Source organism: Perognathus longimembris, chromosome 1, assembly GCF_023159225.1.
Source record: "Perognathus longimembris pacificus isolate PPM17 chromosome 1, ASM2315922v1, whole genome shotgun sequence".
Classification (NCBI taxonomy): domain Eukaryota; kingdom Metazoa; phylum Chordata; class Mammalia; order Rodentia; family Heteromyidae; genus Perognathus; species Perognathus longimembris.
In genome coordinates, this window is record NC_063161.1 from 151,947,236 (window position 1) to 152,014,894 (window position 67,659).

At 41.0% G+C, this 67,659-nt stretch overlaps 5 protein-coding genes and 1 pseudogene across 7 annotated transcripts; 4 read left to right on the forward strand and 2 right to left on the reverse strand.

Moving 5' to 3' along the window:
- The first annotated feature begins 9,875 nt into the window (after window positions 1–9,875).
- Window positions 9,876–25,746, forward strand: LOC125348344 (olfactory receptor 50-like). 3 transcript variants are annotated; one of them, XM_048341497.1, is made up of 3 exons: window positions 9,876–10,364; window positions 14,820–14,823; window positions 24,800–25,746. In XM_048341497.1, exons 1-3 carry the CDS (start codon window positions 9,876–9,878, stop codon window positions 25,744–25,746), a joined length of 1,440 nt encoding a protein of 479 aa, XP_048197454.1. The 3 variants fall into 3 exon arrangements, with proteins under 3 accessions (XP_048197454.1, XP_048197474.1, XP_048197463.1); XM_048341517.1 differs by lacking the exons at window positions 14,820–14,823; window positions 24,800–25,746 and adding an exon at window positions 11,675–11,694 and having other exon boundaries at window positions 9,876–10,776; XM_048341506.1 differs by lacking the exons at window positions 9,876–10,364; window positions 14,820–14,823 and adding an exon at window positions 23,201–23,216 and having other exon boundaries at window positions 24,812–25,746.
- LOC125348356 (olfactory receptor 3-like) lies at window positions 14,718–15,844 on the reverse strand. Its single transcript, XM_048341528.1, has one exon. The coding sequence runs from the start codon at window positions 15,766–15,768 to the stop codon at window positions 14,827–14,829; it is 942 nt and encodes a 313-aa protein (XP_048197485.1). The 5' UTR covers window positions 15,769–15,844; the 3' UTR covers window positions 14,718–14,826.
- Window positions 25,747–30,462: 4,716 nt separating the features above from the next.
- On the forward strand, window positions 30,463–31,422 carry LOC125353061 (olfactory receptor 1N2). The gene has a single exon (XM_048348520.1). The coding sequence runs from the start codon at window positions 30,469–30,471 to the stop codon at window positions 31,420–31,422; it is 954 nt and encodes a 317-aa protein (XP_048204477.1). The 5' UTR covers window positions 30,463–30,468.
- A 6,637-nt stretch (window positions 31,423–38,059) lies between these two features.
- LOC125348361 lies at window positions 38,060–39,154 on the reverse strand (annotated as a pseudogene).
- Window positions 39,155–44,560: 5,406 nt separating this feature from the next.
- Window positions 44,561–45,502, forward strand: LOC125353068 (olfactory receptor 1468-like). Its single transcript, XM_048348531.1, has one exon. The coding sequence runs from the start codon at window positions 44,561–44,563 to the stop codon at window positions 45,500–45,502; it is 942 nt and encodes a 313-aa protein (XP_048204488.1).
- An 8,390-nt stretch (window positions 45,503–53,892) lies between these two features.
- On the forward strand, window positions 53,893–54,837 carry LOC125353076 (olfactory receptor 1Q1-like). The gene has a single exon (XM_048348540.1). It carries the CDS (start codon window positions 53,893–53,895, stop codon window positions 54,835–54,837), a length of 945 nt encoding a protein of 314 aa, XP_048204497.1.
- Window positions 54,838–67,659: the final 12,822 nt, after the last annotated feature.

Genomic DNA, 67,659 nt, shown 5'->3' on the forward strand with positions numbered 1-67,659 from the left:
AACATCTTCTAAAAGTGAAAGGCTGGAATCAAATCTATCAAGCAAATGGCCCCCATAAGCAGGCCGGAGTTGCAAACCTAGTATCAGACAAAATTGACTTCAAATTAAAAAAGGTAAGAAGAGACAAAGAAGGTTACTACATACTAGTAAAGGGATCTCTCCTACAGGAAGAAATAACCATCCTAAATATCTACACACCAAATACAGGAGCACTCAACTTCATCAAACAAACACTACTGGCTCTAAAAACACTCATAGACCCAAACACATTGATAGTTGGGGACTTTAACACTCCACTATCACCTCTGGACAGATCAACATGCCAAAAACTGAACAAAGAAACCACAGAACTAAACAATTGCATAGACCAACTAGACTTAATTGACATCTACAGAATATTCCACCCAGCAACAACAGAATACACGTTCTTCTCAGTGGCACATGGAACATTCTCCAAAATGGATCACATCTTAGGGCACAAAGAAAATCTGTACAAATTTAGAAATATCAAAACCATTCCCTGCATTCTCTCAGACCACAATAGATGATTTTTAATTGAACTGTATAAAATGTACATATTTTGGCTAACAGGTGATACTTGCACACATGCATATGTTGTGCAGTGTTCAAGAGAAGATAAATAGTAAGGGGCCCTGCGTTCAAGCCACAAATGGGCATAAAATAAAAAGCTATGCGTATCTAAAAAACAGAGACAAAATATGCATAACTGTTTCTTCAAATATTTATTGATTTTTTTTTTAAAAAAGACAATGTTGTATTATTTGCCTTAGGCTGAGCTGGAACTCACATTGTACCATATGCTGGCCGAAAACTCATGATCCTCCTGCCATGACTTTCTGAGTGCTGGAACTAACGGTGGTGTCACCAGGCCTGGTGATTTGTACTTTCTTTGTGGTGAAAACAAACATTTAAAGAATCTCAGATTTCATAGTATATGCAGCATACTTATTGATAGGCACCATAGTATGCAATAAAACACCATAGGTAATTTCTCCTATCTATCCACTGGAAGTAATTTCCATTATTGATCTAACAAATTTACTATCAAATAACCAACTTTTCTCTGTCACTCCTTTCCTTGAATTCCTCCAGTTGGTTGAAACTCTTTATTCAATATCCAAGTTTTAGTTTTCTTTGAGAGATAGTAGATAGGCATGTGACTTTTATTTCCTGCAAGGTCATAAATTTAAAGACATGTTCTTATAAAAACTTTCATTTTTACATGTTTATTATCTTTGAGAAGTTATACACGGGAGGTGCCATTTAACAATTTATGAATGCAATGCATCTTGATCAACATCACCTCTGTCAACACACTTCAAATAGCTGATAGGATGAGGAAGGCTTACAAATAGTACAAAATTTTCAGATTAGGTAAAGAGCCAGTATCTCCTCCATTCTATAGCTTACAGGCTCAGAGGCTCTAAATTTGGGATGTATAGCCCAAAACAGCAAGAGAAAAAACAGTAAGAGAAATCATCCAAGCAGGCAAGCGACTGACAGAATTTAGGATCCTGAATTCTATATATGTTCAACATTTGATCACAAGAACCATAGGAGGAAGCAACCATGGTCTACGGGTTCTAATGTGCCCCCCCCACTTGAGAAATCAATCTTTAATCCAGTGAGAATTTACTGAAAGCCCATTAACCATGGAAGTTGTTAAGAGTATAACAGTGATGAAAGAAGAAGAAGAAGGCAAGAAACATTTGCTGACACTGAACACTTGTCTTATCATCTTAATATCTCTAGAAAAGCATTTTGCACTAGAAATAAAAGGAATCATATGCAGTTTTATCTTTTAAATTTTCTAGTAGTCATAAGAACACAAAGAAATGAGATAGATCAATGATTATATGTCCTCCCCTCTTCTCATTAGCACATAACATGATTGATATCTATGCCATTTATTGTTAATTGTCCATAGGAATTCCAGCATGGTGTTTCACACATGCATGTGCAGTCCTTAAGTAGATTGAACCTTTCACTTACTCTCCCTTTCCCCATCTTCACTAGCCCCCTGTTACTCAGTAGGCTTCAGGGAGTCTTATCTTGATATCTGTATTCGCAGATGCATTAGATTTCCATATTGTTCACCTCTAACTGTTGTAGGGAATAGAGCTGACTCCATCTTGATTAGGGAAACATGGTAGCAATTGTTAAAATGAAGTTAAATATTAGGTCAACCTGACCACAAAATTCTGCTTCTGTAAATGGCTTGCTTAACTTGTTTGTTGTTTGCTCTACCCCTTGAGTCAACCCTGTACATCTGTGCTATGCTTTTACCTTTATAATCCCCAGCTCGAGGATTGTTAAGGGTTGCAGTTTCAGCTCCTGAGTCTGTGCTGCATTCCTGGCCAGTCAGTTCGCTTTTAACTTCCCCAATAAATCCATCTTTGCTTGAGACTGTCTGCGTGGCGTGCACTGGAGGGATGTGGGTTTGAGTCCCATTTGGGGTACCTTTCCCAGACCCCATAACAAAATAAAACTCCTTTGTGCAACTAATTGATGTCAATAGAAATATGAAAAATGCTTCAGAAATGAAACTGAAGGTATTTATTCTGCTACATTTTGTTTTTATTGCCTACCATTATCATTTCTATATTTTCATATTGTACTGTGAGAACATACATATTTGTTTCCTCTAGTTTTCCTGGTCATGTTTTTCTTTCAGCATTTTCCTACTGTACATTTCCGACTGTAGCATTACTACTGTGGAAAGTGGTGCTACCAAATTTCCTGTATAGGCGTCTGATGTGAGTGTGACACACATTTCTATAAATTATGCACCCAGAATTGTTGAATTATATTGATCCAATTTACCTATCACTGCTAAATACTTTTATGTAGTGATCATACATGATCACACTATGTGGCATGCTAGAGAAATTCAAAATAATAGAGGACAAAACAATCAGTGGTTGCTGGAAAACAGGATGAATTAATGTGTGAGGCAAAAGGGATTTTTTAAAATTACAAAGTAAATATCAGAGCAGAATATACATTGTGTGTGATGCTTCAATAGTGTGCAAATGCCACTACACATTTTTTCAAGTTAAGGGGACAAAACAGTGAAGAAACCACAATGATACAACAAAAAGAGTAGAGTAAATCTTAATGTCATCTATGGTCTTTATTTGATAATACTGTACCAACATTGGTTCAGTTGTAACAAGTTTACTATACCAAGGTACAATGCCAGCAGGTGAATCTATGGCCAGAGGTGGGGAAAAGCACTATACAAATCATTTTTGCCCCGATTTTCTGTAATTTTTCGCCCAGTGGAAAGAATGGACTTTGCTTCACGGTAAGGCTATCATTGCCTCTTAGGGGACTCTACCTATCTTGAATGGTGGAAGATTACTTACTAAACTTGGAATTTACTGAGCTGGGTTCCTGAATTACTACATAGTTAAAGCCATCTGAACCCTAGGTACCACAGCAAACCATTAGAACAACTTAACATCTCTGCAGAAATTCCTTCATGTGAAATGTAGAATAATGTCTTCATCCTGCTTTGCTGTTTGGGAGTATGTCTTTCATTTATTGCTTTGTAGATATTACTTAGGTAATCTGAAGATTACGCCTTTGTCTTCTGAGTTCAAGTCCCAGGACCCACACAAACAAACACACACACACACACACACACACACACACACACACACACACATAACGAAATGGCAGGAATGCAAAATGGGTTCTGTTTGGAGATGCAGACCAGTGCAGGATAAGGGCAAAGGAAAAGGGCCTGGGGGGAGGGGGAGGATGAACATAGTGTAAATACATATGTATGAAAATAGAACAAAACCTGCTGAAATTGTTTTAAGAAAAGGAAGACACACTCTCTCTCTTCTCTCTCTCTCTCTCTCACACACACACACACCCACACATTTCTGTGTTTTGTGATGTTTTTGGAGTTTCATTTTTCTTCCATCTATCCATTCTTTAATTGATCTATGAGATGGCTTTAAACCATTCTTTGTTGCTGTTGTTGGCCATGGGGCTTGAACTTGGGGCCTGGTCTTGGTCCCTGAACTCTTCTGCTCAAGGCTAGTGCTCTATCATTTTGAGCCACAGCACTACTTCTGTTTTTTGGGTGGTTAATTGGAGATAAGAGTCTCTCAGACTTTCCTGCCCAGGCTGGCTTCAAACCGAGATCCTCAGATCTCCGCCTCCCAAGGAGCTAGGATTACAGGTGTGAGCTACCAGCATCCAGCTTATACCGGTCATTTATGTAAAAAAGAACAAAAATTTTAATGTGTTTTCCCAGTTTTTGTACTATCATGAAAAGTGTTGCTGGAAACCTTCTTATTTATATTTCTATCTTGAAATATGCAAGGCATTGTTTAGATACTGGCACTGGACTTTCATGGTTTGTGGTAGTGAACATTTCCAAGTGTACAATAAGTCACATTATTTCTCTACCATAAAGTGACTAAGGCCCCCAGTCTCATACAACATTCATTTGTTTTCAGAAAAGAGCATCCTTGAACATAAGTCTTCTATGTCTTTGAATGCAGTGGAACTTTATTGATGTTTTAAATTTTACTTCTCTGCTTATTTTTGAGATTGGCCATTTTTTTTTCTTGTCATTACTGGACCATATGAGGTTCCTATCTTTGAAATTCTTGTTAAGCCCATTTGCCCAAGTTCTAATTTCTTGTGTTTTCACATTTGAGTTTGCTTCATTATTAAAACTAAGATAGTTTAAGGGGAAATATTTTGAAGGACTAAAGAGAGTGAAATAACTAGACGTGGAATAGGATAGAGATGAAAATCTTCTAGAGAAGCTTTCTATTGGACACCTAGAGTATTGTCATTTGTTAACTCAAAGAAATCTTTTTGCTCCTAGGGGTTGATTGGAAATCATACAGTCATCAGCCTTTTAAATTTCCATACACATAAGAACAGAGGGTGTTTCCAAAGATATTGTTCTGATTTGAGAAGTATTATACGCTAGATTTCTAGGACACAGGAATGAGAGTTTTAGTATTATTATCAAGGGTACAAATGATCAATTATGTTCTGTAGAACTAGAAAATACTCTTGATTTTGAAATATCTTCAGAATTTCCTCATCCAACTAGAAGTTCCAAGTAAAGCTTTATTTTGCTTCCATTATCTTATTTTATTTTTTTCTAAAGCTTTGTTTTGAACATAAACAAAACCACTGAACATTTTCTTCAAATGATATTTACACTTTTACTTGAATAACAAGCTTATCATATACATCTTCAGGCAGCAAAAAATTGATCTTCATTTCTAGAGAGGTATGTGTGGGGCACACCTGGAAGTCAACTAGCTGGCCCCGCCTGTTTCTCAGTCTTGGGGCCACGTGTGGCTAAGATGGCGGTGCCTAACAACAACATGCAGCTGTTACAAGTGTCTTTGGTTTATAACCCAGAGGCAGTTCTGTGGGCTGTGATGCCCCGGCTCTTCTGCCCTTGATGAACAGCTCATGCCTCCCCTTCCTGCTGATCTTAGACCTGATTGGCTCCTGTGCCTTATATTAGTGGCATGTACTTCCCCAATAAATGAGATCTTGTGCTGACTTGACTCCCAGGCCGTCTGACTGTCCTCCAGTGAGGGAGGGCTGGGTGTGAGCGGCCTGCCAGCCCTTTCCTTTCTTGGCTCGGGGTGTGCCTTTCCCTGTCTCACCCGTGGGTCGGGGGAACACAGGGGAGGGGGGTGCTAAAAACCCTGGCAGTATGGAAGGACTTGGGATCAATTTTGGAAGGAGTTGAAGAGAAACATTGAATGAGTGTTTTATAGTATTATGAGAAACTTGTATCCACAGAATACCAAACTCATTCCTTCTGGGCACAGAATGATGGTTATAGAAACTATCTTGCAAAGTCCACTCTCCAGTGATGATGGTGGAATGTGTTTGTTTAGGGAATGAAGGAATCAGAATATTCCTAGTGTTCTTGAAATCACATGGAGTTCAGGGTCAAGAGATTTGGATTAACAGTCTTTAGCTTGCTTTCTTGTCTTTAAGTCACATTTTCTCAAAGGTAAACTAAGAAAGCAGAAAGTTTTGTGACCCACTAAGTTCCTAGCGACTCTCTTGTGATTATCTTTTTCTCCACTGGATGAATTCTCACATGCCTGCTTCCACAAGTAGTTCTTCCCTCAAGGGAGGCAAAAGCAATGACACATTTTATCTTGTTTGCTCTAATTTAGAGCTAGAGGTGGGTTGATTGCCCCCTTAGGGCCACTTCATTGTTTGTTTAAATTAGAACGACACTGATTTCTCAGGAGTTATGGTGAAAACTGTACTGATAGTTCTGTTCTTGGTGAACAGGACAACTCTTCTGCCTATCTCAGTGTAACATGGAGCTCCTTAGAGACTCCATCTGTGAGAGATTCCATTTGTTTCACTGTGTTTCATACTGCTATACATAAAGAGAAGAAACATTCCATGCATTGTATCTGAAAAAAGAAGCTTCCTTTTATCTGACATTTCTGGGCGTCTCATCTCAGAGACCAGGTGAGAGCAGGGATACAACTTACATTCAGTAGTATGACATTATGTGCTCATGTGTACATGTGTGTGTATGTGTGTGTGTGTGTGTGTGTGTGTTGTGTACTCTACCCTCCTGCTTTGCACATTTGTCTGCATTTCACAGTCAACTCCATGAGGTCTGAGTAGTTGTCTCAAACTTAACATTCGTGACTCCTTTGGAGAGTTAAGTTTTCTGTTGCTATACCAAATTTTTCATCTTTAATGAAATTAACCTTAAAATTTCTTCATCTAGGAGCATTGGAATACAATGTACACTGTGTGCATTTGGAATCACCACAGTGAAAGCCCACTGAGTTTCCAATTGTTGAGATAGAGCAAAATATTCTTCACACTCCACATGTGCTTTATATCTAAGCTATTTTTATATCTAAGCTATTTTTAATATCTACATATTCAGATTACCTTGTCTATGATGTCATTTACAGTAGATAGCAGGCTATTTAAGAATTTTCCAGGGGCTAGGAATGTTGCTTAGAGGTAGAGTGCTTGACTAGCATGCATGAAGCCCTGGGTTCGATTCCCCAGCACCACATAAACAGAAAAAGCCAGAAGTGGTGCTGTGGCTCAAGTGGTAAAAAGAAACCAGGGACAGTGCTCAGGCCCTGAGTTCAAACCCTAGGACTGGCAACAAAAAGAATTTTCCATTTCTTTACAAATGCTACAACATCATTCTTTGTAATGAATGAGTAAAATTTCATTGTGTGTGTGTGTGTGTGTGTGTGTGTGTGTGTGTACCACAAAATGATATTGTTAGGATATTCTTAACCATTTGTTAAGAAATGGAAAGACCTGGAAAAAATTATGTGAAGTAAGTTAGGCCCAGAGAGACAAAGGCTTCATGTTTTCCCTTCTATGTGGAAGCTAGATCTAGCGTATAAATTTATAAGTAAATATACAAATGTATTAACTGAAATACAGTAGATTCAAAGGAGTACTCACATAGTGTAATCCCTTAGGAAAGGCAAAGTCAAAGTTCAGCAAAATAAAACAACAGAAAGTAGGTCCCCGAAAGGCACAGGGTGCAATCAGAGGGGAAAAGGTACACAAATGAGGAGAAGAAAAGAATGCAGTCAAGAATTCAACATATAGTTTACAAAGTAAGAAAAGTAAGGGAAGAGGGGAGGGATGGGTGAGAATGATGAAAATGGGTGACATTTATCAAGATGCATTGTATTCATAAACTGCTCTGTGAAGTGGCAACTCCTCTGTGCCAGTACTTAAAGATAATTTTAAAAAAGAATTTTTTTTTTTTTGGCCAGTCCTGGGCCTTGGACTCAGGGCCTGAGCACTGTCCCTGGCTTCTTCCCGCTCAAGGCTAGCACTCTGCCACTTGAGCCACAGCGCCGCTTCTGGCCGTTTTCTGTATATGTGGTGCTGGGGAATCGAACCTAGGGCCTCGTGTATCCGAGGCAGGCACTCTTGCCACTAGGCTATATCCCCAGCCCCTTAAAAAAGAATTTTAAACACTTATTTGGTTAAGTATTTTCTTCCAGTATACTATTGCTCTGATATTTGGAACTTTCAACTAAGCAGAAAAGGTGAAACATATTTTGGCTTCTCAATAATTCTCCAAGACAAGAAGTTTTAACTTGAGATATCCTCTTAGATCTCAAAGACAAAAGTGTTCAGCTTGTTTGAGTTCTATATAGTTTATGGGTTCTACCTTTTTAGTGCTAATTTCAGCCTTTTCTCTTTCTCTGTGACATGATTGTTCACTTAGATCCATACAAGACCAACTACCTTTCTGAGGGGAAAAAAAAAAAGAAATGATGATATTCAGAAATCTTAGATATCTGATCAGAAAAGGATCTGCAAATAATTACCAACATAAAACCAGGTTAGGATCCATGAAAAAGAAGATGATATTCTTTGATTATGTCAGGAATACATGAGGAAAACTCACATACTGACTTCTTGAGAAAGAATGAAATTGCCTGAGAGAATATACACTGGAACAATTTGAAAGAGCAGATGTTTAATGTACATTCCATCTTCTGAAAAGAACTGATTAATGTATTCCGCATTCTATCACTAGGTTCTTTATGCTGTTGAATTAGATTCATGACCTTAATGCCGCTGTCTTGACCGGATCATCGTTATTTCCAACAAAGTCTTCAGGTCATAACAGGTTGGAGGTCCACAGCAAGCCACTTGCTTCTCACATTTTGATCAGATCTTGGAAAAAAAAATATTAGAGAACCTGTGTTTCAGAGGCCTGGGTAGTATTAATGGAGGGAAAATGATGAATAGAAATAATCTAAGCTTAACTAATTGGTAACACCCTTGACATTGAACCTAACTATGATCATTCTGATTTCTCATGCCTTCTCCGATGGATTGTTGGGTTAAATTCATAGTGGACAAATAATGTCCTTTAGTCAGAATACACATATCCCTTAGTAGTAAAAATGTTGATAAAATGAACAGACAGACTACTTTGAAATAATGTGTATAGTAGGTGCTAGTGACACACACCTATAATCCTAGTGGCTTAAAAGGTAGAGATCTGAGTTTTGAAATTTGACTCACAGTGACTCTGACTCTCAAATAACTAGCAACAAGGCAGGACTGGAAGTATATTTCGAATTGTAGAATCCTACCCATGAGTGAAAAAGCCTAGAAAAGGACAAGAGGCCCTCAGTTTAAGCCCAGTAATACATGCGCACGCACGTGCACACACACACACACACACACACACACTCAGTGAAAACCCAATGCTTATATCGTATAAAACTCATTTGTCTTTTAAATTTCTGTGGGGCTCAAATTCCCTGTCCCCCCACTTTTCCCAGGGAGATGCCAAATCCCAAATTAGGAAAGACACTTGGCTCTACTCCTCCCGCCTGCGGAAGGAGCAGAGCGTGTCTTTATGGGCTAAGCTGAGTTGAAGAAAGATGCCGAAACCTCCCCCCTCCCCCCCCGTCCCCCTCATGTGTCAGACACAGGACAGAGATTTCGGGGAGCCGGTTTGGATGATCCACCAGTCTCAAAGAACTTTATAATCAGGGAGGGGTTTATATAACGGTAATGGTGGGTAGGAAGAGGAGGGACTACTGAATATTAGTGATTGGCTTAATGGGTTGTCCATCAGGTGATGTCACGGAACTTCCTCTATGGGCAGAGACCACAGCCCCCCAAGGACTGGGCCTCTGGGGTCCCCGCCGCCATGATGGCACGCACGTGCTTGCCCCCAGGGGTGGGGGCTTCTCTTCTGGTTGAAGCTGGAAAGAGGCGGGACAGGCTAAAGCCAGCTGTCCCCTCTTAAAGGCACAGCCATCCCCGACAAATTTCAATCTCTTTTTTTTGCAGCCAAAGAGAGGAAGGAAAGAATGAGGAGAGATAATGAGAGCAGTGTACTTGAATTTATCCTTCTGGGGCTTTCCATCAGGCCAGAGGAGCAAGGCCTGTGCTATGCCCTTTTCCTGGCCATCTACCTGACCACCGTGCTGGGGAACCTGCTCATCATCCTGCTCATTCGGCTGGACTCCCGCCTCCACACCCCCATGTACTTCTTCCTCAGCCACCTGGCTTTCACTGACATCTCTTTCTCCTCTGTCACAGCGCCAAAGATGCTCATGAACATGCTGACTCAGAGCCGGTCCATCTCATATGCTGGGTGCATTTCCCAGGTGTATTTTTTCTTACTTTTTGGAGATCTCGACAACTTTCTCCTCACCTCAATGGCCTATGATAGATATGTGGCCATCTGTCACCCTCTGCACTACACCACCATCATGAGTCAGAAGCTGTGCTTCCTGCTAGTTATTGTGTCCTGGGCCTTGTCCTTTGCAGTTGCTATTGTGCACACCCTCCTCCTAGCTCACCTCTCTTTCTATGGAGACAACACTGTGCCTCATTTCTTCTGTGACCTCTCTACCTTACTTAAGCTGTCCAGCTCAGACACCACAGTCAATGAGCTGGTTATCCTCACTGTAGGTGTGGTGGTCATTACTGTGCCATTCCTATGCATTTTGGTCTCTTATGGCCACATTGGGGCCACCATCCTGAGAGCGCCCTCCATGAAGGGCATCTGCAAAGCCCTTTCCACATGTGGCTCCCACCTCTCTGTGGTTTCTCTCTACTATGGAGCCATTATTGGGCTCTACTTTTTCCCCTCATCCAATGACACTAATGACAAGGATGTCGTTGTGGCTGTGTTGTACACATTAGTGACACCCATGCTAAATCCTTTTATCTATAGTCTGAAGAATAAGGGTATGAAGGAGGCTCTGGGAAATATATTCAGAAGGATATTTTCAGAGTGATAGTGATGGGTCTCATCTTTCCCTAACATTTTATGATGGTCTCTCATCTTTCCTTATGAAAATTAGTGATTTTAGGGACTCTTGTAGAATCTTTTTCCTGCTTTCCTTTTCACCTTTGATGGACTTAAAGAAAATCTACTCAGTTGTCTGTTTGGTTTTAGGTCTTGGAAGTTTTTCCAGTCTGGACACTTTTCACATAGTACTCATTTCCCGAAAACACTTTACCCTGTCATATGGTCCCCGGTTTTAATCTCTATGGAGAGGGTATAAGTGCAGACTCCCATATGCCAGGCTCGGGTCGCCTCCCCTGGCACGGGGGGTCAGGCTCTACTCTACTTTAATCACTCCCTTTCTCACCCTCTCCCCTGGTCACCCAACCCGCAGGTAAGGCCAGAGTGGAGTGGGGGGCTCAGGAAAGACCTCAGGTGCACGCGGCCATACGAGATCGCTTTACCTCCCTCCTTACCCTTGAAGAAAGCCAGGCGTATGCGGATCTCGGAGATGCTTTAAGAGCAAATCTTATTTAATAAGGGAGTGGCTAGCAGTTGATATAGTAGGGGTGACGAGAAAAGGGGTGATCGACCGATAGCTGACGATAGGCTGGCGAGCTTGTCATAGGACCCCCTCATGAGCTAATGTCACTTGGATAGCACCACCCCAGGGGCAAAAAGCCCGTGAGAATGGGGAGCACATGGGCTGGTGAGAAAGTTGGGGGGCTGTTCGCAAAGCCAGTTCTTCTGGTTCCGGACCCAGAGAATTGTGGCCTGCTTCCGCATTCCCCCAGGGCTGGGGGAAGGGCGGCGTCTCGGGAGCGCTCTCCATTGCCCTTCCCCCTCAAGGCCAAAGCTGAACCCCAACACCCATAGTAAAGCTGTTTTGCTAAAAAAAAATTTCCAATATCACAGCAATATTTCTTTTGGAATTTTCATGGTTTTTGTTTTGTTTTTAAGTTTGTAATTCACTTGGAATTAAGTTTACTTTTTAGACCAGGTGTGCTGGTGCACTTGTAATCCCAGCCCCATGGGAAGCAGACAGAGGAGTATAATAGTCAAGGTCATCCAGGCAAGAGTTAGAGAGACTTTATCTGAAGAATCACACTGGATGTGGTGGCTGTCACCTAGAATGTCAACTAGGTGTGAGGCTGAAGTAAGTATGAGGATCAGAGTTGAAGGGTGACCACAGGTTAATAAAAACAAAACTCTGATTGGCTGAAAATGAAATGATGCAATAAAGGTTGAAAGTATGGCTCACATGTGGAGTGCATGTCTAGGAAGCACAAGACCCTGAATGAAAACCTCAGAGACCACCACTGAACAACAACAACAAAAAACTGGAGTCATTGTTGTTGTTATTTTCATCATACCATGTGAAAGTATGCCCTTTTCCTTTTGTTTTTTTCCCCATGGTTTTACCCCTGATATCACTGATTTTAGTACCCTGGATATTGTATATATATGTGTGTGTATTGGAACTAGGGAAGGGAAAGGGAATACCAAAATCCCATGAACTACAAAGATGTATACATAACACATTAAATGAAATTTAGAATACAATACATGTACAAAGTGAGAGGCTTATAACAAAATAAAAATAAAATATTTATTTGGAAATCTACAAGTGGAGAATACAGGAATAATTTTAACTTTCTTCTTTCTGCTAAAACTTATTCTGTGTTCTAAGATGTGATCTAGTTTGGAGAAATTTCCATGGGGGCTGGGAATATGGCCTAGTGGCAATAGTGATTGCCTGGTATATGAAGCCCTAATTCGATTCCTCAGCACCACATATAAAGGCCAGAAGTGGCACTGTGGCTCAAGTTGGCAGAGTGCTAGCCTTGAGCAAAACAAAGCCAGGGACAGTGCTCAGGCCCTGAGTTCAAGCCAGGACTGGCCAAAAAAAGAAAAAAAAAGATATGGTCACATCAGATCATCTAACCTCAACTGGTCACAGAATTACAAGTGAGACATCCCACACTATCATTCCTAGATGAACCACGAATCCCCAGATGTCCCCCAGATTCAGGAGCAATGGAAATACTTCTTGATGACTGACTGTGAGATTTTTGTTACCATTTGGTATCCAACATTTTTGTGACCATTCATTCCACTCATCTGGAATGAAACACGAGAAAAAAGAATAAGAAAGTGTGTGTGTGGGGGGGCAGAGTATGTTTCTTTGATGGCTACCGTATTAAGGAGGCTTTCTCATGAGCGAGTTGAATGTTAAAACTGTTCCCTCTCCTGTGTCGGGGCATTTAGAGATGTCTAGATTGCTGTCTCATGCATCCCTGATGATATGGTTGAAGCATATTTTCTTTCTGTGGATGTTTCTGTACAGCTCCTGGTTTTGCAGTCCTTCATTCCTTCTCTGAATATTTCTTTGGCTTTCTAAAGGAGATAGGGAGAACTAGCTGGCTTGAGACCTCTTCTACATTTTTCATATAACCAACCTGTGGTCTTTAGGAGATGTTTTGTTTTTATTGCCTTCTGGGAAGAGAAGTAAAAGTAGTGCCATAAACACTCTAGGCATATTTTACTTCTTACCTCCTCTTGTTTCTTCTTTGCTATTGCTTTTGCTTTCATAATAGCAGATTTCTATCAAAGGCTTTAGATGGTTTTATTGGATCTTCTCCCATTAAAATTGAAGTAAAGAAGAAAGCACCTCCCTCTTCATTGGGAGGATCTGGTGCTCAATGCAAAGCTTTATCTTTTTATACAATATTTATTCATTTCTTTATTGTCAAAGTGTTGTACAGAGAGGTAACAGTTTCATACACAGGGCAGTGCATATATTTCTTATCCAACTTGTTACCTCCTCCCTCATCCCCCGCCCTGCTTTTCCCCCTCCACATTTCCCTCCCCTGCCAGGAGTTGAGACAAACCAATGCAACAGCAGTACTTACAAAACTATATGGTGTAAACCAATTGCAAAGTTTTATCTTAGAAAAAAAGAAGACTGGTATTCACAGTGCTGTCTTATCTTTAAGACCCTTCTTATATCTATCTCTTAGGTATTTTCAGACCCACATTTAATGAAAAGCTTGAGTTATAACATTGATACCTGTGCATTTCCTATCAATATCTTTACTTTGAATTTTAAAACTCATGTTGGTTATTTAATTTTATGTTTATCAAATCTTGGTGCATTTATTGAAATATCCAATTCAGTAACTTAACACTAATACTTCCTCTTCCTGATCTTCATAACTAGATGGACATTGTGGATCCAGATAGTCCTTACTTATTAATCTAAAGCAACACCTCTTTGTGAAGTCTTTTGTATCCCCTTTCAACTGAAGAAGCAATTAACAACACTTAGCATTCCACATAAATTAATATATTTATATAGATAAACTGCACAGCTTACAATAATGAATTGCTCTGAGGAAGACAGCCAAGACTGGAATGCTCCTTTATGTGATCTTAGGGAATTCTTCACCTCACTGCACCTGTTTTCCAAGCCACTTCTTAGGGTCGTTGTCAGGATAAAATTCCGTTATTTAGCATGTATTAATCTCTTGCATCAGAACCTGAGGGAACTGAAGTGACATTCACTCTGCCACTCTCTATATTGCTTGGTAGCAAGGAAGTATGAGGTATAACTCTGGAGGAATGTGTTGTTATGTACATAAAACAGTATTTCATCTTTTTCTTCAAAAGTTCTAAGGTTTCAGGGTTTCTAGATGTTTAGGTGCCTGAGTGAAAAAGGAGCTAGAAATGGACACATTCTTAGAAAAGGAGATTTAGATTGCCAGACATGTGCATAATAAATTTAAAATCTGAAGGTGCAGACATAATGGCATTCACTTAATGATAATTGCCAAATTAATTTCCAATCTCAATAACCCATAAAATAAAACAAACATCATATAAAGTCATATAAGACATACTTTATTTTGTTCTTTGATCAATAGGTGCAAAAACAATGCCAGCAAAGCATTGAGGCATATTTTCAATTATTTGCATTTACATTTTTGAGGAAATGATTATGTGAGTGTGGTTAAAAAAGACAAGTATTAACTGGAAGAATGAGTTTTCTTGCTGAAGAGTTTTCTTAGGGCTCCTTTCATGTCTTTATTTCTCAGACTGTAAATGAAGGGGTTCAACATGGGTGTGACCACGGAATACATCACCGAAGCAATGATGTTATTGCCACTGGTGTTGTTAGGTGGGGGAAGAAAATAAAGACCAATAATCGCCCCATAATATAAAGTCACCACTGACAGGTGAGATCCACAAGTGGACAATGCTTTGCAGATACCTTTGGTAGAGGGAACCTGAAGGATGGTGAACCCAATACGACCATAGGAAACCAGGATGCACAGAAATGGAAGCATAATGGCTGTCAGTCCTGCTGTAAATATTGCCAACTGGTTCAGGGATGTATCTGAGCAGGACAATTTGAGCATGGCACCTAGATCACAGAAGAAGTGGGGAATAAGGTATTCTGCACAGAAGAAAAGACGAGCTAAGAGGAGGGTGTGCAAAAGAGCACATGCAGTAGCAATAACCCAGGACACAGCTACCAGCATACAACAAAGGCTTTGACTCATGATGGTAGTATAATGTAGAGGATAGCAGATGGCCACATATCTGTCATAAGCCATTGAAGTGATAAGAAAACTGTCCAAGTCAGCAAAGAATATAAAAAAATATGTCTGTGAAATGCACCCCTCATAGGTGATGGACTGGTGCTGGCTCTTCATATTGATCAACATCTTTGGGACAGTAACTGATGAGAAAGAGATGTCGGTGAAAGCCAGGTGGCTGAGGAAGAAGTACATGGGGGTGTGGAGGTGGGAGTCCAGCCGGATGAGCAGGATGATGAGCAGGTTTCCCAGCACGGTGGCCAGGTACACAGCCAGGAACAGGGCAAAGAAAATACCCTGGTGTTCTGGCCAGATGGGGAGTCCCAGGAGTAGGAACTCGGATACACGACTGTGGTTCTCAGGCCTCATGCTTAAAATAAGAAACGCTGAGCCAGGTGCCAGTGATGCACACTTGTAATCTTAACTATTCAGGAATTCTAGATCCAGAGGATCATGGTTGGAAGCCAGTCAAGGCAGAAAACTTCACAAGACTCCATCTTCAAAAAGCCAAGCTAGAGATGTAACTCAAGTGACAGATAAACAAGCTGAGCAAGCACAGGCCCCGAGTTCAAACCCAGGTTCTGGTCTACACCCAAAAGATGATAATGGCAAACAGAGAGATGTCTTTGTGACTTATGGAATGTCTTCTTTCATTTTCCACATATTCTGCTGCAAATGTGGCAGAGAATAATTCAGGTTTAGGATATACCATCACTTTCTTTCTCAGTCTACCAGTCTCTGTAACGAATAACATTAACAGCTAAAATTTACTGAACATTCTAATAGCTTATGTGTAATGATTCAGTGGCCTTATATGAACTAAATAGGCACTGCCATCATTTCTATTCTTCAGACAAGCTAGCTGCAGTAGACAGTCTTCAGTCATGGAAGTAGGAAGGGAAAAAGACAGGATATAAAGTCAAGCCTTTTGGCTCTTAATTTTGTGCCTCAGAAGCAAATAAATTACTTGGCATCCAAAATATCACTGCAGCTCATAACTTGTGTGTGTGATGAACTTTCTAATTCTATACACCCCTGCCTGTCTATACATTACATGATTGTTTCTAATTTGTTCATTAACTGTAGGTCCAAAATCTATCCAAGATAATTTGTGCATGTGCAACATTATTTTCAAACCAAATAGGAGATTCTGTATCCAATTAAACTCATTCTGGAAGTTAGGGATAGTTTAGACTTAACTCTAATAAAAGTGTGATCCATTTTTAAAATTGTCACAGTCACAACATTTCAAAGAATTACAATTTAAATCTAAAATTAATTTTCAAAAGAAAATTGAACTTTCTGGTGTCTATAAAATGGCCTAGGAAAGATTAATTTCTGAATGCAAATAAACATGAAAATACATCTATATATTTTTGAAGAATCTTTAAGATTATACTGTATTAAAGCATATTATAAAATTATAATGACTATGATAAGTAATGCATATGACACATAGTAGCCAATAGATGAAAAGGGAAAACCTAGAAATATATAGGTTTATAATAAAGACCTGGAAATGGATTGAAGTGGCACAATAAACAGTCCTGAGCAGCTGTCTGTCCATATATTAAAAAAACAAATCTGACCGGGTGCTGGTGGCTCATGCCTGTAATCCTAGCATTTCAGGAGGCTAATATTTAAGGATCATGGTTTAAAGACAGCCTGGGCAGGAGAGATTATGAGACTCTTACTTCCAATTAATAACAAAAAAATTCTAGAAGTAGAGCTGTACAGCATTCCAGCCCTGAGTGCACACACACACACACACACACACACACACACACATACATACATACACACACACACACACACACACACTATATCGCTAACTCATATGTATAGAACTCCCAGGTGAATTGAAGGTAATTATGAAAAACAAATTTTCAGAACCATTAGAACATATCACAGCTTCTATTCATGATTTACACATAACACATTTCTTAATAAAGCCCCTAAATACTGACAGCAAAAATAACAGTTCTAGCAAACTGAACGATGTCAAGATAAATTTTCTTAACTAGGTAACTACAACAACCACAATAAGAAAGTCATAAAATGAAGAAATAAGCTACAAATGAGAGAGTGCATAACATCCCAAACCAGCAAAAGATTAGTATTCAGAAATGTACAAATTTCTATGAATCAAGAAAGTGAAAATGCTCAACCAAAATATAGAAGATAATGTAATCCAGAAATTGACAAAAAATAAAACTCAGCTGGGGTGGAGATTAGGGAGGGGGGAAAGTTGGGAAAAAAAAACAAAGGAGGAGGTAACAAGTTTGATAAGAAATGTACTCTCTGCCTTATGTATGTAATTGTAACCCCTCTGTACATTACTTTGACAATAAAAAAGTTTAAAAAAAGAAATGGGTGAACAGATATTAGTTTGTTATACATTTCTATCCATCAGTATAAATAATTGAGCTAGAAAGAAACATACAAGTCCAGAAGAATTACAGTTGCTATGTCTACCTAAGTTATTTGAGAAGATGCAAAAATTATACAAGGTGTACCTGGCACAACTATACTCATCTGTAATATTTTACACATACACGTACACACAATCCTAAGTGGAGTCTACAAACACTCCCTTTACCTAGCTCAGATAAATTCAAATACTGTTGGCTTCATGATGTGGACCAATTATTGATTTTTCTCTCCAAATGACTTAGAGAAGGGGCAAGGAGAGAGGTCCTGAGCTCAACTCTAATGCGGGAAAGAGGCACTCTTTCTTTTCACCAGCTCCGAGGCAATGACAAAAGGGGATCCTCTTTACCAGCCCTGCTGGGAACTCAGGGGACCAGTGCCACAAGTTTCTGGTAAGAAACAAATACAGAATAATTACTGTTTTCCTCTTCATATTCCCAGTGGGCAAGTGTCTTTGCTAGGTACTAAAGATAACCCACTCTCTTGAGTATATAAACGAAGATTTTTATTACTTATGTATTTGTTTATTATAAAGAGTTTGCATTTCTATGAGTTTATCTGGCAATAATGACATTTGGCGGTAGATAATATCTACGTATTTTGTGAGCTTGGGAGTGGCTCAAAAGAAAATGTCCAAATTGGTTTCTAAACCCAAAGATCTAGTTCTCTAAGCTGAGTTCCACTACCATGATGTCTGCTCTGTAGCGTACTGAAGGAATCCTCCCTACATCCAGTTTACTCCTGGAAGGAAAGTTGCTACTAGTCTCTTGGCAATATAAACAACTAACCAAGCAATAGAGCTTTTTTATTTCTTTCCACAGGGACGTGAATATGTGCAAAGCTTTCTTGGGGTCCATTATGATACAAAAATAGTTCATACATCCATATTTTTATTATCTGTAAGTAGCTGTGGAAAGGAGTTGCCATTCAACAAAGTCCTTTATGACAACAGTATCTCTTGATCATTGTCACCCTTTTCAACACTCTCATTCCCAACCCACCATTTCCCTCACTTTTCTTGATTATTTTTGCCATTTAGCAAAGCAATTTATTAATACAATGCATCTTGATTTATGTCACCCCCTTCAATATGTTCACTCTTCCTTCGACCCACCTGCTCCTTTTTTCCCCTTAATTTTGTGATGTGTACAATGAATTCTCAAGGGCATTCTACCCTTCGCCCCTCGGCCCCAGCTCCCTCTTTGGAGTACTCAACTTTTTGACCACAGAAATGAATATGAAGACCGTTCAAAAGCCTACTCCATTCAGATTGGGAAAAAATAGATAGAAGACAATGAATCATAAGAAGAGACAACACTATGGTCATTATTTCCTTCACTCATCATCCATAATATATGGTTTACCTATGATATGACAAGCATTTTATGAGGTACAGTAAATAGTGACTTGAAACACAGTTCCTTTCAAAGAACACTCTATTGATGGTGCTGAATAGACAAGACAGTGTATGGCAAGTGCAACACTGAAGGAAATATTTGAGTTTTCATTCAGTGGAGAAGATACACATCGAGACTCAAAATAATAAAAGTTTAACCAAGGAGGCCCATAGGAAGTTACAGTTAAGCAGACACTCACGGCAATTAAAATAAATAGAAGATACTGTGACTGCACACACAGGTACAACATTTAGAGGGGAGAAAAGCAGAGAAATATGAAAGTGCCAACAGAAGAAAAACGATGACATATTTGAGAAAATATTATTAACACAGTTAGAAGAGTCAAAACACGGGCTTCAATAGGGAAGAAATCTGGGATGAGTTGAGAGATGTAGAACGTAGGGAGTTATGTTGAAGTTACCGGTGGCTAAAACCTTCTTGAGAGCATCTCAGCTGTTTCCATATCTTGATTATGGTGAATATGGCAGCAAGAAAAGTGAACATGCCTCATAGCAAATGGATCAAGAAAATTATATAAATTATCTAATTATATACAATTATGTGCATTTGCATATATTCATATGTATCTATATTCACAATGAAATTTTATTGATCCATCATGAAGAATACTATTATGTTGTTTGCAGTGAAATAGATGGACCTGGAAAAACTATGTTGATTAAGTCAGGTTCAGAGAGATACAGGACATGTGTTTCCTTTCAGGTGGAAGTTAAATCTGAAGTTTAAACATATAGGAAAATATATACAAGGTCATATGCATATATACATAAGTATAGTGTCTAAAATAATGGTATATGCAGGGGATGTTTGCAATGGTGTAACTCCTTTGAACAATTAACTCATAGTTTAACAAAATGAATGCAAGGAAGCTGAAATATATGGTGTTGAGTGGGGAGAAGGTCAAGGGGAGTGGGAAGATGAATGGAGAGAGAAAGGGCAGGAAAATATAATCATAATATTCAATGGATATATGTGAAGATGGAACTAGGTGAATTGAGGAGATGGGGGAGGTTGAGAGAGATGGGGGAGAATGAGTGACATTGATCTAGATGCACTGTAATCATAAATTGCTTTGAAACTCCTTTTTACAAATCTTTAAAAATTTTTAATTAAAAAAAATCTTCTTAAGAAGGAAGGATATGGCTTTACTTAAATTCCCGGATGTCAGCCAGTCCCTTGGCTTTCTATTTGGACCTTGTTAGCTATAGTAGTTTTTCTACCTCCCAGGGTTTAGTTGGTGCCAAGTGTAATTAAGGCTGGGAGGTGGGAGGGTGAACAGAAGGCGGGCCAAGGGGCCTGGTGACCCTTCCTCTGTAGGCTCATCCTTGAAGGTTCCCAGGACAGATGGTTTCTCCTACAGCAACACAACTCTTACGGGAATCACGGGGGGAAATTGGACAATTAACTGAAGGTTGACTGAAATCTTTAACTGAAAATTATAAGTTGTCATTCTGAGGGTTTTCTTCTCTGCTAATGATACCCCAAGAATCATAGATTTGGGACTATACATGGTGTTGAGGCTTTGAATTTGCAGTTTTTCTTCTTAGTGCTCGAGGAAGGTCTAGGATCCTGAGGCTTGATTTTTAGGTCATATAAATTTTCTGTGTATCCTGGTATCTTATGGCTATGTTGGGACCATCATCCTGAGAATTCCTTCAACCAAGAGGATATGCAAGGCTTTATCCACCTATGGCTGATGCCATCTTGGATGTATGATATGCACTGGTCAAATCAGAGTAATCAGAAATTTCAATCCACTCATCATTCCTTTATGGTCTTTAATCTTGGAAATTGTAGAGAGCATATTTATAACACTTTACATGAATTCTTCCAAGGAGGAATGAGTAAAGAGAGAGATGGATTTATTTTAGTAACAGACAAATCAATGATTTGTGTTGCTAGGTTCAGACTAAATGTAAATGTCCTTATTCAAGGTTAACAATAGATAAAATATTCTTTAATTATTTCTAATTGCCACCAATTAATTGTGCAAGGATGTTTCTTGTTGACATGTCCATGAATGTATACAATGTATCTTGACCAGACTCATTGCCTCCATCACTTTTCCTCATCTCTCCAATTCTTCAACGGGTCACAACAAGCTTCGTTGTTTTATTTTCACACATGCATGCACTTGTGCACATACACACACACACACACTCAACATTTTGACCATATTCACCCTCCTTCATCATCTCTATTCACCCTCAGTCCTCCCACTAGTTGTAGGACATGGTTCATCGTCATAATATTTGTCTCTGTTAAAGCTTATGTGAACTGTTTGAAGGGGCTTTGCTTTCATGGCATTTCACACATGCATAAATTGTATTTCAATCAGATTGACCTTTCATCCTACACTCACGTTCTCCAGCCCCTGTTTCCATTAGTCAGCACTTCTGCATGAATTTCTTTTTGCCCGTCATCCTTCACAGACAGCATGCATCTGGGCCTTGTGCACCTTCTAACATTGTCTTTTCCTCCACAGATCCTTCTTACCATGCTTCTCTTTATCATTAATTTATTTTATTGGCATATGTTGATTGTACAAGGGCTGGTTTCATCGGGAATTTTCCACACTTTCACAAAACATCCCTGAATCAAATTCATCCCCTCTATCACTCTCTCATCCCTCCCACTTCTCAAAGAAACTTCAACATGTTTTATTGTTGTTTCTTCATACATGCATATAAAGTACATCCAACATATTTCTAATGCTCATGTTTCTACAGCTGATAAGACTGTAAGTATATCAATACAATCTGTAATGTTGTCATTAGATGAATCAAATTTTTATCTCAGTCTTTACTTCCTTTGCATGCACCTGCCCTATATAAAAATGATGTAAAACTAATACTAAGGTATGAGATGAAATCCTCTGGTGATGCTTTAGGCTGCTTGAGGTATGAGGATAGAAATCAAGACATTTTGAAAAAAATTGAAGTTTGACATTTGACATGTGTGAAGTTTGACATGTGTGTATTACTGTGTATTACTGCAACAACAAATTTCCTGTGTTGCTCACCAATTCGTTCCATAACTTTTGACCTAGCCTTTGGCTGAGTGACAACAACAGGGATAATTCTCTTTACTCCTTCCATACACTTCACTGTGGACTTCTATTGTTCATGGTTTTCATATCAAATTTTTTCCTTTCGAACAAGAAAACCACAGGTTCTGAGATATCAAAAAAAGAGAACCCCATCAAAACCGGTGGTTTTAAAGTATCCTTGATCAGACAGAAGGAGTGATTTTAAGACTTCCTAGAGTCTTTATAATAAAGTTTCACCAGGAACTTTGTATTAGCTGAAGAAGAGAATGACTCAAATATTTTAATTATGCTTTAAATTTAGTGACATGTAGATATGGACATGGAAATGTGATTGCAATGAATAAGAAAAAAATGGAGCTGTAAAGTACTATAAAAATACCATCTATGTACACACATGATTACTAATTTATAAATAACTGGGCAGGATTAAAAGGCAAGAAATGAATAAGGGGGTTATTTTGACCCTTTCTATTGTTTCCATGTCTCTATTATTTGGTTTTCATTCATGAAGAGAATTTACATTGTAAACAGCAAACCAAAATTCCATTTTGTTTTGGAGAATAATCCCTGTGCACATTCCAAACAATGAACTAACTAGAACAAATCTGAATATGGAGAGGGAGGTCTTTCTCCATCTCCTTTTGGGCTCATATCCTCAGGTATGGATCCTATTAATCTTCCTAATGACAGAGATCTCTCCAGGTCTTCCCCTAGGAATAATTGCCTGAAAGTCACTTGGCCAGATCTCATGAATGAGCATCTCTGAGGTGGAGTGGGGAATCTGCATCTTTAACAAGATCCCCAGGTAATTCTGCTGAACATTCAAGGTTAGGGACCACTGCCCAAGGGCTTGTGTCCTAGAGGGAGTAAAGAGAGAACTGAGAAGTCAATGAGTGTTTAATGAATGTCTCCAATCAGGAGCTTGGGGTCCTGTTCCATTGGAGCCTCACCCATGTGTATGGAGTGGAGTCATCACATCTCCACTTCTGAAGTTTGGTGGATTGAGAAGGGCAGTCTTCAAGTAAGTTCTCGACTTTCTTCTTTGCTGTGAATGAAGGATCAACGACAACAGAAGTTGTGTACTAAATCTGGTTATTGTGGAGTCCACTTCAGCCACTAAGATATATTCCTGGGAGCTGTATACTCTGACTATAAACTTCAGAGCAGAGTTGAGTACCCTTCACTAGTAATTCTGTGGGTGCATGTCAGGGGTGCCTGTGTGTTTGGATGCCCAGCTTCTCTGGGCTCTTACTGAAGTCTTTCTTACGATCAATTCATAAAGACAGAGATATAGCAATCACCACTCACCAATAACTGTCCTGCCTTTAACCCAAAGACTTATAGAGATGAATAGAACCGAATGCCTACATAAAAGTAATGGACATATCACCTATCCAAGCAGATAAAACCATGATTCATGGTTTCAGTTATTAGAATATGAGCTTGTTTGCTGTAGTGTTAACAAGTCCTCTCCTACATTTCTCTCTAGAAGTCCCAATCCCCTTCCTTTGAGGAGGCATTGATGCTTTCACCTGTAGGTTCATTGGGAGGATGCTTGGTCCGTTTCTTACTGCATCATTCATATTGCAACTCCTCATTAGATTCTGAGGGAAAGCCAAAGATGGAAAAAGACAGAAAGGAGTTCAAAACACTGGAGCATCAGAGTAATCATTCTCTAATATGTGGGATATGACTGTATTCTGATGGTGAGCTCTGAGTTGATAAGGAAGGAGCTTTGTGGCCTGTGCATTAGAGTCAGTGTCTGTCTTCTGACTGCAGAGGGCAGTCATGAGGAAGAAATGGTTTAAAAAGAATATATTCTTTGTTTCCAACTTTCTTGATTTACTCTTCCTAAATTTAATATATTGGTATTCAGAATATTTCTGTAACTCAGTGTCATGGTCTTTTGTTAAGTTTAGAAAGCATGGGTCCAAACTGGGTAGTTGATCCAGAACTCATAAACATAAACTGATGTTTCCAGAATTCGAATCTGTTCCGAACTGCAAGGTGACATCTGAGATAGGGTTCTGTCCTTAGGGCAGACCTGAGAAGCATCAAAACATTTCAATGAACAGAGACACACTGGAAACCTAGGCCAGGCAGAGGAAAAGGCAGATAATGGAGATTGTTTAAAGAATAGAAGCAGAATAGAAACTGGAAGCTTTTAACTTAATACCGTCCCACCACTACCACTGCTAAGACAAGCTAAGACCATGAACCCTTTTTCTCTTTTACTGACTGCACGTGGCTGTAGGTTGCACCTTTTTGTTGTCCTTCCTCTATATGGTGAAAAAACATGCAACAATGGTACATTCTCTTTCACATCTAAATCTCACCTCTATCGGGAAACACTTTCATTTTACATATTACACACTTCAAATAATTTTTTTTGTAGGAGTATGGTCATGCAGACAGACGTGACCAATCATCACGTAGACAAAGATGCCTGTAAATCCACATTGGTTTATTTGTGACTTCTTCATTGTCTAAATGGGAAGAAGAGGAGCAATGCCAGGGGAGAACCACAGCACTGGATCGGGGTTTCTCCTCCTGGGCCTCCCCATCCAGCCTGAGCATCAGGGCGTGTTCTATGCTCTGTTCCTGGCCATGTACCTGACCACGGTACTGGGGAACCTGCTCATCATTCTGCTCATCTGGCTGGACTCCCGCCTCCACACCCCCATGTACTTCTTCCTCAGCCACCTGGCTTTCACTGACATTTCCTTTGCATCTGTCACGATCCCAAAGATGCTGACGAGCATGCAAACTCAGGACCGATCCATCTCCTATCCAGGATGTATAGCACAGATGTATTTTTTCATATTTTTCACAGATATGGACAACTTCCTCCTCTCTTCAATGGTGTATGACCGGTATGTGGCCATCTGTCACCCTCTGCGCTACACCACCATCATGAAAGAGGAGCTGTGTATATTGCTAGTCGCTGCATCCTGGGTCCTGTCCTGTGCCAGTGCCTTGTCTCACACCCTCCTCTTGGCCAGGCTCTCCTTTTGTGCGGACAACACGATTCCCCATTTCTTCTGTGAACTTGCCGCTTTACTCAAGCTCTCCTGTTCAGACACCTCCCTCAACGAGCTGATCATTTTCACAGTTGGATTGGCTGTCATTACTATCCCACTTCTGTGCATCTTGATCTCTTACGGATGCATCGGGGCCACCATCCTGAAAGTTCCATCCACCAAAGGAATCTGGAAAGCCTTGTCCACCTGCGGCTCCCATCTCTGTGTGGTGTCTTTATATTATGGCACGATTATAGGAGTTTACTTTATCCCCTCCTTTGATACTACCAATGTCAAAGACATAGTTGCTTCTGTGATGTTTACAGTAGTCACCCCATTGCTCAACCCCTTCATTTATAGCTTGAGGAACAGAGACATGAAAGGGGCCCTGGAAAAGCACATCCACAGGGTAAAAATCACGTCTCAATGACCTCTTCTTTTTATAATGAACACATGTACTCACATCTAAAGGCTAAGGGTTATGCTGGTGATTTATGTCTTGCGTGGCATTTTGTCTTGCTTATTCTCCATTTTCAATGCAAATGTGTAAATTGTGATTCTGTGTAGATAGTATTGGTTATTTTTCTTGCCTATTAGACTATTTTAGTTCATTCTTATTATTGCTATCTTTAAGTAGTTGTGCATAGGAGTTCATATTTACAATGTATCTTGATCAATGAGTCTACCAGATTCTGAAATCGCATACTTAATAGAGCTTTAATTTCCCTTCTTGCATACTTAGTAGAGCTTTAATTTCCCTTCTAATTTCTTGGAACTATATTTGCTCTTATTAGTTCTGTAAAGTTGTTGGGTACAGATTACCCTTGAAATAGCCTGTAGAAATAGAAACTTATAAGGTATAATTTTTCTTGTCCTCACCTCAACTCAGAGTTCTTTTCACATTTTTGTTGTTGGTGATAATGATGTTGGGTCAATAGAAGAAACAATATAGTGCCCTTTACAGCACTAAGGAACTATCCACCTCTCTGGTTTCACCTGCTCCACCTAAGGACTTGAAACTTCTTGATTTTCAGAATTCTGATCACCCATCTAAATGACAATAACTTTCACTCAATGGTTCATTTTAGACTTGTTACCCATGAATCTTTCTACCTATCTATGTGAATTTCAATCAAAATATTTCAAGTGACTACTTTATATCCCTCTTAAAAGTCATTATTTGTTTCAGAATGTGTCAACAGATCAGCTATTCTCTGAGGTGAAAATTCATAATAACTGCTATGGGGTCCAGGGGAGGTACCCCAAGTGGGACTCAAACCCACATCCCTCCGGAGTCCACCACACAGAGACAGTCTCAAGCAAAGATGGATTTATTGGGGAAGTAAAAAGTGAACTGACTGACCAGGGATGTAGCACAGACTCAGGAACTGAAACTACAAACCCTAACAGTCCTTGAGCTGGGGTTTATAAAGGTAGAAGCATAGTACAGATGTAGGGGGTAGAGCAAGCAACAAATGATTTTAAACATTTACAGAAGCAGAATTTTGCGATCAGGTCACCTAATATTTAACTTCATTTTAACAATTGCTACCATGTTTCCCTAATCAAGATGGAGTCAGCTTTTCTCCCTACAACAATAACATTGAACCAGGAGTTCAAGCATTTGCATTTTATGTTTGTTTTAGATGGAAATATTTATAAGGGTTTGAACATTCATATTTATATGAATTAATACATTTATATCTGTACATTCATATATGAATTAGAGAGAAGCTATAAATGAAATTAGAAGCAACCTCACACACACATATATATATACAAATTAATTAATTTATTATTAATTATACAATGTGGGACTCTGGAAACCAGGCTATGAGATTTAAAAAGTGACAAAGAGAAATGGAACACCATTCTCTAACAAGACTCTCAGAATGCTGGGGTTTCTCTGGAAAGATCAAAGCATCTTGTTTTAACAGAGATTCAGATAGCTACCAGAATTGTAAGTTGGTTGGGCCCCAAGCTGTCTGGGAGACTCAGGGTAGACAAAAGCTTTTGCAAATTGTAAGTTGTTTACCGCCTACCTCTCCTTCCTGAGAGGAGGAAGTAATTTATCACTTGTGTACAAAACTATGTCAAGTGAGTGTTTGTAACTTCAAGGATAATGATACCTTACTTTCTGCACTACTCCCTGTACTAAACTCAGTAAAGCACGTGCTAATGGGACTGCAAGCACCTGAAGTTGGCGATTGATTCAGATCCCCTGGTGCCCCAAACCACAGTGTCATGACCTCAGTCTTCTGTTACCATCTCCTCTCCCCGGTCACCGCAGATAGTGACACTTCCCTCATCGTATAGGTCTGTGGTTTAGTAGCTATCGAACACATCACCTGCTTTACATCAGGCAGTATGTCTTTCCTGAACATAATAAAAAAGACATAAACTCCAAGTAAAGAAGTGCTCATTTAGGAGTGCTGAGATGGACTGCAAACACATAAGCATACCAAAGTGCCTTAATATAACACAAATAAATGTGCTGGTTATTCATGGCTACTGTGTGTCAAGCAGTATATTAAAAGCCCTAACTCTATTGTCTCTCTTAATGCTAATAATAATTCCATAAAGCAGACACCATTATTACCTCTATTTTAGAGTTAAAGAGGTTGAGACATAGCAGAAATGACCTATTTATTTGATTGTAGCCCGAAGTTAGACATAGCTAATGCTCCCAATGAAGATACAGCTTTCTGGCAGGTTAGAAATCGCATTGCACAGTGATTCTTCACATTTGAGAGAAATAATTCTTCACATTTGGGAGAAAGCTCAGGATTAATGCATAGAGGGACAAATGATAGTTTAGACAGGAGGGACATAGAGCATTAAAATTATAGGTTAAGTTTAGGAAAAAGTTTTAAAAATTAGGTGTTTTCCCATTGCAGCTGGGCACTGGTGGCTCACATCTGTAATCCTAACTACTCAGAATGCTGAAGTCATATACCAAAAGCCAGTCCATCTGCTGAGACCCTATCTCCAATTAACCAGCAAAATGCCAGAATGAAGTGTAGCACAAGTGGTAGAGTGCCAGCCATGAGTGACAAAGCCAAGTGAAAACACAAGGCCCTGAGTTCAAAGTACAGTAACAGAAAAAAAGAAAGATAAAAGTTACTGGGCGCCTAACATATGAAACTGTAACCTTTCTGTACATCAGTTTGATAATAAAAATTTAAAAAAAAGTTACTGGGCATGTAGCTCAGTGATAGAACAATTCCCTTGCATGTGAATGGCCCTGAGCTCTACAACCAGCCTTGTAAAACAAATCAAATGAAATGAATATTTGATTTTATTAATAAGAAAAGAAATACAAGAGTTCTTTTTTAATAGTGTGACTTTGTATTTATAAAATTGTTAATCGTTTAAGCATAGTCCCAGTAATCAAAAAATGATACTGAGATGAAGTGTAGTGTTTAAGAAGGTGACCTCTAGAGTCATACAGACAGGAAACCTGACACCTTAGTCAAGCTGTTGTCCTCACTGATTGTGTTTGCCATCTATAAAATGGGATAGCAATAGTTCCAGCCTCCTAAGCTTGTTGTAGTAATAAAAATGGAAGATGTGAGTAACTTTTTAGCCGTAGCTGAACAAGGACTTAGGTCCAGTGTCCCTTCACAGAAGCTCCCAAATTTGAGACATCTGAACTTGTGAGGAGGCCGAAAGTAGCGGTGTTCCTATCAAAACATGCCCTTGATTTCGCCTTCTATCTAGTTTCAACTAACACATAGCACTGGAATGAAATTGTCCAGGGCTAAGGAGGGAGTTCCCAGGAGATTCACTAGCCAGGCTGAAGTGCTTTGTAGTCTAGCAAGACAACCCAAACCACACTCTGGAGACCAGCAGCTCAGTACCCAGTCCCTGGGGGTGGAGGAAGCAGCTGAGTACCCCAGGGAGTGGAGGCAAGGGGGAGATGTCCCCAGCTCCTGGGGGACCCAGCCAGAACTGGCTGAAGAGCAGGCTGCACATTGACACGGAGGTGGGTTCTAATGAGCACTTTGAGAGAGATTATACCAGGAATGTTTATAACCCCAAGAAATATGCTGTCCTCCTCCAGTCTGGGGAAGATGAAACGGTGTTGCCCTCGAATGTTCCTCACGCTCCCTGCAGTCTGTAGACCCCCAACTTGACCAACTTGGAGTCAGAAAGATCTGACATTTCCTCACTGAGAATTGTGCATGTTAAAGGTGAGAAGTGGAGACTTTGAAGATATTTAAAATTGATCTGTACTGTGAAAGGCTGCTCGTGTGTACATGCACACGCATGCATGTGTGTAAGTGTGTGTACATGCATGCACATGTGTCTGAGAAAGGGGAAGGATAGTGAAGGAGATCATGCATCTCCTAAATTACTTTTCTAATCTTTCCACCAGTGCTCTTACCTCCCACAAACTACTTATGCTTACTAATCAAACCGGTCTCTTACCTCAGAACCCAGTTAGTGCATTTAAAGCACTATTTTTTTTTTTTTTTTGCCAGTCCTGGGGCTTGGACTCAGGGCCTGAGCACTGTCCCTGGCTACTTTTTGCTCAAGGCTAGCACTCTACCACTTGAGCTACAATGCCACTTCTGGCTTTTTCCGTTTATGTGGTGCTGAGGAATCGAACCCAGGGCTTCATGCATGCTAGGCAAACACTCTACCATGAAGCCACATTTCCAGCCCCTTAAAACACATTTTAAAAAAGTTGGGATGAGTAGTATCTTAACTGTTCTTGAAATACCTTGTGGGTTTTAAATTTTGGTGCTGGTATTTGCACACAGGTCTTCATACTACACAAATGCTCTAGCTCTGAGTTTTTTATAAGTATTTTATGTATATACATATGTACTTATATAAGTATTATAAGTATTTTTTACATCTCTGGTGAGACTTATGATCTATAAATATATATTTATACATAAATATATGTACATATATACGTATATATGTACATATATATTTATGAATTTGTATTCTCTATATTTATACATAAATAGTATATATACATATCACTTGTCAAGGAGATCATATTATATATACGTTATATCTTCTGATTCTCTCCTCCCAGTGTAGTTCTGGACATAGAGATAACTGACTTTAAACTGACTTAATAATTAAATATTGAGGCATCACAAGGTTTTCTCTGTGCAGATAAAAACTACGGAGGATGGGAAAACCAAGTCGAGTGAATCAAACCACTGTTTCAGACTTCCTCCTCCTAGGACTTTCAGAGCGGCTAGAGGAGCAGCCCCTTCTCTTTGGCGTCTTTCTGGGCATGTACCTGGTCACCCTGTTGGGGAACTTGCTCATCATCCTGGTCATCAGCTCCGACCCACATCTCCACACTCCCATGTACTTCTTCCTGGCCAATCTATCCTTAGCGGATGCCTGTTTTACTTCAACCTCGGTTCCCAAGATGCTGGCTAACATTCACAGGCAGAGTCAGACCATCTCCTATTCTGGGTGTCTCGCCCAGTTGTATTTCCTTCTTGTGTTCGGTGGCCTGGATAACTGCCTCCTGGCTGTGATGGCCTATGACCGCTATGTGGCAATCTGTCAGCCGCTCCAATACAGCACAGCCATGAGTCCTCGCCTCTGCGCGCTAATGCTGGGCCTGTGCTGGGTATTAACCAACTGTCCCGCGCTGATGCACACCCTGTTGATGACCCAGGTGGCTTTCTGTGCCCAGATGGCAATCCCCCACTTCTACTGTGACCCCAATGCTCTCCTGAAGCTCGCCTGCTCTGACACCCACATCAACGAGTTGATGATCATCGTCATGGGCATGCTGTTCCTGACTGTTCCCCTCTCGCTGATCGTGTGCTCCTATGCCCGCATTGCCCAGGCTGTGTTGAGCATCTCATCCTCCACAGGGCGATGGAAGGCTTTCTCTACCTGTGGTTCTCACCTCACAGTGGTTCTGCTCTTCTACGGCTCCCTGATGGGTGTGTATTTACTTCCCCCATCCACTCACTCTGCGGAGAGGGAAAGCAGGGCCGCCGTTCTCTACACCGTGGTCATTCCCATGGTGAACCCGTTCATCTACAGCTTGAGGAACAGAGACATGAAGGAGGCTTTGGGGAAACTTTTTGGGAGTGGGAGAACATTCTTCTTACCATGACTGACACTCAGTCCTGCCCTCCATCACTTCAGTGATTCCTCATTAGAAACACACACACACACACACACACACACACACACACACACACACACACACACACTTTATTCCTTTCCTGACTATTACAAACAGTAGAATACTATCTCACACTCTTCATCTCTAAAACAACATCTATTGGCCATGGTGAATATTGCAAGACATATGATATTGAGGAAGATGAGTGAAAACTGAATCTTGGGATATCAATAGTTTGCCCAAACCAGGGGAATTTAATTTCATTATGTGTTCTTTTTCTGTTTGTCACGCTGTGGTGATCATGACAAATAAAGTGCGAGAGTGTATTTAAAGGGTAATGTTGAGTGATAAAACCAAGGAATATGAATTAAGTTACTATGTATTCTGTATGTTTCATGTTACTGTTTCATGTGTTTAACATAAAAGGCATTCCTTCATTAGTGCAATGGAGAGGTCAAAAGAATCCAATATTTGTTCAGTGTCTCCTATGTGCCAATTTGTTATTCAGAACTGAGTTGTTCTCTGAGTTCTTTCCTAAAATATATCCCAAGTTTTGAAAAATGGTGAGTCAAGTGTGTTGGCAATTTTTAGAGCAACTATTTTTTTTTTTTTATCAAATTCTACCTGGTAGAAATTAGTGTGGAACAGAAATTTTCCATACATTTATAGTCATGAAATATTCACAACCTCATCCACTGTAAGCACATGTCTCTGGTGATTGATCTTTATTGTCCCTTCACTATCACCCAAAGTCCATAGAATGCATTGACATTTGCTCCTGGTGTTATTCTATAGGTTTGATAAATGTATAATGGCGTATATCCACTTTCACAATACCCTAAAAGAAGAGTTGCAATGCCCCAAAAATCTCTGTGCTAAATCTCTGTGCTAAGCTCATTCTTCCTTCTCTCCCATCTACTGCCTGGCAATCCCTTATCTTTTTGTCTCCATAGTTTTGTCTTTTACAGCATGGCATGTACCTAAAGTCATGCGGCGCATGCCCTTTACAAACTGGTTTCTTTCACTGAGTAATGTGCATTGAAGATTTTTTTCCCCTATCTTTTCTTTATGGCTGAGTAATGTTTTGTCATATGGAATATTCATTGTTAGGTGTTAAATCTGTATCAATTTCATTTCTTCAGGCACATGTCCAAGTGTTCAATACCATTTGTTGATGAGTATATTTTCTCCATTGTATTGCTTTTGTTCCCTTGTCAAGTTAGGTGCTATTTATGTGGATGAACTTTTGGGTTCTATATCTCATTCTATTAATTGATTTGTATATTCTTTTGTACATACTATTCTGTCTTGATTACTGTAGCTTCATAGTGAATCCTTATGCCTGATAGTAATTTCCATACGTTATTCTTCTTCTGTACTGTGTTAACTATTCTGGAGCATTTGCTATTGTATATAAACTTTAGAAACATTATCATTTTCCACAAAATGTCTTGCTGCTTTAAGCTCGATTCAGTTGAATCTGTAAATCAAGTTGGAAAGAACTGACATGGATAATGTTGAATCTTCCTATCCAAGAAAATGGAATTTACTTTTATTATGTTATTATTTGGTTCCTATTTGGTCCAAATTTTGAAGTTTTTTTTAATATACATCTTGTACATATTTTTTATGTTTATATCTATGTCACTTCAGGGGATGCTTGTCTACATAAAAACATTTTTATTTCAAATTCTGCTTATTCATTGTTGGTCTATGAGAAAAAATTACCTATATATTACTTTATATTTGTGAACCTTGATAGAATTTCTAAGTAATTACAGGAGGGTTTTAAAATCCATTTTTAAAAAATGTTTTCTATATAGATTATGTTAGTTTCAAACAGTTCTATTTCTTTCTTCCAAACCTGCATGCTTTTATTTCTTTTCTAATTTTTTAAATTTAATTTTTACTGTCAAGGTGATGTACAGAGGAATTACAGTTTCGTAAGTAAGATAGTGCATACATTTCTTGTCAAAGTTGTTACCTCTTCCCTCCTTCTCCCACCTTCTCTCCTCACCCCACCCCCCGCCCGCCGGCAGCTGTACAGTTAATTCCCAACATATTGTCTTGTTTAATTTAAATGTTATTGTAAAAGTGATCTTGTCTCTTATTTCTATTTATTGTCTTACTGCATTAGCTAAGACTTCCAGAATGATGCTGAATAAAAGGAGACAGCTGTGCCTGGGTCACAATATTAATGGAAAAGCTGATATTTTCTTAGCATTCAGTATAATGTTATTTGTAAGTTTTATGGAGATACCTTTTATCAAGTTGAAGTTCTACTCGATTCCTAGTTTACTGTGGTTTTGTAAAAAAAATAGGAATGGTAATTGAATATTTTCAAATGCATTTGCTGTATCTATTGTGTGCTTTTTTCTTCTTTTGCCTATTGAGTGATAGTTTGCAAGAATTGCTTTTCAAATGTTTATAAAAATAATACACTTGCATACCTCATGTATATAACACTTGGTCCTGGTGTATAATTTTTATGTACTGTATCAGATTTAATTTGTCAGTATTTTATGGAGCATTTTTGTATTCAAACATCATAAGAGAAAATGGTCTTTTGTTTTTCTTTTCCTACAATGTCTGTGACTTAATTTTGTATTAAGATAACAATGAACTAATAGAATAAATGGTATTCCCTCTGCTTCTATCTCCCGAAAGAATTGGTCGAGAACTAGTATGAATTTTTCTTTACATGTTTGGTAGAACTCACCAGTAAATCCATTGGGGCCTGTGATTTTCTGATGGGGAGAATTATTATTGGAAAGGAATTATTGAGTCAATTCCCTGAATAGATACAAGCCTATTTGTTTTACCTGTTTCTTTTTGTGGAGGTTTTAGCAGATCAAATAGTCATAGAAGAAAAGGTAGAGGAAAGCAAAGGTTAAAGAAAGGAATTTTTTTCTCACAATTTTGATGTTCCCCTTCCCTTCCCTAACCAAAATCAAATACAAAATGGTGAGACAAAGGGCAAAAGTTGAACCAATACAACAGCAATATATACAAGAGAATATGTTGTAAACTGTAAAAATGGGGGGGAGGGGAATTGGGGAGAAGGGAAAGCAAGAGAAAAATGAGGGAGGAGGTAACAAGTTTGACAAGAAATGTACTCACTATCTTACATATGTAACTGTAACTCCTCTGTACATCACCTGGACAATAAAATTAAAATAAAAATAAGAATTATTAAAAAGAAAGGAATGTTTTAACAACATCTAGACTCTACTAAAAGACCAAACTTAAGAATTTAATACTCAGTTTTCCCAAACAAAAGACATAGAACCATGAAACAGTTTAAAAATAATGCAATATACAACCACCTGTTGTCTCCAAGAAATCCATCTTACCAACAAAACAAAAAACACTGGAAAGGGTGAAATTTTGAAAAAGAGCTTTGAAGGAAATGGATTCCAAAGCATACAGAGTTATATTAATATATGATAAAATATACTTCAAAATTAGTAAAAAGAGATCAAGAAGGTCATTTTAATAAAGGGAATAAGCCATCAAGAGGCTATTCAATTGTTAACATTTATGCCCCAATGTCTGTACATCCAACTTGGTTAAATAAATATTACTGGACTTAAAAACACATATACCCAAACACAATCACAGTATGAGACTTCAGTACTGAAGTGCCTACTTGCTAATAGTTTGTCTAACTAAAAAACCAACATAAAACTTCCTATTTAAATTACATCATAGAGCAAATGTAGCTGACAGAAATATGCAAATTGTTTTCTGGTTGTTCATATTATTTTGTAGTTCTATCAAGCAAAGTATGAATGATCCACTGGGAATGATTTTCCTGATCCTTAAGAGCATTCAGTGTTGTCAATGTTTATTTTAGCTATAATGATTGATAGTCTTCACCTCATAGTCATTCTGATTGGTGTTTTCCAGATGAGTATTGAGGTTATTATCTTTTTGTATTCTCATTTACATCCTTTTTGGGTGAACTATCTCTTCCTGTCTTTTGTTGGTGTTCCCCTCCGATTTAACAAGTTTTGTTTTATTTTTTTATTAATTTAATTTATTTATTAATTGAACACAAATTTTTTTGACAAGGTGTTGTGCAAAAAGGGTACAGTTACGTAGTAGGGCAGTGTGTACATTTCTTGTGATATCTTACGTCCTGTTTTTCTTTCCCTTCTCTAGGTTTTGTTTTATTTTCAAACAAGGTCTCACTATGGAGTCTAGGCTGGCATTGAACCCATGATTTTCCCACTAGCTTTCCCAAGTGCTGAGATTATGGGCCTGTACCATCATGCAGAGCTTGTTTAGGTTTTACTATTAAGTTTTGAGAATTCTTTATACATTGTAGATAGTAGTACTTTGCCAAATATGTGATTTTCAAATTCTCTTTCTCTCTCTCTCTCTCTCTCTCTCTCTCTCTCTCGCATCCCTTTTCATCCACCTAGAAGATTCTGTATAGATACGTTTTTCATTTTGATGAAATTCAATTTATCATTTTTATTTTATAGATCATGCCTTTTGTTTTGGTATCAAGACTTAGAGCTGTTTGTATAATGTGTCATTACCTTTTATTATTTTTTTGTGTTCATCCTCAGACTTGATCTCATAGCCTGGGCACTCACTGTCCCTGAGCATTTTAGTTCAAGGCTAGTGCTCTACCACTTGAGTCACAGCTCTACTTCTAGCTTTTTGGTGGTTAATTGGAGATAAATGTCTCATGGACTGTACTGCCCAGGTTGGCTTCAAACCTTGATCTTCAGATCTCAGTCTCCCAAGTAGTTAGGATTACAGGCATGAACCATTGGTGCCTAGCTTTCATTACCTTTTGGTTGAATAGATCACCCATGGAAATACATACAATCAAGAACTATGACTAGCTTTTGAAATTCAGGGCTGGAGCTAAGTAGTCAGAATAAAAGTCATATGCAGTAGAATATTGTGGAAGATGAACCATTAAAAAGGAACAAAAATTAGAATAACTGCATATTTCTTGCTGAAATTATGTTGTACAATAAGATAATGTAGGAATATTTTTAAAGGCTCAAAGAAAAGTTTTGGAACCTAGAACCATATATCCATCCTACCAAATTGTCAAATCTACCAAAATAACAAACATTTCTTCAGATAGGCAGACACCTGAGAGTTTCTCTTTAGGTAGTAATTATCAGAGTCTATGACTGTTTCACTGACCACTTAATTAGTAGTTTAAAATTCTATAAGCAATAAACTTTTATTTGAGCAAGCTTAAATAAGTGTGTGCAAGCAAGTGGAAAATCTCTTCTGTTTTCCATGCACATACATTCTTTTTTTGGCCAGTCCTGGGCCTTGGACTCAGGGCCTGAGCACTGTCCCTGGCTTCTTCCCGCTCAAGGCTAGCACTCTGCCACTTGAGCCACAGCGCCGCTTCTGGCCGTTTTCTGTATATGTGGTGCTGGGGAATCGAACCTAGGGCCTTCGTGTATCTGAGGCAGGCACTCTTGCCACTAGGCTATATCCCCAGCCCCATGCACTTACATTCTTAACCCGAGTGCTCTCCACACATGTATTTATATCACTTTTCAATGTAATAGAGTGATGTTTTCATGTTTTGTTTCCGTACCTTGCTTTTTTCAGTACTGGAATTTGAGCTCATGGCCTCTTGCTTGCTAGGCAGGTGCTCTGTCACTAAGCCATACTTCTGACCCTTTTTCACATTGGTTAATTTGAGATAAAATCTCATTCTTTTGCATATCCTATACCTGTAACATTATTCCCACCATAGCTGGGGGACAGACACATGTCACCATGCTCAGTTATTGGTTGAGAACAGCCTAGACATTTTTTTTGCCTAGGCTGACCTTGAACCACAGTCCTCTTGATCTCATCCTCCTATGTAGCCAAGGCATGAACAACCATGTCCAGCTTCTTCATTCAACATCTTGGTCCTCCTAACTTAATGACTTTTCAAGACTCTAACTGAGATTTGATTCTTTCTTCCTGCTATATATGGTTGCACTCTGTGCAATAAATCACAGAAACATTCTCAATATCTTAACTATATAGTATTTTAAGTTGCTACTATTTTATTTATTACAGATATGTACAGAGCATTTTGAGATGTATATGTGCATATTATTATCTTTAGTTCACCTTTATGATAATGTTAATATGTACTTATGATAATCTTTTTATGGCTAATGTCCTGAGAGTGAGACTTTCTGGAGTAAAGTATTAAATAGCATGTTTTAAACCTACAGTTTAGAAAAGAAAGTTTTTGATAAATTCCACGGTAAGATGTCTGGGACTTGTTTTATTAGCATCTTTTATTGCATGGTAAAGTATAGGAGGAAATTAGAAGGAAACAGAACCACAATAGCACAATAGAGGGAGAATACAATGAAAAAGGAAGAATAAAAAGTAAGGACCAGATTTAAGGGGAAAAATATCAGTCACAGGAGATCAAGTAATTACAAAAAATACCCTCAAGATGAGAAAAGTAATATTCAAGCTTCCTCCTATCATCCTATTTATCTATTTCTTCATTCTTTCTTCAAGTGTTTGCCGACTTTTTCAACCACTACACATTAAAGAACCTTTTTCAGTGAAGTGTGAGGAATTCTAAGGGACCCATCTTCTCAGGAAATATTTGTTTTTTTTTCTGTCTCTATTCTTTTATTATGTAGGCAGTGTATTTATACTTAAAAGAGAAGTGAATTTCTTAATTGCTTAAAATATGAATAACATATTTGTCACTGTGCTCAAAACCATTTTCGCTTAAAGTTAAAGTTTTTGCCAACAGAAAGGCAGTGCTCTAAATCTCGAACGGTATTACGAAGAGCTGCAATTTCCTTATTTTTCTCTTCTTGAAGATGCTGAAGCTTCCTTCTGTAGATACTCTGGGGCAAAACAGTAGCATCTGCATATGACTTTGATTTGTTCTGAACTCTTGCTAGTTTGACATCAAACTCTACACGTACTTGCATTATTTCGTTTTGTTTTTCATTTTCTTGAGCCCTTAATTTTGTATTTAACTCCGAAATCTCCGTTTCCTTTTGCTCCATTTGTTCTTTGTGTTTTTCTTCATTAAATTCAACTTTTTTTTGCAAATCCTGATAAAGCTTGCATATTTCTATCTAATGTACTTCTTCTTTGGTTTTCATTTCATTTAGAAGTTTGGCAATATTCTTTTTATATTCCTGTTCATGGGATTTTAACTTTTCTTTCATAAGATCAGCATTTCTTTTTAGTTGTTCATTTTCACCTTTCAAATTGTGTTGATATTCAATGGTCTGTTGTAGCCCTTTTATCATATTATGAAGAGTAGTACATTCTTTTTAAATTGAGATTTCCTTTGCTTGCATTATTTTTTTATTTTTTTTATTTTTTATTTTTTGGCCAGTCCTGGGCCTTGGACTCAGGGCCTGAGCACTGTCCCTGGCTTCTTCCCACTCAAGGCTAGCACTCTGCCACGTGAGCCACAGCGCCGCTTCTGGCCGTTTTTTCTTTATATGTGGTGCTGGGGAATCGAACCTAGGGCCTCGTGTATCCGAGGCAGGCACTCTTGCCACTAGGCTATATCCCCAGCCCCTGCTTGCATTATTTTTAATAAACTATTAGACTTTGCCAATTGAATATCCAGTAAATTATTCTTCCCACTGTTTTCTAACATTTTCTTTCCTATGTGTGAGAACTCATTTATAAATTTGTCAAGATTCACAGTGTCAATCGTTTTCATACATTCTTTGCTGCTTTGACTCATGTCTGATATTATATTAGGTGAGGATTCTTATTTCCTTCTCTTTTATTAGCAATTTAGTAGTTTTGAAATCCGAATTTTAGCTGTGTATTTTCAATTTGTTGAATTATTATACTTTGTATTACACATATGTAAAACTGTATATGAAATTCCTTAAGTAAAGCTTGATCTGATGGCAGAAAAATGATCCCAACAGTCTTCCAGGGTTTTGTGTCAGAACAAGATTCTTGAATTTTAATTCGGGCTTGATTTCTCCAAACTCAGGTTTTCTAAGAAGATTCAGAGAGTTTCCCCTTAAAAAGCCATTACTAAACACTTGGGGTGGAGCTCACAGATCGACTACTTGCCTACTACTTGGGAGCCAGAGGCTTTGGGTTCCATTCTCTTGCACACCGGCTCGAGGCCCACAGTCCTTCTGTCCATTGACTCCGCCCTCTCTACTCAGGAAATATTTGTAAGAAAAAAATGTTCATTTTAAAAGTGAAGAATATGCTCTCCCTAAAAAGAGGAGGAAGAATGAGAACATAGTGCTTAAGCAGATATAGGACCAAGTGGGTATTTAGTATCAACAGACATAAGTGCCCTCAGAAGTTTGTCATGGATTAAAAACTACTAACCATGCGTATTCACCAAGAAACTAGGAGAGATCAGGCATAAGGATCAGGCATAAGGAGCAGATCCCACTTTCAAGTCTGTGAAGAGCATGCTCCCTAGGTGGTCCTCCTGTTCATGAGCTTCCTCAGGCCTTGCTTCAGGTCTTTGTTCCTCAGGCTATAGATGAAGGGATTTAGCATGGAGGAGAAAACCATGTAGACTATTGTGGCCAAGTGGTCCTGTGTGGTATACGTGGACACCAAAATATTTATATTTCCACCTATATGTCTTCTTTGATGTCTGTTAGGGCATTTCCCCCCCCCCCCCTTTTATTTTGTTTGTCATCAGCCTGAACTCAGGCCCTGGGTGCTGTTCCTGAGCTCTTAAGCTCCAGGCTAGTTCTCTACCAGTTTGAGTCACGGCTCCACTTTCAGTCTTCTGCTGGTTAATTGGAGGTAAGAGTCTCAAAGACTTTCCTGCCTGGGTTGGCCCATTTTATTGTTTAAGTTTGTTGGCTTATTGTTGAATTTTAAGAGTTCTTAGTATGTTTTGGATAATAGTCTCTCACCAGACATATATTATGTTAATATTTCTTTCTAGTCAATAGTCCTCTATTTTTATTTTCTTCATAACATCTTTCATGAACATCTATTTTTAATTTTAATAAAGAACAGCTTATCAAGCCTTTTTCTTTATGGTCATATATTGTATTTGGTATATCTAAAAAAATCCATGACAAAATCTTAGCTCATCTAGACTTTCTCTTATGTTATCTTCTGTGAGATTTACAATTAACATTTACAGTTAAGATTGTGATCCATTTCAGTTAATATTTGAGAAGGATTTAAGGCATTTTTTATATGTGGGTATCTAGTTATTTAAGTATCCTTTGTTGAAATTAATTTTTTTCCTCTATTGTTCTACATGGGAAATCTCCAAGCAGTGGCTCCTTTTCACCAATCTCTCTGGCCCTCTGAGCATGTATAAAGCAGTTAAACTAAAGCAGTTTGTGCTATTAAGGCAAGGCAGAGGGTGCCACATGATCCCGCATGCCCCACCCACAAAGTCCTCTGTCAGACTTCCACTCATACTCACACAGCTCAGTCTTTCTTACCTCTAGCTGAGTTTTGGCTCCAGCTCCCCCAATGAAATCCCCCTCAGTTTCCCTCTATGGCACGACACACCCTCCCTACCCAAGCAGATCTGTGTCTGTGAATCTGTGATTCTGAGTCCAAGTCACAACCAGCTTTTTGAGGCCACAGCAATTCTCAAGATGGTCATTCATTTAATCAGTGGAGAGGGGACACCTCTGGGATTTGGAGATTTAAAAATGAAGGATCTTCTGCTCTCAGTGGAGGAAACTTTGACTACAAGATTTCTCTCCTACGATGCTTCCATGTCAATCACCAGTAAGCAACTGGGATGTGCAAAAGGCCTCTTCTCCAGGTGCCAATGTATCATGCCTATAATGCTAGTCAATTAGGAAGTCAAATTCTGAGGATGTAGTTCAAGCCAGCATAGGCAAACAAACACATGGGACTCTACTCTCAAATAAAACTGCAGAAAGTTGTGACTAAAGGCATGGTTCAAGTGGTAGAATTCCAGGCCAGGAAGGAAAAGGCCAAGCACGAGCACTAGGCCCTGAGTTCAAGCCCCAGTACTGGCATACACACACAAAATAATGATGAGGATACAAGGGAAAATGAACCCTCATTCACTGGTTATTGGAAATGTAACTGGTACAACTTCTATGGAAATCCTACAAAATTGAAAGTAGCCTACCTTAAGTATAATTTTATGTATCAATAAAAATTAATTGTAAGTATATTGGAGATGTGTCCATGTGCATGTGCTACATACTATTAAATGGATAGAAAACCCACTGAAATTCCACACAGAGAATTGTCTGATAGGATGCCCCAGCCAGCGGGGTTTTGTCAACAGGAACCCGAGGGGGAGTGGACCTGAATGAGAGACAAACCAGACACAAAGAAGGAGACCAAGACAGGATTCTGATCAATGTCTCAAACTTTATTTTTTGCACAGCAGCTTATATAGTGATTAGAAAAGGGTAGCTAACGTAAGCAGGGCTGTTAGGTTGCTAGGTTACTAAACTACAAGATGTATGTTACAAGAAGGTTATGGGTGGGTGATTTTCAATGAAGGGTAGTATGTACTGCCAAGCAGGATATCAAGACTGACCAACCTGCATAGATGAGATATCACAGGAACCAAACATTCTTTTCAGTTGAGCCCTATAGATTTTTCATGTAACAATATGACAGCCATTTGGCTCCCGTCAATAGGAGGCAGTTATGAAACAATAATGCATCAAGGAATAAGATAATCCTTTCAATAATGGTGTTGGCATAACTGAATATCACTATAGAAGAAAACAGGACAAAAACCCTCACCATAAACCCATAAGGCTTCCAGAAGTATCACAGATAGAAATACAAAAGTTAAAACAAGGCTTTAAAAATAATATGGGAGAATATCTTTATAAATTTAACCAGTTAAAAGCAAACCTCTCCAAATTGCCATCCAGAAAGTAAAGACGACACTAGACTAAATTTAAAAATTATTGCTCACCAAATTATATTATTTAGATAGATGGTATAAAAGAGACTCAAGAGTGACAGGAGACTGTCTAGAGTATACTGGCATATATATTATATATATTATATATACATTATATACTCTCTCTACACACACACACACACACACACACACACACACACACATATATATATATTCTGAATGTAGAAGGACATATAAAACCAATGGAAGAAGAGAGGTAATGGACAAAAGCTAAATCTTTGCATAACCACTTCACACAAAGAATGTATCCAAATGACCAACTGACATATAAAAAGATGTCCAGACTCCATTGGTAGCAAAGTGATATAAATCAAACCATCATAAGACACTGACCACACACACAGGAGCATTGCTCAAATTTAAGGCGAGGGGTTGGAATGCTCAGGGGTAGTGCTTCCAGCACCACAAAAGTAATTATGTAAAGGTTTTGAAGACTAGCAATATAAATCTTGCTATTTGAAGTATATGGAGCAACTCAAATCATCTATTGCTACAAATGATACTGGCTACTAGAAAAACCTCTCTGAGATGCCATTGGTTAATACTTACTAATGTATTTCCCCCAACCAATATTTCCATCCCTTGGCACATATATGTAATTTCACTCCAGAAAACTATATACATATGTACAAGAATATTAACAGCAACTGTATTCTTTTTTTTTTTTTTTTTTTGGCCAGTCCTGGGCCTTGGACTCAGGGCCTGAGCACTGTCCCTGGCTTCTTCCCGCTCAAGGCTAGCACTCTGCCTCTTGAGCCACAGCGCCACTTCTGGCCGTTTTTTCTGTATATGTGGTGCTGGGGAATCGAACCTAGGGCCTCGTGTATCCGAGGCAGGCACTCTTGCCACTAGGCTATATCCCCAGCCCCATCAAGCAACTGTATTCTTAACATATCAAAACTGGAAAAATAATGCTAAATGTCCATCTATATTGCAATAGATTTTTGACCTACCATATTTATGAAGTGAACTTCTAAAAAGGAAAACAATAAATAATACCAATAACACTGGGAAGAATGAGAGTACTGGCCAAGACACTTGAGCTAAAACGATGTTAAAGCCAAATGTGGAAGAACTGCCCCATCTTTGCTGTCTCCTTGTGGATTATTTACTCGAGGGTTTCCATCTGAACCAGACTTGCAGGTAGCATCAGCAAGCCCAGAACAGCACCTCCAAGGACATGGACAAGAGAAACACTCTTTGAGAGTCTACAACTGGAACAGAAATCCCACTTGAAAATAGCAGTACATTGTCTTTGCTTTAGGGATTCAGAGATAATTATAGTCTCTGTTCCCATGAATAAATTAGAACCCTGAGGTATCCAAACCTGGTAAATATTCCCCTGTGTGCCACCTTAGGGGTGCCTAGCTCCCCTTATGTGGGGGGGGGGGTAAGTGACTTTAGAAACCTGCCCACAGCAACCCACCACCCGGACTTCTCTTCTACTGCACAAGGAGAGAGGCTGAGTCTTCAGAAGGAGCCTTACTGTGAATGAGTGATTATCCAAGAGGAAAGAACCCTGTAGCTCCATAGTGCCTGAGGCTGCTTGACATCAGTTGGGTAAGTGCTGACTCAGATGGTCTAGAGATCAAGTGTGGACTTTTCTAGGTACTCATATCACCTCGGACAAATGACCTGCCTTTATCTTTGTTTTCTTATTGGAAAAATAGAGTTTCTTTTTTTAACTTACAGAAACGAAACTCCAATGAGATCAGTAAAGCACTTCTAGTGTTTAAGTACCTGTGTGTTAAAGGCTTAGTCCTCAGCTTTATGTTTTGGGGACGAGGTGGAAACTTTCAAAGTTGAAGCTTAATGAGACTTTTTTTTTAATGGTAGGAACAAGTCTTCAAGAGTATTGCAGTAGCCTGGTCTCTTCCTATTTCTCCATTTCATGACCCAGCCATGAGAGGAGCAGTTTTGCTCTACCTCCTGCCAAATGGGCTACCTTGTCACAGGCTAATCACAAAAGCTGAGTCAAAGTAAACCTGTTCTCTCTTGTTGATTATCCCAGGTATTGGTTCTGCTGACACAAAGTTCACCCAGTGGTCACGATGATGTCCTATGGCTCTTGAGGGTCTCAATGAAATAATGGACAGCCGTCAATACTTGGATGCCATTTTTATGAGCTTGTTTTCATCAGGACAATACCAGGGGAGAAAAACATTTTCTTTTGAAATGTCATTCTCCATTTTATTCTTCTAGGCACACTGCAACATGAAAACAGGAAACCACAGCAAGGTTTTAGAGTTCCTCCTCTTGGGGCTCTCTGAGCAGCAGGAACAGCAGGATTTCCTCTTTGGACTCTTTCTGACCATCTACTTGTTCACGGTGGCAGGGAACAGTCTCATCATCCTGACAATTGGCTCTGAGCCATGCCTCCACACACCCATGTACTTCTTCCTGGCCAACTTCTCCCTCACTGACTTGGGTTTATCATCTACCACAGTTCCCAGGATGCTGACAAGCATCCAGGCTCACAGTAACACCATCCCCTATGCTGGGTGCCTGTCTCAGATCCATTTCTTCCTGTGGTTCATTGGCCTAGATGTTTTCCTGCTGGCAGTGATGGCTTATGACAGACTCGTGGCCATTTGTTATCCTCTTCACTACGCCCTGGTCATGAGTCCCCGATGCTGCATCCTGCTGGTGGTCATGTCCCTCGTCCTTGCATTTTCCTATTCTCTCACCCACACCATTCTCCTGGCTCAGTTATCCTTCTGCAAGGACAATGCCATCCCTCACTTCTTCTGTGACCTTCTTCCCCTGTTAAAGCTGTCTTGTTCCAACACCTATGCCAATCAGTGCGTGCTGATGTACTGGGGAGGCGCATTGACCATCTTGATTCCTTTGCTGATCCTTGTTTCCTACATCCGCATCGTGGCCGCCATTGTGAAAGTCCCCTCAGCAAGTGGTAAATGGAAGGCTTTCTCCACCTGTGGCTCCCACCTCTCCGCAGTCTGCCTGTTTTATGTGTCTGCCATTGGGGTTTACTTTATTCCCTCTGCTTCCGAGTCGGTCAGCAAGGACAAGATGGCAGCAGTGATGTATGCGGTGGTGACCCCCATGCTGAACCCGTTCATCTATAGCCTGAGAAACAAAGACATGAAGGACGCCTTGGGGAGAATCCTGAGCAGGAGGGCACTGCAGTCTTCATGAGACCAGAGGCCTCACTGTGGGAATGCAGAGGAGGCCAACTTGTGGAGTTACTTTGGTGTCTAAGTTAAAATCTCAGATCTTGTTAGCTTTCTGACAAGGCAAGTGGATAGTGATCAGTAAAATGTAAACTCATTGGCTCAGGGTAAGGGTTCAACAAGCACTTACTAAATCTGGTTTGAGAGGTACTGCCTACCTAATAAATCTTAGAGCTTCTCTTCTCCCTCTGTTAGAACAGTAACTCACACTATAGAAATCTGGTTCGTAGTATTCTTAACCCATCTCAAAGGTGTTCAGTGTTCTTGACTCATTATCAAAAGTCTTGTAGGTGATTGATTGCTTTCTCTGCTAGGTATCTTGGAAGTTTCTGAACACAGTCTTGGAAAATCCATTAAGGAGAATTATAATTGGTTAATTTAATTCTTTATATTTGTCCCATAAGAATGACCAAAATTCAGTGTAATATAGGTAGAAGAATTTGCTAGCAAGTCTTCACCAGGTATGTCCTGTGCTTTCAAGTGGAGAAAGCTTGATGAAGTGACACCTGTCATGGCTCTGCCTTGTCTAATCAATTCATTTGGACAAGTTCAGCCCAGTTCCTCCCTGATTTTTCTTGATAACCAATTTTAATTAAAAGAGCACATACTCTTGTGTGTAAGTCCAAGAGCCAGGAAGACGCATACACATGCATACACATGCGCACACTGCCTACATGTGGAGATGGCAAGGAAAGCACTTAGATACTCGGTGTGTTGTATCCTGAAACCCAGACAATACAACCCTACTAATCCCAAATCATAGCTCCACCAATTAGATGTTCAGTGATTTTAAGAGTAGGTTTTTAACTTCTTTGAGTCATCTTGCCTATAACAAGAATTTAATTATAAAAGATTTTAAGCCTTTATTTTTAGAACAGTTTTAGGACCACAGAAGAAGTGAGTGAGAGAGAGACAGAGAGAGAGAGAGACAGAGAGAGACAGAGACAGAGAGACAGAGAGAGAATGAGAGAGAGAATATTCCATCACCCTTACTCACGGACAGCCACAGCCTTGAGTATTCTCTTCTGGAATTTATATTGGTTAAAAATGATATTAAAATTTACCTTTATACACCATTGTTATCCAGAGTCCCTATTTTAAATTAAGATTCATGCTTGGTGTTCTATATTTTATAGGCTTGGACAAAACAAAGTATTTTCACAGTCCTAAACATCTCTTAGGTTCTTCCTATTCATCTCTGCCTCATACTACCCTTTAAAACCCCCACTAATCATTGTGTTGTCTACTTAATATTATTCTTTTTAGAATGTCATTTAGTTGAAATTATGCATGTATAACCCTTTCCCATTGTCTTCTTTCACTTACGAATACACCTACAGTTTCTCCATATATAGTTCCTATTATTATCTATAAGTAGTTGTACAAAGGGATCCTAATTTGACCCATCTAGTCATATATATAATCATCGTGATCAGCTCACATCTTTGTTGAGTTCAGGGTAATCATCTGTTGTCTGGATACAACACAGGTTATCCAGTCACTTACTAAAGAATATCTGAATTGCTTCCCAAATTTTGCAGTTATGAATAAAAGCTGCCCTAAACATCTATGTGCAAGTATGTTTTCGGTAGATGAAGTTTTAACTTCTTTAGAAAGGTGTCAAGGATCATGATTGATTGTTGGGCTGTATGGTATGGTGCAGTTATGATGTTGTCTTAAGAACTGCCAAGTTGTCTTCTGAAGTGACAGATACCATTTCTACCAGCAGAGAACCAGAGCTCCTGCAGCTCCACCTCCTCCCTACCATGACATGTCAAGTGTTCTTGATTCCCAACCCCTTAATAATTGAGGAGCAGTATCTCAGTATGGTTTTAATTTGCATTTCCCTGATGACATATGATGACCACCTTCTCTTTAAATGCTTATTTGACATCTATATATCCTTTTAGTAGGAGATCCTTTTTAGGTTTCTGGCCCAATTTTTAATCCAGCCTTTTATTTATTATGATCTATTGTTTTGTTCTTTTTTTAAGGGTAGGTACTGAAACACACAAGGAGAAAGGGTAGTTCCCCCCCCCCCCCCCACCGCCCACCCAATAATGCAGGTACATGCAGAAGAATGAAACTAAATTTATCTCAGACAATAAACAACCAACCTGCACTAGACTTAAATTTAAAAACCAAAACTGGAAAATTTTAAAGAAAGCCTAAGAAGAAAGCTATGTGACACCATTCAGTATCAAACACTAGGCTCCTCAAGATAACAACTCACTATAGCAAAATGAGAGATGAGAAACAACTTCTTGTTACAATGTTAGCCAGGTCCTGTGACACAGGAGCTGTCACAGTCACAACAAACCCAAGAGTTGTGGGAAGTAGGGAGCTGATTGTGCAGTTCCACCTCTCAGTCTATTACCCAGGCCACTGGGCCACCTTCATTGTTGTGGCTTCAGCTTTTCTTCCCTCCTGGGGAACCAAAGTTAGAACCTAAGATTCTCTATTACTTTTCTCTCTCACCTTTCTCCATGCTTTTTTGTCTCTTCTCTAATCACTTTTGTTTTTGTTTTTGTTTTTTTTTGTTTTGTTTTTTTGGCCAGTCCTGGGCCTTGGACTCAGGGCCTGAGCACTGTCCCTGGCTTCCTTTTGCTCAAGGCTAGCACTCTGCCACTTGAGCCACAGCGCCACTTCTGGCCGTTTTTCTGTATATGTGGTGCTGGGGAATCGAACCCAGGGCCTCATGTATACGAGGCAAGCACTCTTGCCACTAGGCCATATCCCCAGCCCCTCTCATCACTTTTATGACCATTCATAGGTGTTCTCTTTTTCTTTTCAGGACATAGGCTTTCCTTTGTTATCCTGACTTTTCTCATTTTTGGAGTCAGATCATGGAAATTCTCATCTACTATCTTGCTTCATCTCCTCTGATTTCTCTAGGCCGTTCTTGCAATGATCTCAATGTCACCCAATAAATAATTGCCTGGCAGCTATTTAATTTATTCTTCCTTTTATTCTACAAATATTCACCAACCAAGATGCTGTTCTGTACCCTGCTAGGGCTGGGGCAATCTTTAGAGAACAAAAGAGAGCTTGTCCCAGTCTTCATGAAGTTTGTAATCTAGTGCATTGCATGGGGATTTTGTTATATTTATTGTCACCTTCCTTGAATCTACAGATTTAGCTGAAGAAATGAATGTAGAATAAGTGCATGAGTTCCACTGAAGAGGCTGGATTTAAAGTCATTATCACTTTTTCAAGTCATTATTACTGCTTTCTATAGATGCTGATCTCACACCAAAGCCCTCAGCTCCCCTCACCCACCATCACAGCATTTGCAGAAAGGTGAAGTCAACACTAGAAAATTTCCTCAACTTTATGGGAAGAAGACTTGACATTAATTTATTCCAAACCATTAGGGCATTTGATTATCTTTTTTTTTTTTTGCCAGTCCTGGGGCTTGGACTCAGGGCCTGAGCACTGTTCCTGGCTTCTTTTTGCTCAAGGCTAGCACTTTGCCACTTGATCCACAGCACCACTTCTGGCTGTTTTCTACATATGTGGTGCTGAGGAATCGAACCTAGGGCTTTGTGTATATGAGGCAACCACTTTTGCCACTAGGCCATATTCCCAGCCCCCAGGGCCTCCTGCTTTCTAAGCAAGCATTCTATCAGTTGAAGCACAATTCTGGCTACTTTTCTTCTTTCTTCAGGTTAGTTATTTTCAAAAATGTTCTTTCTGCTGGGGCTGTCTGAACTTTGATCCCTTATTTCTGTTTTCTCCTGTCACTGAGGTTCGGAGACAGACAACTCACCACCATGCTCTGCCATTGGTTGGTTTGAGGTGGAGTCTCCCAAACTTCTTTGTGCCCAGAATGGCTTTGACTTGTAATTCTCCAATATCTGCCTCCCAAGCAGTCAGGATGATTAGCTTGGCCCATTGCAACCAAGCTTCTACGTTGCTAATCTTTTTTTATTTTATTAATTCCCAACACAATGTATGTGCCTTTCCAGATCAAATAAAAAAAGAAAGCATAAACTAGTATTTCTCAGCAACTATATGATAACCCCTGCAAATCAATAACAAAATCTTATCAAGCACATAGAAAATGTGAGCAAGAGTATGCTCCAAAACTTCAAAAAGGTTTTGAAGGAATCTTTTCTCCCTTTCTCTTCTCCATTCTTCTCTCCTTTCTTCTCTTCTAAGATGGTATATAGGTGTGTGAGAGTATGTATAGAGTACTCATCAATCAGAAAAATAAAAAGTAAGGCCATCATGAACATCATTCCTCATTTCCCCTTCTTGTACTAGAAAACAGTAGGGCTTGTAAAAGCTTCTGTTAGATTGGGAAGAAAGGGATACTAGTTAATAGTCTCCTGAACACTGTGCATTTGGTACAAACATTTTGAAAAACAATATAGTAGTTGTCATTAAAATTTAAAATATATATACTTCCAGATATTTTTATCTGTGCAGAAGAAAGATACTGTAAGCAAATGTTACTTATAGCATTGTCTTTTACTCTAGATAAAAATAAGTGGTATAGAAGAGGAACGTTTGTAAGTAGTGGTAAGAAAATGTTAATTCTAACATTGTCTTTTATTCTAGATAAAAATAAGTGGTATAGAAGAGGAATGTTTGTAAGTAGTGGTGCAATTGATATTCTACATAAAGGTAACACTGTTTTTTGTAACAAGAAATTCATGGCATATTTGAGAGAAAAGTGAGCTCCAGAATAAAATCCGAGTTTCTGTATGAAGATTATATATAGGCATATGTAACCTATATGTCTCTCTCTCTATATATAATCTATATAATCTGTTACATATATTCATTAGTGCCTAGAGAAGTGTATGAATGGATTCATGTAGAAAAAGAAAAGTGATTACAACTGGAAAGGATAGGAAGAAAAACACACCATCACTTTTGCATGCCTTTTTTGCTGATAATTTCTTTTAAAAATTACTTTTTTTTTTTTTTTTTTTGGCCAGTCGTGGGCCTTGGACTCAGGGCCTGAGCACTGTCCCTGGCCTTTTCTTGCTCAAGGCTAGCACTCTGCCACTTGAGCCACAGCGCCGCTTCTGGCCGTTTTCTGTATATGTGGTGCTGGGGAATCGAACCTAGGGCCTCGTGTATCCGAGGCAGGCACTCTTGCCACTAGGCTATATCCCCAGCCCTTAAAAATTACTTTTGAAGGCAGTGAAGCAAGAAGCATGTTACAACGAGCTCAGGGCAGGGAGACACCTGTTCCTGCCATTGCCATGTCTCTGGGCTTCCTTCTCAAGGCCTCTGGGCTCCGGATCTTTCCCCTAACAGCCACTAAGGCTGGCATTGGATGCAAAGCCTCAGGGGTTCTTCTCCCCAGGGATAAGCTTGGACAGTGGTACACACGAGACTTCAAGCTAGTGAGAAGCCTGGTATTCGTGTAGAGGCAATGTGATAAACCTCAGTGTACAGAGTTTTCCTCAGTCGTATCCTCTGCCTCTGCCAACAAAAGTGCCACAGAAGTCTGGGATGTTCACCCATCCACTCTTACTTCATATTTTTCTCCCATGCTGGTCAACTCCCTCTGTCTTTCCTGAGTGGGTGATTCTCTCCTGCTGTCAAGACAAGACCTGAGAACACACACTGCCCAAGGGGAAATGGAAGCACTAATCTCATAAGGTGTGTATCTTCTCTCAGAGAGCTGCCCCCCACAGCAAGGAAGTTTCTGGACCTATTGGCAAAATCCTCCATAGGCTTTCTGTAGTTTCTAGAGGGAGGACTCTCCCCAAATTGATCCTTTGTACGATGATGGAAGTTTGTTATTGATTTTGTACAACATCTCTGTCCTCTCCTTTCCCTTCATAGTGTCTCTTCCATCATCGTCATCTACCCTGGGTTCCATCCTCAGTATCAATAAAGAAAAGACAAAACAAGTAAAAAGAAAATAAATTTTATGCACAGAGCTATGAGTGACCTGCACAGTCAAGACTAATGCCTTTCAGAGAAAATTTCCCTTAGTCAGAGAAATAGTGAATGAAATTCTGGAGAGCCTCAGCCAGTTGGGAATGCATTTATGAGCAATTTATGCATTTTTATATACAGTGCAATTGATGAGCAATAAGAGTTAGGTGACTGAGAAGTCATGCGTGGATACGGTAGGCCAAATCTCACACTTGCCTTCCTTCTTCAGGGGACCAATGATGAAACAGGGAATCTTGGAGAACAGCCTTACTTGTTGTACAAGTAGCTCCTGTTTTTACAAAGGTCCCTCTTCAGTGATAGGGAGCAATTGTTCTATAGAAATTTAAAGCAGATTCTCTATTTCAGAGGACTTTTTACGGACCTTCACATTGATAGACACATCAGTTGTTGTTGTGTTTATTTTTTTTCAAGAAAGCCTCTGTATTAAAAAAAAAAAAGAAGCAGGTACCTTTTTCATTCCCCAGATGAAGATGGCCAGTGGTTTTCCCAAGATTTTAGAGAAATGTCATGGCAAATCTGAGATAGAGCTCAGATGTTCAATTTTCTGGGCCGAAGGCCAGCCCTTTATAAAGCAAGATTTTGACCTTCCTATTTCCTTCCTCACCTACACTCCATTCTTCTCCTCTACCCATATGGGCTGATGTGCTGGGCACCAGACTGTGAGTCTGATAGGATTGTCTCTGCCAACCATGAGGAAGAGAAGACGACTCCAAGGTTCCAGGCAGCCCTCCCGCCCTCTGGTAGCTCCCGAGGCTGCCTCCTGCCTCGTGGGAAGCCTTGCCATAGAAATGCCCCCAAGTAACAGATAGGGCTGACTTCCAAGCTGAATGTCCTCTTTTCTGTGCCTGTCCTGAGATCCAAGGTGAGAAAGCGTTTTCTAAACTATAAACTCACAACCAGCTGATGCTGAAAATTTTCCAAAAAGTGAAAAAAATTAGATAATTCTTTGCTTCTCTTATATGAAATTAGACTTTGTTATTCATTTTTATCTGCACAAATGACAGTTTCATATAGTAGTATATTATAAACTTTTGAATACAATTGTTCCTCAGTATCCATGGGAAATCAATTCTAGGATTCTCCCATAGAAATCAGTATCTGCAGAGCCTTAAGTCCTTTACATAAAATGACAGTATATTTCCATGTAACTTACAAACCATCTCCTACATATTTAAAACTCATCTCCAGATTATTTATATACCGATTAGATCTCATTATTATGTGTGTGGAATTTAGTATAGTGGTCAGCACACAGCAAAATTCAAACTGTTTTTTTTTCAACTTTTTGAAAAAAAGTCAAGTATGTTTTTTGTGGTATTGGAGTTTTGAACTCAAAGTTTTGCATTTTCTAGGCACGTGCTCTACTGCCTAAGCTATAGCCTCAATCCTTTTTACTCTGATCATTTTTAGGTAGTCTCTCTCTTCTTGCTCTGGGCTAGCCTGGGCTATGTTCCTCCTACTTGTATTTTCCACCATAGCTGGGATGATAGTCCAACACTGCTCAGTAGAAATAAGATCTCATAAACTTTTATAGCCAAGGCTTGTCTTGAATCATGGTCTGTCCTGTATCTACCTCCTGAGTGACTAGGTGTGGTGGCTCATACTTGGCTTTCCAGCGTTTTTATTACTCAATTGGTTAGATTCACAAAGGTAGAATTCCTAGACATAATAGAAATAAATAGAAAGCTTTATTTAAAGACATCTACCGCAATGTTTTCCTAAGTAGTTCATGTGCCCAGAAATAGATATTATTGATTACTACAATAAGCCTGAAATCAGCCTCAGTTCTATTACTAGTTCTCTCTCGTTTGTTACATGTGAAACAGGATAATGCAGAAGGAGACATGGTAAAAACAGGAGGGGCTTAGATAAGAGAAATATGGAAATGGAGAATCTTGACATTCATTCTTGTAAAAACAATGTGAATGGTTTGAGAAACTTTTGGGTGCCAGTAAGGTATGAAGCCTCTGAAAATTTCTGAACCAAATGAACTCTGATATTCCTTTCAGCAGGTAGATTCCTTGGCTATGCAGTTCTATGCAAGTCTATTACCCTAAATAAGATGTTTTGGTTTAGTTGAATGGGTAATGTTATAAAGGGATTAATAACATAAACTTTTAGATCCTGATAAACATGATTTAAAATCAAATTTGACCTTTATCAGCTGAAACTGTCCATGCTTCAGTTTTCTACTTTGAAACAGTTAACACAATAATAATTGCCTCCTGGGGTATAATTATAAGATTTACATATGACAATGCATCCAAGGTTTCTCCTTCAAAGTAAATTAGCTTATGGTGATGGTAATGATATCAGTGAAAATGAAAAACATCCATATCATGTAGAAGAAATTATGAAGCACTTTATTAGCACCATGTGTTGTTGAATGCAACAGTCTATGGAAATAATCCTCTTTGTTCTCATGGTTAACAGATGGACAATACCAACTGGACCACTGTTTCCCAGTTTGTTCTCTTGGGCATTTCTACCCACCCAGAGGAACAAATTCCACTCTTTCTTCTCTTTCTACTCATGTATACAATCAACGTTTCTGGAAATTTTGCCATCATCATGCTAATTATCTCTTCTCCTCGCCTTCACACCCCCATGTATATCTTCCTTAGTAACTTGGCTCTGGCAGACATCTGCTTCACCTCTACCACAGTCCCCAAGATGCTACAGAATATTTTCTCCTCTACAAAGACCATTTCTTACATGGGCTGTCTAGCCCAGACTTATTTCTTCATTTGCTTTGGAGCCACTGAAAACTTCCTCTTGGCTGTGATGGCCTATGACAGGTATGTGGCCATCTCCCGTCCTCTGCGCTACCCCACCATCCTGACAAAAGTGCTGTGTGCACAGATGGTGGTCATGTGCCATGTTCTCTCCCATCTCCATGCCCTGCTGCACACCCTTCTCATGGGCCGGCTGATCTTCTGTGCAGACAGCAGGATCCCTCACTTCTTCTGCGACCTCTACCCTCTGATGAAGATCTCCTGCACCAGGACCCACCTCAACACCTTGATGATTCACACAGAAGGTGTGATTGTCACCAATGGAGCCCTGGCCTTCATCCTTGTCTCCTATGCCTGTATCATCTCAGCAGTCCTCTCCATCCCCTCTGCCAAGGGAAAGTGGAGAGTCTTCTCTACCTGTGGCTCCCACCTCACCGTTGTGGCCATATTCTATGGCACCCTCATCTGGGTTTACCTCCGGCCCCTTTCCAGCTACTCAGTGGCCAAGGGGCGCATTGTGACAGTCATGTACACAGTGGTCACACCCATGCTGAATCCCTTCATCTATAGCCTGAGGAATGGTGATGTCCAGGGGGCCTTCAGAAAACAGATGAGAAGAATATATGTTTCTTTCTTTGGATAAGATCTCACATAGAAATTTTTGGTTATTAACTTAGTCTCCAGAAATCATTTGTTTAATCTCACAAGTCTCTCTCCTTCAGAACATTCCAGAAATATCTAAATTAAGTACATCTCATGGATTTCCTCATCAGACACTCTCCTAAGATACCCCTTAAACCAAGGTCTGTGAAACAAAATAGGACTACCTTATACAGGGGATGAAATGCCAGCATAGCTTTAACTATAATCGAGCACCATGTTCTGTGGGCCTGCACTTAAATAACAACAGAGGTTTGGTCCACGGAGTTTATAGAGAACAGCATCAGAAATCAATCCTGGCTGATTCACACAGGAAATGAGTTTTGCAAATGGCTATGGGGAGCTCATGAATTGTAAAGATTGGGGACCAGACCAAAAAGTGGACAAAAAAGTCACTAAGGACCACTGTCAAAATGACACCCCTGACACAGACTGATGAATGACAAAATAAAGAATGATTTCCTCACTTTTTCCAGGAAACACATTACACACTCAATATTTTCCTTCAATATTTTCCTATTATCTTTGGCTTCATTCATCATTCATTCATTCATTCATTCATTCACTTAGCATCCCTGGCCCATCTCCTTGTCTATTGCAAGGAGATAGTTCTGTTACTGACCTCCTTTAGCCTTATAATCTGATTGGGCTCAACTCCTAGTGCTATTGCCTTTTCTGAAAATCTCCTTTCTTCTTTAGATGGAGAGATGGGCAGGAGAGTAAATAAAGACCACAGTCCTACCTTTTTCAGCAAGTTCACTTCTCCTACTTGCAGCTACCCAGAGGCGACCATGCTCTGAAACTATTAAATGGAAAACTCCAGAAATTCACAATTTGTACGTTTTGAATCCTCCAGAAATGTTTGTGAGAAAACAAACATTAAAATAGTGTTGTAAGAAAATCATATTAACAGTTTTGCATGTTGAGTCTGCTATTGTTTTGTTTTTCTTGGGGGCACTGCTGGCTCACACCTGGAATCCTAACTACTAGGGAGATAAAGATGAGAAAGATCACAGTTGGAGAACATAAAAAAACACGGATGAAAAGATTACATGACCTCATCTCCATGGACAGCTAGGTGTGGAGGCATGTAACAGCCGTCTCAATCTATGTGGGAAGCTGAGATTGAGAAGACTGCAATTCCAGGCCGTCCCAAGGAAAAAACCCCACCAGACCGCCATGTCAACAGAAAAGGCTTAGCCTGGCAGTGTGTGCCTGTCATCCTAGGTATATGGGAGCTTAAATAGGGGAGTGTGATCCAGCCGACCAGGGAAAAAAAGTGAGACTCTATCTCAAAATAAACTGCAGCAAACTGGCCTAGAAGTGTGGCTCAAGAATTCTAGTGGCATAGAGCCTATCTCACAAACAGTGAGTCCTGAGCTTAAACATCGGCAAAGTTCTGAGTTCAAAAGTCAGAAAAACCAAAAACCAAACAAATCACACGCTTGCCTACATGAGGGTTGATCTGCGAATTAGTTTCTGTACTGAGCGTTCCCATTCTCTAGACAAATTTGATACCACGATGAGCAGGGCTCAATGCTGCCATGGACAAGCAGGAGGAGAAAGGACTGGCCTACAGAGAGAAAGGAAAATGAGTCCAAATGATGAAGGGAAGCAATATTAATAAAAGAATTCTGTAATTCCAGAGCCATGGACAAAGGACCTGTGGGTTCCTAAGATTTTCCAGCTCCCCAATTTGATTCCAATTTCAGATCCTTCCTTACCACATTTTCGAAAAATCGAAATTGCCTTGAAGTTCTTTCAAACAGACTTTTCTGTTCTTGCGGCCATAATTAGCCAGTTACTTGGTGGTTCTCCCTTCACCACTGATAACTTTAGCATTGATTCTTTGTCTTGGTTTAACATTGTTTGCTGGTCATTAAAAATGAACTCGTGGGGCTGGGGATATAGCCTAGTGGCCAGAGTGCCTGCCTCGGATACACGAGGCCCTAGGTTCGATTCCCCAGCACCACATATACAGAAAACGGCCAGAAGCGGCGCTGTGGCTCAAGTGGCAGAGTGCTAGCCTTGAGCGGGAAGAAGCCAGGGACAGCGCTCAGGCCCTGAGTCCAAGGCCCAGGACTGGCCAAAAAAAAAAAATGAACTCGTGCTGGGGATATGGCCTAGTGGCAACAGTGCTTGCCTCCTATACATGAGGAACTGGGTTCAATTCCCCAGCACCACATATACAGAAAATGGCCAGAAGTGGCGCTGTGGCTCAAGTGGCAGAGTGCTAGCTTGAGGAAAAAAAAAAGGATTAAAAATGAACTCAACACGAATATAATCTATAGCCCATCTAATTAGCACCTTGGATTCCAGGTCTCCACACTCTCTCACCTTGCTCCATCTCAAGTCACCCCTTCGGTCTGTCTTAGCACAGATATTTCCTTTACCAATAATTGCACCAACCGGGAAGATGATGTTAAATATCTCCCTTTTCATCGTCTTCTCTTCCAGTTTACTTAATCCAGTTCTAATTTTCCTACTATTTTACAGTTGATATTATATTTACAGATAGTGTCCCTTTGACAATACATCATTTATCACCTAATTTGCTCTTTCCACCCATGATGACCATACATTTTATAGTCCAGGTTATAAACAACCTTGTTCTCAAAAATCCTCAATTATTTTCCCTCTTTTACTTTTCTTAAGCAAATATCCCATCTCTAAGTAAATCTAGGGTTTTTCTTTTTTGAAATATTTTAATTTTTACGTTGAATATTATAAGTGGTGTGCAGAAGTGCTACAGTTACATAAGTCAGGAAATGAGTTCATTTCTTTTGGAACAGTGATGCCTATTCTCTCATTTTCTAACGATGGCTACATATCAGTACCTTAGTATTATTAGACATTATCAAGCAACAATATTTTCTTTCACTAATATTAATATTTAAGAGGCACACAGTATTAACAGACAATCCCCCGCAAATGCCTACTCCTCTACTTCTCAAACCACAGCTAGATGATAGTACATAATGCTTTTCTACAACTATAAACCCACTGCCACCACTCTGGGTGGATGCCATCCCACCTTCCCATAACCAAGGTATTCCCTGCTTGATGTGTGCCACTTCCTGTCTTGAAAGAGACAGGGACTTAGGAGCCCAAACACCTGGTGGTCTAGCAGGAAGCAGCCCCAAGGGAATCTGGAGATCAGGGTCCAGGGGGCTGGGAAACCCTAAGAAACACAAGATTATGTCCAGGGTCACAACTGGGTGGGGGGAGGCAGTGTGTTTAGGACCCCACATGTAAAGATAGCCCCCAAATAGGATGCGTCTGCCCTCAGATCTCTCCGGGGACAGTGGGCTAGAGGATTGGGGTCAGGCTGTCCAGTGGAGGCCGGAACAGAGCATGAACAGGGGATGCTGGACAAGTGTGGCCAGAAGGGCTCATGGGAAGAACTGCAGGGCCATGACGTCACAATGGCTTACTGGACTTAGAACCCTGGTCCTTCCAGTAACCCTCACAGTCCGCTCAAGACGCCCATCGTGCGCTTGTGTGGATCGTGACTGTTGAGAAAATGTTTTGTTGTTGTAAGTGTATTAGTCGCGGCCCAGGCCAGGAAGAAAGGCGGCAAGGGTGCTTGGGGCGCGTCTGTCCACGCTGGATGCATCCTGGCCGTTGCTTCCGCCTCTCCAGATTGTTCCGGAGGACCTCACAGGTGACATGGGGCAAGGCAGGCCAGGACACAGTGTAATGATGGGCGCCAACAGGAAAACCCCTGCCCTGTCCCTGCCTAGGACATAGAAGGGGCGTGGCATTAGGCTGCCTCAGGAGTAAGGGAGGGGCTTGAGAGCCCTGAGTGTCTAAATAAGTTGCCTGCTTGGGCATAAGGTATAGAGAAGACAAGAGGAGGAGAATAGAGTAGGTGGGCAGCAAAGCAGGCAGGCTAGAAGAGGGGAGCAGTGATCCCAGCCGGGCCGGTCTGTCCCTAGGAGCGGAGAGTCCACAGCCTTAGGCCTGAGCTAGAGTCCCAAGTCTGAGGCCTGAGGGAGAGTCCAAAGCCTTTGTCCTGAGAGACAGTCTGAAGCTTAAGGCCGGAAGGAGAGTCCAGAGCCTGAGGCCTGAGGGAGAGTGTGGAGCCTGATGCCTGAGGGAAGTTCTGAGGCCTGAGGGAGATCATGGAGCCTGAGGCCTGCAGAGAAGGAGATGGCCTGTGAGGACGCTTGATTAAAGCCTGGGGAGAAGCAAGGCCTGTGGGAAGGAAGCTTGACTTCTGGAAGTTTAGAGGTTTGGAGGCTGAGGTGGTTGGAGATTAAGGTGTGGAAGTTCAGAGTACAGGGCAGGACAGGTCTCAGGTGTGGGTTCTAGGTAGCTAGCCCAGGACAAGATAGTCGCAGGCTAGCATTTGAAGATGGAAGGCTGCTTTGGTTCTCGGTTTAATATTGTACGTAAAATCCCTTTTGAGATTACAACCCCTTCGCACCTTAAGTAGTGCGTCAATTGATTATTCTCGCTCTCAGAAGACAACAAGAGCTGGTTGACCCAGGTTTCCCATCTTTATGCTCCTGACTTGCCGTGCCTGCTATTGGGGTGTGGGGGTGCAGTGGGCAATTTAATACACATGGCTTGTGTCTGTGGGCAAATAGTTATTTCAGCCAAAACTGTACGCATGAGTCTTCTTGTCATTTCTTACACTGTACTTGAACTGTCCCTCCATGGTTCTCCAGGGTAATGGCTCAACCCCAGGCAGGGTGGAGGCTGAAAGGCTAAAGCTACTCAGAGCAGGCACACTAGAGGAGCAGGTGGATTGCTTGGTGCCTGCCCAGTTGATGGAGGACTCAGTCTACATCCACACCTTCTTCAAAAGCTACAGGAGGTGGGCAAATGCCGAGCAGGTCATACACCTGCTTTTCAAAAGGTGAGTACAGGACCTAGGAATGTGCCTTAGTGGTAGAGGGCCTGCCTAGCATGCATGAAGCCGAGTGGTTCCATTCCTCAGCACCACATAAACAGGAAAAGCTTCAAGTGACACTGTAGCTACAGAGGTAGAGTGCTACCCTTGAGCAAAAGGAAGCCAGGCAGAGTGCTCAGGCCCTGAGTCCAAGCCTCAGGACTGGGAAAAAACAAAAGCAAATGGTGAGCACAGCTGAGATATGATAGGACACCTCAACTGCAATGGCAACCTTGAAAAGGGAGCCTGGCAGTGGGGTGCTACCTCAACCCCGTCATTGGCAGTTGGCAGTGTCAGGTGAATCCAGCATGGTAGCCCTGACCTAGTCTGGGCCTGGCTCATGCTTTGCAGTGTCCTATCTAGGGCTCTAGGCTCTGCCCTAGGACTCTGGTTCTCCTTGGCTTTAGAAACCCAGTGTCTCTCTCCAGCAAGAAGAAAACTGATTCCCTGTAGGAAGTAGGTTTCAACATAGAAATAGAGTAGGGCTGGCTGGGGCCAGAAGGAAGGCACCGTGTCTCATTGGGTAATCATGACAGGAACTGATTGTCCTCATCCATGCAGAGATAGGAAGCAGCTACAATGCAAGGGCTGATATCCAGGCATTGACTTTAGCAGTGGAAGAACAGGACTATGCTGGCTGTCTTGGGCTGGCCAGTGATGCTTGAAATCATCCACAGGTTCTGGACTTCTGAAAAGCCCACAGGCTCCACTGGACGGAGAGACAAGCTCCCCCACCGCAGAGAGGATGACATCACTCCAGAGCAGCTCCGCAAGTGAGTGGACATTGGTCATGGGGAGGCATGTGTCTCCAGAGGGGAGAAAAATGTGTATGAGTTTGGGCCTGCGGAGGGGATGCTGGGACAACTCAGGAGCCCCAACTCCAGTGTTTGTCAGCAGTTCCTTGGACTGGGAGGCTTCATCTACAGAAGGATAAAGACAGCAGGCTGGGGGCTGGGGAGATAGCCTAGTGGCAAGAGTGCCTGCCTCGGATACACGAGGCCCTAGGTTCGATTCCCCAGCACCACATATACAGGAAAACGGCCAGAAGCGGCGCTGTGGCTCAAGTGGCGGAGTGCTAGCCTTGAGCGGGAAGAAGCCAGGGACAGTGCTCAGGCCCTGAGTCCAAGGCCCAGGACTGGCCAAAAAAAAAAAAAAAAAAAAAAGACAGCAGGCTGGGGTGACTCTTGTTAGTACTAGTTGAGACTGGGTCTCAGGGTTGAGCCCTGTTAGAATCCATCCTCTCCCTAGGCCAGGACATGAAGGTTTACCCAGATCAGCATGAGGGACATCTGTTGTGGGTCAGAACCCCTGAGAGGCTGCTAGCAGTTTGGATGAGATCTTGTGGCCACGCAGTGGCACTTACACAAGTAGAACTGTGTGGAGGGAGCCAGAAAGCCATATGCATGTGAGTCACAACAGGAGGTTTCCAGGCGTCTTACAAGTACAGGAAGAAGGTAATAGAATTTGCACAAGAGGACAGAGCTGCTGCTAGCATTTAGTTGGAGCCTGTCCTTGCAGTTCCCCTGCAGGCCTGGCCTTGCTTGGCTGGCAACAGGCAGCACAGTCAGAAAGGGCTGGTGTTATGATGGGCTGCTGTCTTCAATATCAGTGATAATCACAGAGGTGAGAGAGAGATGACCAAAGCTGTTGGCCTCATGCAGACTCTGCTTCCCACCCATCTGCCTCTAGTGTCCTCTCCTGCCTCCTGAAAACCTGGATGGAAGCCTTCCCGGAGGACTTCCTCTGTCCCCTACATCGTCCCCGCATCCGGCAGCTACTGGCTTACCTGACGCTCTATATGTATGGCAGTGACCTGCAGTGCTATTTCTCTCTTCTACTGGAAGAGTTGAGGATCCAGGAGAACAGCCAAGGCACGTTTATTGGTGGGGAGCCTGGAACTGAGACCCGGTCTGTGGAGGGACAAAAGGAGCAGGGCACCAGTGGGAGGAGGCTCCAAGAACTGGGGAAAGGAGAGGGAATACCAAAATATAAAGAGACAAAGAACAAGAAGAGACAAATGATTAAAAAAACAACACTTAGAAACCATTTGGTATAAACCAACTGCACAACTCTTGGGGCTAGAGTGGAAGGAGGAGTTGTGTGGAGGGAAATGAGGGAAGGAGGTAACAATTAGACCAAGAAATGCACTTACTGCCTTTTATAGGAGTCTGTAACCCCTCTGTATCACACTTTGACAATAAAAAAAGAATAGCCATGGTCCAGGAGCAGGAGAATCCTGAATCTGGTGTGGGCGGAGCAAAGTGGACACATACGATGTGTGGAAGGTCCCAGGCTGGGAAAACGCAAGGAGAAAGCTATGGTGGGACTTCTCACACACAGAACAAAGGAATCATGACAAAAATCTTGTCTCCTCCTGCAGCTCCAGTAGCAGCCCCAGTGGTCCGTGTCACCCCAACCTCAGGGCTGCATTCTTCTCCACCAGTGAATGTGGCCCCCAACCACGTGGCATCAGCTGCCCAGGCAGAGGCCACTTCAGCCTTGCACATGGCTTGTGGGCCTCTGGGAGCCAAAGCAACGGGTGTGGAAGAGGAGCCACGTGCCACACAGGATCTGCTGCAGAGTCCTGAAGGAGCAAGGGCTGCCAGTGTGGAAGCACAGTCCTCACCCACTTTGGCTTCGCTGCTCAGTGGCCAGGGAACAGCAGTGACCACTGTGGAGCCTGAGCCCTCTTGCACTGTAGCTCCAGGGCTGAGTGTGAGAGAAGCAGCCATGGGCCTTGGAGAGATGGAACCATGTTCCAGCTTGCCTCCTGTGCTCAGTCCCCACCCAGCACCAAAAGCCATTGCTGAGGAAGAGCCAGTGTCAGCGTCCACCTTGGTTCCGCTTGTATATCCTGGACAAGCAGCCTTCAGTGAGGATCTGGAGCTGCTTCTGCCCTTGGCTATGCTACTCTTTGTGGCTGGAGCACCCGCTGGGCTGCTATCTGTGCTGGGAGTGCTGACTCTAGTGTTCTTTGCCATCAGAACACTAGCTTCCTGTGCCTAATCAGAGCCAGCTTCCATCTTGGCTCTGGGGCTCCGGGCTGAGGCAGCTCCAGCGTGGGTTGCTCCTAGGGAGCCAGATGCCCTCTTGTCTCCTGTTCTCTGGCCCCGAGATCCTGACTCCAGTGCTGAGCATCCAGTGTTTCTCATCTTGGCTCTATTGCTGTTTCTTTTGGGAGGACCAGCTGGGGTACTCTCATTCATGGGAGTACTAACTCTTGTCCTCTGTGGTTTAAGAGCACTCCATTCTTGTGCCAAATTGGAGCAATCTACCACCTTGGCTCCTGTGCACAAGGCTCATCCAGCACCTGAATATACTGCCAACAATGAGCCTTGTGGCACCTATTTTTCTCTCAGAATACATTTCTGTGTTTTTTGTATATGATTTATATGTTTTATAGATAAAATTATATATTTTTCTCTACAATGTACCCTTGTCACAGTTATATTCCAATGAAATATTAATATATAACAACAGTTGCATAAAATGTAAATAAATATCATAAAATCAATATCCATATCCTAGCCAAATAAAAAAAAAGAATTTGTAAATACTATGGACTTTTATTTGGTTATGACTCAATATTTTTTAATGGTGTTTTACTTTTCCAATAAGTTGGGTTATTTATTTATTTTTAGTCATGGTCTTACATTATAGCATATGCTGGCCTAGAATGTTGTTTTCCTGCTCCAGTCCCCCTTGTGTTGGGCTTGAAAGTATTCCAACAATATCCTGATTTTTAAAATAGTACTAACTTCTTACGTTATTCATATATTTTTTTTTTTACTATCTATTTATGTAGAGGTTTGGGGTCAGGCTGTCCAGTGGAGACCCAAACATAGCATGAACAGGGGATGCTGGACAAGTGTGGCCAGAAGGGCTCATGGGAAGAACTGCAGTGCCAGGACGTCACAATGGCTTACTGAACTTAGAACCTTGGTCCTTCCAGTAACCCTTACAGTCCGCTCAAAACGCCCATGGTGCCCTTGTGTGAATCATGACTGTTGAGAAAATGTTTGGTTGTTGGAGTATTAATCGAGGCCCAGACCAGGTAGAAAGGCGGCAAGGGTGCTTGGGACGTGTCTGTCCATGCTGGATGCATCTTGGCCGCCGCTTCCGCCTCTCCAGATTGTTCCTGAGGACCTCACAGGTGACATGGGGCAGGGGAGGCAAGGACACAGTGTAATGACCAGAGCCAACAGGGAAACCCCGCCCCCTGCCATGTCCCTGCCTAGGACATAGAAGGGGCGTGGCAGTAGGCTGCCTCAGGAGTAAGGGAGGAGCTTGAGAGCCCAGAGTGTATAAATAGGCTGCCTGCTTGGGCATAAGGGATGGAGAAGAGAAGAGCAGGAGAAGGAAAGAGTAGGTGAGGGAGGGGGCTGTGGGCAGCAAAGCAGGCAGGCCAGAAGAGGGGAGCAGCCATCCCAGCCGGCTGGAGGAGAAGAGCATCAAACCAAGTTGGGCCAGCCTGTGGAGAGGAGCAGAGCTGAACAGGCCAGTCAGAGGAGCAGTCAGAGCTGACCAGAGCCTTAGGCCTGAGGAAGAGTCTGAGGCCTAAGGCATGAGGGAGAGTCTAGAGCCTGAGGCCTGAGGGAGAGTCCAGAGCCTGAGGCCTGCAGAGAAGTTTAAAGTCTGTGAGGAGGCTTGAGGTTTAAACCCTGAAGTGAAGCAAGGCCTGCAGGAAGGAAGCTTGCTTCTGGAAGTTTAGAGGTTTGTAGACTGAGGTGGTTGGAGATTAAGGTGAGGAAGTTTGGAGATCAGGTCAGGACAGGTCACAAGTGTGGGTTCTGGGTAGCTAGCCCAGGACAAGATAGTTGCAGGCTAGCATTTGAAAACGGAAGGCTGCTTTGGTTCTCCGTTTTACCATGTTCATAAAATCTCTGTTTAAAAACAGCAAAGAACCAACAGCCCCCTCAACACGTGGGCTAAAGAGACTTCTCTGATGAGGAAATAAGAATGTCTAAGAGACATATGAAGAAGTGCTCTATATCATTGGCCATAAAAGAAATGCAAATCAAAACAACATTGAGATTCCACCTCAACCCAGTAAGAATGCCCTATATCAAGAATACTAACAATAATAAATGTTGGAGGGGATATGGCCAAAAAGAAAACCCTACTTTATTGTTGGTGGGAATGTAAACTGGTTTAGCCACTCTGGCAAGCAGTATAGAGATTCCTCAGAAGGCTAAACATAGAGTTCCCCTATGACCCAGCAGCCCCACTTTGGGCATTTACCCAAAAGACCACAAACAAGAACGCACTAAAGCCATGAGCACAACAATGTTCATCGTACCACAATTTGTCATGACTAAAATATGGAACCAACCCAGATGCCCCTCAGTAGACGAATGGATCACGAAAATGTGGTACATACACACAGTGGAATTTTATGCCTCTATCAGAAAGAATGACATTGCCACATTCATAGGAAATGGAAGGACTTGGGAAAAAAAATGAAGTAAGTGAAGTGAGCCAGACCCAAAGAAACATGGACTCTATGGTATCCCTCATAGGGAATAATTAGCACAGGTTTAGGCTAGTCATAGCAGAGGATCATAAGAGCCTAACAGCTATGCCCTGTGAATGCATAAGATAAGTGTAATAAGATAAGTGTAATGAACTCCATGCTATGGAAACAAGTGTTATATCACTGTTGTAATTACTTTCAACATGCCATGTGAAACCTTAGCTTCTATTGTTGTTGATTCTCTTGCATCCCCTTCCTGTGGTTGTACCTGCACTATCACTCTATCTTATTTGAGTACATTGGAAACTGTATATACTGGTATTAGAACTAGGAAAGTGAAAGGGAATACCAAAATGGAGAGACACAGGATAAAAAGACAAATGACTCCAAAAGCAATACTTGCAAAACTCTTTGGTGTACACCAACTCATGGGGGAAAAGGGGAAGTAAGGAGGGGGGAATAAGAGAGGAGGTAACTAACAGTACAAGAAATGTAGTCAATGCCTAACCTATGAAACTGTAACCTCTCTGTACATCACTTTGACAATAAATAAGAAAAATATATGAATAAAATTCATTTTTAGATAAACCCTTTCCCACCTTAAGTTGTGCCTCGATTGATTATTCTCGCTCTTGGAAGACAACAGGAGCTGGTTGACCCAGGTCTCCCATATTCATGCTACTCATCTGCTCTGCCTGCCATTGGGGTGTGGGGTGCTGTGGGCAAGTGTACACACATTGCTTGTGTGGGGGGGCAAATAGTTATTTCAGTCCAAACTGTGGTCATGAGTCTTGTCATTTCTACACTCTACTTGAACTGTCCCTCCATGGTTCTCCTCCAGGGTGAGGATGGCTCAGCCCCAGGCAGGGTGGAGGATGAAAGGCCAAAGCTCCTCATGGCAGGCACACTGGAGGAGCAGGTGGGGTGCTTAGTGTCTGCCCAGTTGATGGGAGACTCAATCTACATCCACACCTTCTTCAAAACCTAGAGGAGGTATGCAGATGCCCAGCAGGTCATGGACCTGCTCTTCAAAAGGTGAGCACAGGACCTAGGTATATGGCTTAGCGGTAGAGCACCTGCCTAGCATGTGTGAAGCCAGGTGGTTCCATTCCTCAGCACCACATATACAGGAAAAGCTACAAATGGCACCTTGGCTACAGAGGTAGAATGCTAGCCTTGAGCAAAAGGAAGCCAGGCAGAGTGCTCAGGCCCTGAGTCCAAGCCCCAGGACTGGGAAAAAACAAAAGCAAATGGTGAGCACAGCTGAGATATGATAGGACACCTCAGCTGTAGTGGGAGCCTTGAAAAGAGACCCTGGCAGTGGAGTGCTACCTCAACCCCGTCACTGGCAGTTGTCAGTGTCAGGTGAATCCAGCATGGTAGTCCTGACCTAGTCTGGGCCAGGCTCATGCTTTGCAGTGTCCTGTCTAGGGCTCTAGGCTCTGCCCTAGAACTCTGCTTCTCCTTGGCCTCAGAAAACACAGTGTCTCACTTCAGCAAGTAGAAACCTGGTTCCCTCTGGAAAGATGGTCTCAACATAGGACTGGACAGAGCAGGGATGGCTGGGGCCAGAAGGAAGGCACAGGGTCTCATCGGGTGATCATGACAAGAACTGATTGTCCTCATCTATGGCAGAGATAGGAAGTAGCTACAATGCAAGGGCTGATATCCAGGCAATGACTTTAGCAGTGGAAGGAGAACAGGACTATGCTGGCTGTCTTGGGATGGCCAGTGATGCTTGAAATCATCTACAGGTTCAGAACTTGTGAAGAGCCCACAGGCTCCTCTGGACGGAGAGACAAGCTCCCCCACCGCAGCAAGGATGACATCCTTCCAGAGCAGCTCTGCAAGTGAGTGGACATTGGTAATGGGGAGGCATGTGTCTCCAGAGGGTAGAAAAATATGTATGTGCTTGGGCCTGCGGAGGGGATGCTAGGAAAACTCAGGATCCCCAACTCCAGTGTTTGTCACCAGGGCCTTGGGCTGGGAGGCTTCATCTACTGAAGGATGAAGATAGGGGGCTGGGGCGACTCTTGTTAGTCAGGTTGAGACTGAGTCTCAGGGTTGAGTCCTGTTAGAGTCCATTCTCTCCCTAGGCCAGAACATGAAGGTTTCCCCAGATCAGCATGAGGGACATCTGTTGTGGGTCAGACCCCCTGAGAGGCTGCTAGCAGTGTCTATGAGAACTCAAGGCCACCGTGTGGCTAATCCACAAGTAGAACTGTGTGGAGGTGGGCAGAAGCCATATGAATGCCAGTGACAACAGGAGGGTTCTAGGTGTCTGACATCTAGAGGAAGAAGGTGTTAGAACTTGCACAAGATGACAAAGCTGCTGCCAGCATTTAGTTGGAGACTGTCCTTCTAGTTCCCCTGCAGGTGTGGCCTTGCTTGACTGGCAACTTGCAACACAGCCAGAAAGGGCTGGTGTTATGATG

Coding starts and splice junctions, on each gene's coding strand:
- LOC125353068 (XM_048348531.1), top strand. CDS start 44,561: ATGAAAACAGGAAACCACAGCAAGGTTTTAGAGTTCCTCCTCTTGGGG.
- LOC125353076 (XM_048348540.1), top strand. CDS start 53,893: ATGGACAATACCAACTGGACCACTGTTTCCCAGTTTGTTCTCTTGGGC.
- LOC125348356 (XM_048341528.1), bottom strand. CDS start 15,768: ATGAGGCCTGAGAACCACAGTCGTGTATCCGAGTTCCTACTCCTGGGA.
- LOC125353061 (XM_048348520.1), top strand. CDS start 30,469: ATGGGAAAACCAAGTCGAGTGAATCAAACCACTGTTTCAGACTTCCTC.
- LOC125348344 (XM_048341497.1), top strand. CDS start 9,876: ATGAGGAGAGATAATGAGAGCAGTGTACTTGAATTTATCCTTCTGGGG.